Source organism: Rhinoderma darwinii, unplaced genomic scaffold, assembly GCF_050947455.1.
Source record: "Rhinoderma darwinii isolate aRhiDar2 unplaced genomic scaffold, aRhiDar2.hap1 Scaffold_495, whole genome shotgun sequence".
NCBI classification, from domain to species: Eukaryota; Metazoa; Chordata; class Amphibia; order Anura; family Rhinodermatidae; genus Rhinoderma; species Rhinoderma darwinii.
Window position 1 is genome coordinate 1 of NW_027464042.1, and position 67,373 is coordinate 67,373.

Genomic DNA, 67,373 nt, shown 5'->3' on the forward strand with positions numbered 1-67,373 from the left:
CTTCCTCTCCGGCCTTTATTCACCTCCCGCTTAGTAGCTGTAAATGTGTGTGAGCCTGCAGGGCCCCATGGAATTGCCTAGGAGTAGGCTGAATCAATCGCTGCAAGGGGTGAACAGCAGTATGGGACAGGCTCGGGCAAGGCAAGGGCCGCTCGGGTTATCGCTTCTCGGCCTTTTGGCTAAGATCAAGTGTAGTATCTGTTCTTATCAGTTTAATATCTGATACGTCCCCTATCTGGGGACCATATATTAAATGGATTTTTAGAACAGGGAGATGGAAATAGAGCTTGCTCTGTCCACTCCACGCATTGACCTGGTATTGCAGTATTTCCAGGACCGGTGCACCCTTCCCTTATGTGTTGACTAAAATCAGATTCCAAAAGTGCTATTTGTGTTTGCTATTGTTTTTGTCTTTCTGATGGGATCTCCCCTTTTAATCCCATTATTTCAACACCTGTTGGACAATGCATTTGTACAGTCATGTGTGATAATGAGCTCATTTATTAAATGCAATTAATTAATACATTGCCACCTCTTGTTGTGTGTGTGTCTTCTGTGTTTCTGTGTTTCCGGCATTTCACATTGGAACAGCTCATTCACCTTCCTTGTCTTCTCTCCGCCCTCCCTCCTAGGTAGGTTAAAGAGCTGCACCTGAGCCAGCCACTGATTGATGCAGCACCACAGTCAAATAGCGGAGTGGAGTAGGGGAACAGCAAACAGCCATTAAAGCCGCCCGCCCGCCCGCCCGCCCGCCTGCCTGCCTGCCTGCCTGCCTGCCCGCCACAATGGACCTACCTGTGTACACTACATGGATGTGATGGAATGTACTGTCGTCCCTACATTTCAAGAAGAAGTAAGAATTGCAGTTGCAACAAAGCCTTGCTTGCCTACAAAGAGAGCAGCAATTTGGATTTGTTACTATGTTACCTAGAAGAATAACAAACTGTGCAAGGATGGAGGTTGTAGGAGCAAAGAGAAGTTGTCTGTAAAGTTGGTGGATGCTTATTTTCCATTTTGCAGTCCCTTGTCTCCCTCTTGTGGCCTCCTGGAGGCAAATAAATGTGCAAAAAAAAGACAGCCTGGCGGCCGGCTGTTGCAGTGTTGCCCTCTCAGGCAACACTGAGTGACTGACTGAGCCGCACCGTCTTATATAAAGTTCAGACGGAACTTTGCACGTGTCATAGTGGAGCCCTCAGGATTCCAGAGCCAGCTTTCTGACATCATAATGGGGCCTGCCTCAGAGATAAAAGCCTGGGCCCAGGCAGTGTTGGTCAGTGCTGCTCAGCAGGCAGCACCGGACTGGACTGGATTAAAGCTGATACAAGGTGTGAAGGAACAAGGGGTGGCTGTGGGCATGCACTTGCTGCCGCTGCCAGTGTTTATCTGCATGGCAGGAGGGCATTTGGGCGTTGCCAGGAAGGCGTTTTTATGTAGATTCCTCCTCTTTCAGCACTGCATTGTGGTGCAAGCAAAAGAAGCAAATCCTGTGTAGCTTCCTCTCCGGCCTTTATTCACCTCCCGCTTAGTAGCTGTAAATGTGTGTGAGCCTGCAGGGCCCCATGGAATTGCCTAGGAGTAGGCTGAATCAATCGCTGCAAGGGGTGAACAGCAGTATGGGACAGGCTCGGGCAAGGCAAGGGCCGCTCGGGTTATCGCTTCTCGGCCTTTTGGCTAAGATCAAGTGTAGTATCTGTTCTTATCAGTCCTTGTAAGGATAGATAGCTCGGAGAACCACTGGGGGCTATAAACACTAGCTTAGCGATCCAAGAGCGTTCCAGACGAAGCCGGCGACGAACTGCGGAGAAGAACCAGCGAAGACGACGATCCAGAAGGGAGAAGCCGCCATCGAGGAAGAAGCTCCGGGAGATCGCTGCCGGGAAGAAGAAGGAGAACTTCGGAGAAGAGCCGCTGCTGAAGGGGATCTTCGAAGAAGCTCGGCCGCAGAAGAAGAAGCTCGACGAGGAACCGCTGCGGAAGAAATTTCGTGGAAGAACCTCGGCCAGCAAGGAGAAGATTTGCATAGCTCCGCCCCCTTCGGGAAAGAGCTATCGAAGATCCTCCCCAAGCGACAGGAACAGCTGGAAGAAGCCATGGCCTCAACCAGCAACCCTGCCACCCAGAAGGAGAAGGCTGATGGACCAGGTGAGCCGGCCCAGGCCAGGACATCTCCTCCTGAAGCCTCCTCAAGCCAACAGGCCACCAGGAAGCCGAACCAGGCTGCTCCAACCCTGGAGCCCTGGATGAAGCAGACGGTGGCCCTGAAGCTCAAGGAGGTGGACGGGAGAGTGCCGGACATGACGGAAGAAGTGTTCTGCCAGAAGATGCTCCTGGATCAGGGCTTCGCTAAGCCGGAGACCATCAGTATCCAGGCCTTCATGACCGGGATGTTCTTCGTGACCTTCGCTTCGATCAACATCTGCAGAAGGTACTGGGAGATGGTGAAAGCGGCGAGGCCTGAATCCCCTTTCTCTCGCTTTGTGGGCAACTGCCCTGTCCAAAGAGAGGAAAGGCGGGTGACGGTCTCAATGCGGAACCCACACACCCCCGGCAAAGACATCACCACGCTCCTGAAGCGGTTCTGCACAGTGGTGAGGGAACCCACCCACATCCTGAACGGACTCGGCTTCTGGACTGGCAAGTGGTCGGTAATCGTCCGACTGAACAAGGATTCGAGCGCGGAAGACGGCCTCCAGCACCTGCCCCAGTCATTCTCGCTGGGCAACTCCTACGGCCTCATCTACTACCCGGACATGCCGCAGATCTGCAGGAGATGCAGCAAGAAGGGTCATTCGGTGAAGGACTGCAAGGAGGACGCCTGCAAGAACTGCCGGGTAACAGGACACGAGACCAAAGACTGCCCGAAACGGACAATGTGCAACCTCTGCGGACAAGCAGCCCACTCTTACAAGGACTGCCCGAAGAGGGATCGATCCTGGGCAACTGTAGCAGCGAAAGCTCCAGCCAGAGGGAACCCCGCCCCAGCCAGAGCTCCAGCGGCACAGAAGACCGGGAAAAAGAAGGATGGTAAGAAGACGACAGTCCCTCCCCCCCCTCTCCCGGCCCTCCCTCGCCCTACCCTTCCCACCCTCCCTCGCCCGGCCCTCCCCACCCCCCCGTCCCCAACCCCTGTCACCCCCACTGAGGCTCTCACCTTCTCCTACCCACCCATCTCAGTGGTCCTGTCACCTGCACCTCTCCCAACCCAGCCTCCCTTCTCCCCAGCTCCAGCAGCACTAACATCTTCCCCTCCAGCTGCTGGAGTCCTCTCCCTGGAGGATTTTCCCCCTCTTGTCTCCTCAGGTGCCATCCAGAGGAAGAGAAAGGTGAGGGACAGCCCAGCTGCTGAGTCCTCAAAGAGACAAGTCGTGGAAATCTGCGAAGATTCCCTTGCGCAGCAGGAGGAAATGGAGCAGATGGTGGAGGAACTCGTGTCTGAACCTGAGGTCATCGACTTCACAACAGACATCCAGGTGGCTACAATCCTGGAACAATTTTTGTCAGAGGGCCTGCTGGATCTTCCGGACCCGCCAGGCTCCAGAGAGGAGGATCCGCCCGACCGGACTGGTAACTAAGGTGTATCGTTTGCACTAACCTTCTTTATTCTCCCCCATGGCTGCTAAACTTAACATCTTTAGCCTCAATGTGAGGAGTGTTAGAGATAGGACTAGATGTCAGATGGTGCTAACTTTTCTTTCCAAGCAGTCGAGTGATGTATTTATGCTGCAGGAATGTACTCTCCCCTCTTCCAGGTCATACCATCATCTGGCCAGGCAGTGGACCCATGGCCCGTCCTACTGGTCTGGTGGGGGCGACTGTAAGTCTGCAGGGGTTGCCATCCTGATTAGGGGAAGCGTATTTACTGTTGACTCTGTCCAGGAGCTCGTCTGCGGCCGCTTGTTGGTCGTAGACGGTTCCTGGGCGGGAGAGCCGATTAGGCTCATCAACGTGTACGCTCCCCCTATGAAGGCTGAGCGCCTGGAACTATTCCAGACCCTGCGGACCCAGCTCGCCACCACTAGGGCAGTGGTGATGGCCGGGGACTTCAACTGCCCCATCGAAGAGGATGGACGAAGTTCCGGCACTTCAATCAAGCTGGATGTCAGTTCCAAACTGCTTATCGAGATGGTAACCGAAGCATCCTTGCAGGACGTTGTGGGCTCCATGGGGATCGGCTCTGTGAACTATTCATGGAGCCGACCCGATGGCTCACTTCGTTCTCGGATTGACTTTGTGTTCACCTCCCGGGCAGTCAAGCAGCATGGGCACTCCATGGTCCCCTGCTTCTTCTCTGACCACAGGGCCATTCTCTTCCAGGGTGCCATCGGCCACGGTTTTCCTCCCGGCCCTGGCTCCTGGAAGCTGAATTGTGCCCTGCTGGAAAGAGAAGAGGTACTGGCGGAACTTAGAGACGCCTATATTGTTTGGAGGAATGATAAAGTTTTCTTTGACAAAACCTGTGACTGGTGGGAATATGTTAAAGTTGAATTTCGTTGTTTCTTTCAGGCAAAAAGTCGTCAACAGGCGTGTGAGAGGAAGAGAGACTTCAGAGAGATGCAGCGTCAGCTGCGATCCCTGCAAGACCTCCTTCAATGCGGCTGGGACGTCAGGAAGGAGCTGGAGGAAGCCAAAAAGGGCCTGAAAAGGCACTTTGAGGAGGAATCCAAGCGAATTGTCTTTCGTTCCAAGGTGGAGAACCTGGAGAAGGGTGAGAAATGTAACTCGTTCTTTTTCAGGAAACTCCATGCCGGCCACACGCCCCTGAAGGAACTCCGAGATGAGACCGGAAACATGCATTCTGGGAAGAAGGAGGTGATGGGAGTCGTCACAGACTACTACCGAAGCCTCTACTCCCGGAAAACCACTGACCCCGAAGCCGCCGATAAATTCCTGTCAGGTATCACTAATCATCTTGATCCTGCAGGTACGGAGGCTATGGACGTACCCCTGACGGTGGAGGAACTGCTCTCTGCCGCTAAATCCTTCAGACCCGGCAGGACCCCGGGCAGTGATGGTCTCCCAGCAGAGCTCTATGTAGCGCTGGGGGACTTGATCTGTCCGGACCTGCTGGAGCTCTATGAGGAGATGGTGGTGGAGGGTAGAATGCCACCGTCCTTGAGAGAAGGCATGATCACGATCTTGTATAAGCGGAAGGGGGAGAGATGTGACCTGAAAAACTGGCGTCCCATCTCTCTCCTGAACGTGGACTACAAGATCCTCGCCAAAGTATTGACCAACAGACTGAAGGTTGTCATCGGACAGATCATCGGATCGGACCAAACCTGCGGCATTCCTGGCCGTAGGGTGGCCGACAGTCTTGCCCTGGTGAGGGACACGGTGCATTACATGCAAAGCCGCCGTACACACGCGGCCCTGGTCAGTCTGGATCAGGAGAAGGCTTTTGACCGGGTCTCTCACGAATTCATGGGTAAGGCTCTGCGTAGGCTGCGGCTTGGCAGGTTGTTCTGTTTGTATGTTAACCTGATGTATTGCGACATTTACAGCTCGGTGCTGGTGAACGGCTGGAAGACTGACCCCTTTCCTGTATCGTCGGGGGTTAGACAAGGCTGTCCTCTTTCACCTCTCCTTTTTGTTTGTGTTATAGAGCTCTTCGCAGAGGCTATCCGGCAGAATGGAGAGATCAGAGGGATCACCGCACCAGGTCCAGGACACTTCGAGGTCAAATGCTCGCTGTACATGGACGACGTGACCGTCTTCTGCGCTGACCAGAGTTCGGTGACTGCACTCGTCCAGACCTGCGAGGAGTTCGGACGCGCTTCAGGGGCAAAAGTCAACTGCGGGAAGTCGGAAGCCATGCTCTTCGGAAAGTGGTACCTGCCTTCTCCTGCCTCCTTCCCGTTTACTATCAAGCCGGACTTCATCAAAATTCTGGGAGTCTGGTTCGGTAAGGAAGGTGCAGCCCTAAAGTCGTGGGAAGAACGCTTGGCCAAAGTCAACCAAAGGATCGGACTGTGGAGCCTCAGACAACTCACTATTGAGGGCAAAGCAATGGTCCTGCGTAACGAAGTCTTGCCTGTGCTACAATACACTGCACAGGCATGGCCCCCTCTTGCAACGGTCTCGAGGGCCATTACCAGGACTGTGTTTCGCTTCATCTGGGGCTCGAAAATGGACAGAGTAAAGCGGACTGTTATGTACAAGGAGCCCCGCAAAGGTGGGAAGGGTATACCCGACATTCCCACTCTGCTGCGTATCGCTTTTGTATGTGACTGTGTTCGTAGGACTCTGAGGACAGCAAACGGCTCTGCGGGCAAGGCCATGTCCCGCTACTTCCTCCTTCCCCTCTGGCGAGGTTTTGGCTGGGATAAGTGGGACAGCTCCTTCCCTTACAACTGGCACGCTCCCTGGTTCTACGGAGATGTCGTCCGGTTTGTGAGGGAGCATCAACTGGAGGGTCTTAAGCCCGACTTGTGGAAACCTAAGACGATCCACAAGCACATCAGAGCAAAGGACTCACTGGAGTTTGTTCCAGGGCTTCATGCCGACACGTTGGAGACTGTTTGGACTAACGTGTCATCTGGCAGGTTGACCAACGGGCACAAGGACATTTCATGGATGGCCATCCAGGGAGGACTGCCTCTTAGGTCATTCATGCATGCCCGCAACCTGTGCAAGACCCGGTACTGCCCCAGGTGCCCCTTCACGGAGGAAACATCTTTGCACATTTTCTGGCAGTGCCCCTTTGCACAGGGTCTGTTGAAAGCCTTGGAACACGAACTCAAGGACTCAGTTCCCAGGAACAGACTGTCGTACCGCTCGGTACTTTATGGACTATTTCCTGGGAATACCACGGATGGAGCAATCCAGGAAGCCTGGCGCCTTATGAACTGTTTTAAGGACGCTATATGGTTCGCCAGGAATCGTCTGATTTTGCGGAGAGAGAGTGTGTCCGTCCAGGACTGCCGCAGGCTGATCCACAGCCTGCTCAGAGACTATTCCACCTGGGACAGCCCGGACGTCGATGAGGAAGAGGACTGATACTCCCCTTCCCCCCACTCTCCCTTCTTGTGTGTTGTCTTTCAATAAAGCTTCGGGCCTGTGATTTCCCGCTTCCCTATCCCCTCCTACCCACTCCCCTATCCCATCACTTGTCTGTAATGCTTTGTTGTTTGGCTTTAGTGAATGCAAGAATGTTAGTGTAGCATGTGGTGTAATGTATAGCATAGGCTAGCCTGTACTGTGTATTATACTGTCATGTTATGTTTGACGACTGTTATTATTTATTATTTGCTGCTTCATGGCTCGCGCTGCGTCGCAGTAATGTTTGTATGATGACGATTGATTGTCAATAAAGCATTTTTCAATCAAAAATCTGTTCTTATCAGTTTAATATCTGATACGTCCCCTATCTGGGGACCATATATTAAATGGATTTTTAGAACAGGGAGATGGAAATAGAGCTTGCTCTGTCCACTCCACGCATTGACCTGGTATTGCAGTATTTCCAGGACCGGTGCACCCTTCCCTTATGTGTTGACTAAAATCAGATTCCAAAAGTGCTATTTGTGTTTGCTATTGTTTTTGTCTTTCTGATGGGATCTCCCCTTTTAATCCCATTATTTCAACACCTGTTGGACAATGCATTTGTACAGTCATGTGTGATAATGAGCTCATTTATTAAATGCAATTAATTAATACATTGCCACCTCTTGTTGTGTGTGTGTCTTCTGTGTTTCTGTGTTTCCGGCATTTCACATTGGAACAGCTCATTCACCTTCCTTGTCTTCTCTCCGCCCTCCCTCCTAGGTAGGTTAAAGAGCTGCACCTGAGCCAGCCACTGATTGATGCAGCACCACAGTCAAATAGCGGAGTGGAGTAGGGGAACAGCAAACAGCCATTAAAGCCGCCCGCCCGCCCGCCCGCCCGCCTGCCTGCCTGCCTGCCTGCCTGCCTGCCCGCCACAATGGACCTACCTGTGTACACTACATGGATGTGATGGAATGTACTGTCGTCCCTACATTTCAAGAAGAAGTAAGAATTGCAGTTGCAACAAAGCCTTGCTTGCCTACAAAGAGAGCAGCAATTTGGATTTGTTACTATGTTACCTAGAAGAATAACAAACTGTGCAAGGATGGAGGTTGTAGGAGCAAAGAGAAGTTGTCTGTAAAGTTGGTGGATGCTTATTTTCCATTTTGCAGTCCCTTGTCTCCCTCTTGTGGCCTCCTGGAGGCAAATAAATGTGCAAAAAAAAGACAGCCTGGCGGCCGGCTGTTGCAGTGTTGCCCTCTCAGGCAACACTGAGTGACTGACTGAGCCGCACCGTCTTATATAAAGTTCAGACGGAACTTTGCACGTGTCATAGTGGAGCCCTCAGGATTCCAGAGCCAGCTTTCTGACATCATAATGGGGCCTGCCTCAGAGATAAAAGCCTGGGCCCAGGCAGTGTTGGTCAGTGCTGCTCAGCAGGCAGCACCGGACTGGACTGGATTAAAGCTGATACAAGGTGTGAAGGAACAAGGGGTGGCTGTGGGCATGCACTTGCTGCCGCTGCCAGTGTTTATCTGCATGGCAGGAGGGCATTTGGGCGTTGCCAGGAAGGCGTTTTTATGTAGATTCCTCCTCTTTCAGCACTGCATTGTGGTGCAAGCAAAAGAAGCAAATCCTGTGTAGCTTCCTCTCCGGCCTTTATTCACCTCCCGCTTAGTAGCTGTAAATGTGTGTGAGCCTGCAGGGCCCCATGGAATTGCCTAGGAGTAGGCTGAATCAATCGCTGCAAGGGGTGAACAGCAGTATGGGACAGGCTCGGGCAAGGCAAGGGCCGCTCGGGTTATCGCTTCTCGGCCTTTTGGCTAAGATCAAGTGTAGTATCTGTTCTTATCAGTTTAATATCTGATACGTCCCCTATCTGGGGACCATATATTAAATGGATTTTTAGAACAGGGAGATGGAAATAGAGCTTGCTCTGTCCACTCCACGCATTGACCTGGTATTGCAGTATTTCCAGGACCGGTGCACCCTTCCCTTATGTGTTGACTAAAATCAGATTCCAAAAGTGCTATTTGTGTTTGCTATTGTTTTTGTCTTTCTGATGGGATCTCCCCTTTTAATCCCATTATTTCAACACCTGTTGGACAATGCATTTGTACAGTCATGTGTGATAATGAGCTCATTTATTAAATGCAATTAATTAATACATTGCCACCTCTTGTTGTGTGTGTGTCTTCTGTGTTTCTGTGTTTCCGGCATTTCACATTGGAACAGCTCATTCACCTTCCTTGTCTTCTCTCCGCCCTCCCTCCTAGGTAGGTTAAAGAGCTGCACCTGAGCCAGCCACTGATTGATGCAGCACCACAGTCAAATAGCGGAGTGGAGTAGGGGAACAGCAAACAGCCATTAAAGCCGCCCGCCCGCCCGCCCGCCCGCCTGCCTGCCTGCCTGCCTGCCTGCCCGCCACAATGGACCTACCTGTGTACACTACATGGATGTGATGGAATGTACTGTCGTCCCTACATTTCAAGAAGAAGTAAGAATTGCAGTTGCAACAAAGCCTTGCTTGCCTACAAAGAGAGCAGCAATTTGGATTTGTTACTATGTTACCTAGAAGAATAACAAACTGTGCAAGGATGGAGGTTGTAGGAGCAAAGAGAAGTTGTCTGTAAAGTTGGTGGATGCTTATTTTCCATTTTGCAGTCCCTTGTCTCCCTCTTGTGGCCTCCTGGAGGCAAATAAATGTGCAAAAAAAAGACAGCCTGGCGGCCGGCTGTTGCAGTGTTGCCCTCTCAGGCAACACTGAGTGACTGACTGAGCCGCACCGTCTTATATAAAGTTCAGACGGAACTTTGCACGTGTCATAGTGGAGCCCTCAGGATTCCAGAGCCAGCTTTCTGACATCATAATGGGGCCTGCCTCAGAGATAAAAGCCTGGGCCCAGGCAGTGTTGGTCAGTGCTGCTCAGCAGGCAGCACCGGACTGGACTGGATTAAAGCTGATACAAGGTGTGAAGGAACAAGGGGTGGCTGTGGGCATGCACTTGCTGCCGCTGCCAGTGTTTATCTGCATGGCAGGAGGGCATTTGGGCGTTGCCAGGAAGGCGTTTTTATGTAGATTCCTCCTCTTTCAGCACTGCATTGTGGTGCAAGCAAAAGAAGCAAATCCTGTGTAGCTTCCTCTCCGGCCTTTATTCACCTCCCGCTTAGTAGCTGTAAATGTGTGTGAGCCTGCAGGGCCCCATGGAATTGCCTAGGAGTAGGCTGAATCAATCGCTGCAAGGGGTGAACAGCAGTATGGGACAGGCTCGGGCAAGGCAAGGGCCGCTCGGGTTATCGCTTCTCGGCCTTTTGGCTAAGATCAAGTGTAGTATCTGTTCTTATCAGTTTAATATCTGATACGTCCCCTATCTGGGGACCATATATTAAATGGATTTTTAGAACAGGGAGATGGAAATAGAGCTTGCTCTGTCCACTCCACGCATTGACCTGGTATTGCAGTATTTCCAGGACCGGTGCACCCTTCCCTTATGTGTTGACTAAAATCAGATTCCAAAAGTGCTATTTGTGTTTGCTATTGTTTTTGTCTTTCTGATGGGATCTCCCCTTTTAATCCCATTATTTCAACACCTGTTGGACAATGCATTTGTACAGTCATGTGTGATAATGAGCTCATTTATTAAATGCAATTAATTAATACATTGCCACCTCTTGTTGTGTGTGTGTCTTCTGTGTTTCTGTGTTTCCGGCATTTCACATTGGAACAGCTCATTCACCTTCCTTGTCTTCTCTCCGCCCTCCCTCCTAGGTAGGTTAAAGAGCTGCACCTGAGCCAGCCACTGATTGATGCAGCACCACAGTCAAATAGCGGAGTGGAGTAGGGGAACAGCAAACAGCCATTAAAGCCGCCCGCCCGCCCGCCCGCCCGCCTGCCTGCCTGCCTGCCTGCCTGCCCGCCACAATGGACCTACCTGTGTACACTACATGGATGTGATGGAATGTACTGTCGTCCCTACATTTCAAGAAGAAGTAAGAATTGCAGTTGCAACAAAGCCTTGCTTGCCTACAAAGAGAGCAGCAATTTGGATTTGTTACTATGTTACCTAGAAGAATAACAAACTGTGCAAGGATGGAGGTTGTAGGAGCAAAGAGAAGTTGTCTGTAAAGTTGGTGGATGCTTATTTTCCATTTTGCAGTCCCTTGTCTCCCTCTTGTGGCCTCCTGGAGGCAAATAAATGTGCAAAAAAAAGACAGCCTGGCGGCCGGCTGTTGCAGTGTTGCCCTCTCAGGCAACACTGAGTGACTGACTGAGCCGCACCGTCTTATATAAAGTTCAGACGGAACTTTGCACGTGTCATAGTGGAGCCCTCAGGATTCCAGAGCCAGCTTTCTGACATCATAATGGGGCCTGCCTCAGAGATAAAAGCCTGGGCCCAGGCAGTGTTGGTCAGTGCTGCTCAGCAGGCAGCACCGGACTGGACTGGATTAAAGCTGATACAAGGTGTGAAGGAACAAGGGGTGGCTGTGGGCATGCACTTGCTGCCGCTGCCAGTGTTTATCTGCATGGCAGGAGGGCATTTGGGCGTTGCCAGGAAGGCGTTTTTATGTAGATTCCTCCTCTTTCAGCACTGCATTGTGGTGCAAGCAAAAGAAGCAAATCCTGTGTAGCTTCCTCTCCGGCCTTTATTCACCTCCCGCTTAGTAGCTGTAAATGTGTGTGAGCCTGCAGGGCCCCATGGAATTGCCTAGGAGTAGGCTGAATCAATCGCTGCAAGGGGTGAACAGCAGTATGGGACAGGCTCGGGCAAGGCAAGGGCCGCTCGGGTTATCGCTTCTCGGCCTTTTGGCTAAGATCAAGTGTAGTATCTGTTCTTATCAGTTTAATATCTGATACGTCCCCTATCTGGGGACCATATATTAAATGGATTTTTAGAACAGGGAGATGGAAATAGAGCTTGCTCTGTCCACTCCACGCATTGACCTGGTATTGCAGTATTTCCAGGACCGGTGCACCCTTCCCTTATGTGTTGACTAAAATCAGATTCCAAAAGTGCTATTTGTGTTTGCTATTGTTTTTGTCTTTCTGATGGGATCTCCCCTTTTAATCCCATTATTTCAACACCTGTTGGACAATGCATTTGTACAGTCATGTGTGATAATGAGCTCATTTATTAAATGCAATTAATTAATACATTGCCACCTCTTGTTGTGTGTGTGTCTTCTGTGTTTCTGTGTTTCCGGCATTTCACATTGGAACAGCTCATTCACCTTCCTTGTCTTCTCTCCGCCCTCCCTCCTAGGTAGGTTAAAGAGCTGCACCTGAGCCAGCCACTGATTGATGCAGCACCACAGTCAAATAGCGGAGTGGAGTAGGGGAACAGCAAACAGCCATTAAAGCCGCCCGCCCGCCCGCCCGCCCGCCTGCCTGCCTGCCTGCCTGCCTGCCCGCCACAATGGACCTACCTGTGTACACTACATGGATGTGATGGAATGTACTGTCGTCCCTACATTTCAAGAAGAAGTAAGAATTGCAGTTGCAACAAAGCCTTGCTTGCCTACAAAGAGAGCAGCAATTTGGATTTGTTACTATGTTACCTAGAAGAATAACAAACTGTGCAAGGATGGAGGTTGTAGGAGCAAAGAGAAGTTGTCTGTAAAGTTGGTGGATGCTTATTTTCCATTTTGCAGTCCCTTGTCTCCCTCTTGTGGCCTCCTGGAGGCAAATAAATGTGCAAAAAAAAGACAGCCTGGCGGCCGGCTGTTGCAGTGTTGCCCTCTCAGGCAACACTGAGTGACTGACTGAGCCGCACCGTCTTATATAAAGTTCAGACGGAACTTTGCACGTGTCATAGTGGAGCCCTCAGGATTCCAGAGCCAGCTTTCTGACATCATAATGGGGCCTGCCTCAGAGATAAAAGCCTGGGCCCAGGCAGTGTTGGTCAGTGCTGCTCAGCAGGCAGCACCGGACTGGACTGGATTAAAGCTGATACAAGGTGTGAAGGAACAAGGGGTGGCTGTGGGCATGCACTTGCTGCCGCTGCCAGTGTTTATCTGCATGGCAGGAGGGCATTTGGGCGTTGCCAGGAAGGCGTTTTTATGTAGATTCCTCCTCTTTCAGCACTGCATTGTGGTGCAAGCAAAAGAAGCAAATCCTGTGTAGCTTCCTCTCCGGCCTTTATTCACCTCCCGCTTAGTAGCTGTAAATGTGTGTGAGCCTGCAGGGCCCCATGGAATTGCCTAGGAGTAGGCTGAATCAATCGCTGCAAGGGGTGAACAGCAGTATGGGACAGGCTCGGGCAAGGCAAGGGCCGCTCGGGTTATCGCTTCTCGGCCTTTTGGCTAAGATCAAGTGTAGTATCTGTTCTTATCAGTTTAATATCTGATACGTCCCTTATCTGGGGACCATATATTAAATGGATTTTTAGAACAGGGAGATGGAAATAGAGCTTGCTCTGTCCACTCCACGCATTGACCTGGTATTGCAGTATTTCCAGGACCGGTGCACCCTTCCCTTATGTGTTGACTAAAATCAGATTCCAAAAGTGCTATTTGTGTTTGCTATTGTTTTTGTCTTTCTGATGGGATCTCCCCTTTTAATCCCATTATTTCAACACCTGTTGGACAATGCATTTGTACAGTCATGTGTGATAATGAGCTCATTTATTAAATGCAATTAATTAATACATTGCCACCTCTTGTTGTGTGTGTGTCTTCTGTGTTTCTGTGTTTCCGGCATTTCACATTGGAACAGCTCATTCACCTTCCTTGTCTTCTCTCCGCCCTCCCTCCTAGGTAGGTTAAAGAGCTGCACCTGAGCCAGCCACTGATTGATGCAGCACCACAGTCAAATAGCGGAGTGGAGTAGGGGAACAGCAAACAGCCATTAAAGCCGCCCGCCCGCCCGCCCGCCCGCCTGCCTGCCTGCCTGCCTGCCTGCCTGCCCGCCACAATGGACCTACCTGTGTACACTACATGGATGTGATGGAATGTACTGTCGTCCCTACATTTCAAGAAGAAGTAAGAATTGCAGTTGCAACAAAGCCTTGCTTGCCTACAAAGAGAGCAGCAATTTGGATTTGTTACTATGTTACCTAGAAGAATAACAAACTGTGCAAGGATGGAGGTTGTAGGAGCAAAGAGAAGTTGTCTGTAAAGTTGGTGGATGCTTATTTTCCATTTTGCAGTCCCTTGTCTCCCTCTTGTGGCCTCCTGGAGGCAAATAAATGTGCAAAAAAAAGACAGCCTGGCGGCCGGCTGTTGCAGTGTTGCCCTCTCAGGCAACACTGAGTGACTGACTGAGCCGCACCGTCTTATATAAAGTTCAGACGGAACTTTGCACGTGTCATAGTGGAGCCCTCAGGATTCCAGAGCCAGCTTTCTGACATCATAATGGGGCCTGCCTCAGAGATAAAAGCCTGGGCCCAGGCAGTGTTGGTCAGTGCTGCTCAGCAGGCAGCACCGGACTGGACTGGATTAAAGCTGATACAAGGTGTGAAGGAACAAGGGGTGGCTGTGGGCATGCACTTGCTGCCGCTGCCAGTGTTTATCTGCATGGCAGGAGGGCATTTGGGCGTTGCCAGGAAGGCGTTTTTATGTAGATTCCTCCTCTTTCAGCACTGCATTGTGGTGCAAGCAAAAGAAGCAAATCCTGTGTAGCTTCCTCTCCGGCCTTTATTCACCTCCCGCTTAGTAGCTGTAAATGTGTGTGAGCCTGCAGGGCCCCATGGAATTGCCTAGGAGTAGGCTGAATCAATCGCTGCAAGGGGTGAACAGCAGTATGGGACAGGCTCGGGCAAGGCAAGGGCCGCTCGGGTTATCGCTTCTCGGCCTTTTGGCTAAGACCAAGTGTATTTATACAGGAGGTTTTTGGTCAGAAGGTGCTCAGGTACCCTCTCTCTCGGCCTCGGGGGATCGTCCAGGTTCGCCTGGACTTCACCCCCGTGCTGCTATTTGGGAGAGAGGCTTAGTCCTGAGCAACGAGTTGCGATCCCCCCCAGCCCCTTGGTCTCCGTAAGACAAGGGGCGCAGCGAAAGCTGTGCGGTTCGACCTGGCCACGCTAATGGCAGGCGAACCCGATGCGGTGCCGGTGTACGCCCGGCTTAAGAATTCTGCACGATTTATCGTGGCAGAGGGTGGAGGCGGTCCCCGTGGTATTAAATTTTTAGTCCACGCCATTTTGGAAGATCTGCTGGCGGTCCACAAGAACGAGCTCTTGGCTATCCAGGACTACCCGAAGCGAGGAATCTACGATGTCACCTTCATGGGAGAAGGAATACTCCGTGATGCTATGGACCGAGCTGAGAGGAAACAAGGTGAACTCGTAGCAGCGGGAGTCAAGGTAGTAGAGCATGAATTTGAAATAACCAAACTCGTGGTGATTAAAATGTATTCCCCATATGTGAGAGATATGGAAGTGGCAGCATTTCTAGCTGCCTACTTCAAAAATGTCAAACTCCTGGGGAAAGTGATGAACGAGTGTGGAGTGTGGACCGCCAAATGGAAGTTTTTAGTTACGCTGATTAAGGACCCCTCCACCCAAGAAACGAGATTACCACCGGCTCGTTTTAAAATTGGAAATGTGAATGGCGACCTCTACTTCTCAGGGATGCCAAACTTCTGCAGGGCTTGCGGTACCTATGGACATACCAGTTTTAACTGCGATGTCACCTGCAGAAACTGTGGAAGCAAAGAGCACAATATAAGGGAGTGCACAGAAGAAAAAAAATGCAACTTTTGTCAAAAAACTGGTCACTTGTATTTTTCTTGTCCTCATAGGTACCGAAGCGGAGAAGAAGAGCAACCCGGGGCGCCCCCACGTGCTCCACCAGCGGACCAGCCCCGCCCTCAGGGAGAGGAACAAGCCAGTGCTGCAAAGGAGCAGCGGGGTACCTGGGCTTCAAGGGTACGGTCTGTTGGAGCCAAAGCAGGTACCTCACAGCCAACAGCCTCAGAGGAGAGAAGGGAGTCCAGTGCGAAGGAAAAACGCCAAGCCAAACGTAAGGCTGAGAAGGGGCAGGCCAGTGAGATAACTGAGGCATCCCAGAGTGCTGGTTGCTCAGTGGATGCCGGGCCTGCTCCCAATCCTGGGTCTCTAGATACGGAGTCTGAAGAGGAAGGTTGGCTGAAAGTGGGTCCCCGTAAAAAGGGTAAACAGGAGCGTGCCGGTAGGGGGGTGACAGGGGAGGAGCAAATGGATACGTCCGTAAAGCAAAGTGAGGCTCCTCCTAGGACCACCCCCTCGTCGTTACTGGTGAGGAGGGTGGGCGCTGTTCCCCCCGAGCCAACCGACACCCCGCCATGTGCGCAACCTCCCCCTCTAGAACGGCCTGCACGGCCTGCACGGCCTCAGGGGGGAGCGGCGGGGCCCTTGGGGGACCCACCCGATACAGACCTATATGGTCAGCCGTTAGAGACCCAGGTAAGGCTGTGTGAATCTGGGCTCCCTGTATACGAGATGAGGGCTGTTGGCTCGACGCTCACTGAAGGTAGTTCCTCTCCTGAGTCATCCCCTTTCTCGCAAGAGTCAGACGAGGGCGGGGAGTTGAGTTCAAGCGAGATTTCTGGTATTGCTGGTGGAGGCCAAGTCTGATTTTAAGTAACACGATTATTTATTTTTTTAAAATCAAGACTAACACAATCAAATCTCCACGATGTCTGAAATAAAGGGGATCTCCCTCAACGTGAGGGGCGCCAAGTCCAAAGTCAGAAGGGTTGCTCTCTTCAGTTTTTTATCTGGCCTGGCAGCCTCTGTTTTTTTCCTGCAGGAGTGCGGCATTCCCCATGCAATGAAGTACCATAAATACAAAGAGGATTGGAAGTATGGTCCATCAGTCTGGTCTGGATCTAACGAATCCAGATCAGCAGGGGTCGCCATTCTTTTTAAGGGAAACGTTTTTATTGATTTTATCCAAGAGATTCTTCCAGGACGTATTTTATTGGTTAAAGCTTTTATTGACGGCGTAAAATGGCAGTTTTTAAATTTTTACGGCTCACCTGACAAAAATGAGAGAGCAGAGATGCTAGAAATGTTACCTCTTTTTATTAATACAACTGAGCCTTTTATCCTCGCAGGTGATTTTAACTGTATCCTGAGGGGGGAACGCCGGCTTACCAGTGCTACAAGTAGGAATTACGATAAGACCTCTGGACTGCTCAAAGATATTGTAAATGATTTTAAATTAACTGATGTGTACAAAGAATGTAATAGGAGCAGCCCAGAGGAAGCCGGCGTTACCTGGAGCAACGCCACCTGTAGCTCCAGGATAGATTTTATTTTTTGTAATGAGAATGTACTGCCTTTTAATTGTGAAGTTTTAACTAATGTTTTTTCAGATCACAAGCTTTTATCATTTTATGTAAAGCGTGATTTTAATAAACCGGTGTGTAAGAAGTCCTGGAAGTTAAATGTTTCCCTTTTAGATGATCCACAGGTTTTTACTGATTTTATTGAATTTTACCAAAAATGCAGGCGGGGGAGAGACATGCGTACTCCCATCAGTGCATGGTGGGAGAAAATGAAAAAAAGAATAAAGGAATTTTTTATTAAAAAGAGCGTGGCGAAAGCCAGAGAAAAACATGCTTTTTTTAAAATTCTCAGCACCCGTCTGCAGACCCTGTACAAGATGAGAGATAATGAAATTGACGTTAAAACTGACATCACTAATTTAAAAAAAGAAATAGCTCAGTGCCTGGAGCAGAAAGGCAAAGAAATAATTTTCCGTTCCAAAATTCAGCATGTGGAGGAGAATGAGACCTGCTCCAGGTACTTTTTTAAAAAAATTAACAATAAAAAGGCTATTATTAAAAATATTGAAGGTGTGTCAGATGTACAGGGTATTTTAAGTAAAGTTCATGAGTTTTATGCTGACCTTTTTAGTGTTAAAACTGTGGATCATAATTTTATGCGTGACTCACTGAAGGAGATTACTACTGTTTTAGACCCTGTCTCCCAGAATTTTTTATTACAGGAGCTGACGGAGCAGGAGGTTTTAGAAACGGTAAAGAGTTTTAAAGCCGGAAAAGTTCCCGGACCGGACGGTATACCCAGTGAGTTTTATGTCAAATTTTATGACATTTTAAAAGAGGATCTTTTTAGCCTTTTTTATGAAGTTTTTAATTCCAAGATGCTGCCTAAGTCCTGGCGGAAGGGTGAGGTCTCCCTGCTACATAAGAAAGGTGACATCGCAGTTTTGAAGAACTGGAGACCAATAACCCTTCTGAATAGCGACTATAAAATAATGGCAAAAGTGTGCGCAAATAGATTAAAAGCCATAATACCCCACATTGTACACTCTAACCAGGTGTGTGGGGTGCCAGGCCGCAGCATCTGGGATAATCTTAACCTGATAAAAGACGTAATTGAGGACACGAGGTCTAGAAGAGGTAAATTAGCCATTTTATCTATAGACTTCGAGAAGGCGTTCGACCGTGTCTCTCATTTTTATCTTTTTAAGGTTTTAGAGCGTATGGGTATACCTGAAGGATTTTTATTATCACTTAAAGCCTTTTATAAAGATTGCACAAGCAAAATTTTAGTGAATGGTTTTAAGACACAGGACGTGATTTTAAACTCAGGGGTGAAGCAGGGGTGTCCCTTGTCCCCACTGCTTTTTATTTGCGCATTAGAGCCTCTACTGTGTACAATTCGCCGCGATAAGTTAATACGTGGAGTCCCCCTGCCCGGGGGTGGCGGCATAGAGGCTAAAGCAGTGGGGTACATGGACGATGTAGCGGTTTTTTGCAGGGACACCCTGTCGCTTCAGAGAACCCTCAGACAAATTGAGTTTTATTGCTGTGCTTCCGGTTTTAAGGTGAACTTCGACAAAAGTAATATTTTAAATATAGGAAGCATGGCTTTTAGAGACATACCCGTCCCTGTGTCAGATAATATTACAATTTTAGGTGTCTCCTTCAGTGAGTGCGATAATGGTTTTATCAGTTGGGACATGGTGGCGCAGAAGGTAAATCAAAAAATATGTATGTGGAACATGAGAAAACTTACCATGGAGGGAAAAGTTTTAATTATTAAAATGGTCATTTTACCCCTGCTTTTATATCTAAGTATGGTTTTCCCTCCCCCCACGGTTTTATTGCAAAAAATTACTAAAGCATGTTTTACCTTCTTTTGGAGTTCCAGAATGGAGAAACTAAAAAGAGAGATTGTGATGAAATCCAAACCGAAGGGTGGCAAAGATTTTCCGAATTTTAACAGGTTTCTTTTAATCAAGTTCTTCAGTTTCTGTTTTAATTCCCTTTTTAAAGAACATTATTGGTCCTATTTTTTACGTTTTAATACAGGGTTTTTAATGCGAAGGTTTGGGTGGTTCAACATTGTTTTATCCTCACCTTACGCTTTTAAACTCTCAATAAACTATGTGATTTTAGAAAAGATAGTGACCTTATTCAACCTGAAGGGAAAAAATGTAAATGAGCTGAAAAATAGTAAAAAGTTAATTAAAGACCTAAGAGAAAGTGAGACGGTCAGCAGGATTGAGAATTTTAATGAGGAACGAAGTGCTTTTATCTTCAAAATTATTAATGTGTTTTATCTTTTTAATACACAGATGGACCTGGCCTGGAGCTGCATTCATCAATGTCTTCCATGCCGGGCATTCCAATACAGAAGGAGGTTCGCGAGGTCTGCCGTCTGCCCGAGGGAAGGCTGCCAGGCCGAGGAAACGGTTCGACACATTTTTTGGACGTGTGATTTTGCGAAGGAATTTTGGAAAAAAATATTCCCTCTTTTGGCAAAGATGGCAGACCTGAAAGACTTGAATTATGAAGATATTTTATATGGACTATTTGGATGCCCAACCGCGAGCCAAAAGATAATAGCGTGGAAGACGATGAATTGCGCCAAAGAAGCTCTATGGAAGGCCAGGAACATCCTGATTTTTAAGCACGATGTTTTATCTACTGATGATGTTTTAGGTCTTTGTTTTAGCGAAATGTACATTTATTATTTATTAGACAAAAAAAGAAATGCCACCCTTCCAAATAAATGGTTTGTGAAAGAATGGAACTCCAACATATAAAGATTTGCCACCATGTCCCTTTTATGTAATGTAATGCAATGAAATATTGATTTTATTGTTATTCATTTGTACAAAAGTTGGTTTTATTGTAAACTGTATTTTTTTATGAAATAAATCATTGACACCCCTGAAAAGGGGTAGCCAACTTAAAAAAAAAAAATCTGTTCTTATCAGTTTAATATCTGATACGTCCCCTATCTGGGGACCATATATTAAATGGATTTTTAGAACAGGGAGATGGAAATAGAGCTTGCTCTGTCCACTCCACGCATTGACCTGGTATTGCAGTATTTCCAGGACCGGTGCACCCTTCCCTTATGTGTTGACTAAAATCAGATTCCAAAAGTGCTATTTGTGTTTGCTATTGTTTTTGTCTTTCTGATGGGATCTCCCCTTTTAATCCCATTATTTCAACACCTGTTGGACAATGCATTTGTACAGTCATGTGTGATAATGAGCTCATTTATTAAATGCAATTAATTAATACATTGCCACCTCTTGTTGTGTGTGTGTCTTCTGTGTTTCTGTGTTTCCGGCATTTCACATTGGAACAGCTCATTCACCTTCCTTGTCTTCTCTCCGCCCTCCCTCCTAGGTAGGTTAAAGAGCTGCACCTGAGCCAGCCACTGATTGATGCAGCACCACAGTCAAATAGCGGAGTGGAGTAGGGGAACAGCAAACAGCCATTAAAGCCGCCCGCCCGCCCGCCCGCCCGCCTGCCTGCCTGCCTGCCTGCCTGCCCGCCACAATGGACCTACCTGTGTACACTACATGGATGTGATGGAATGTACTGTCGTCCCTACATTTCAAGAAGAAGTAAGAATTGCAGTTGCAACAAAGCCTTGCTTGCCTACAAAGAGAGCAGCAATTTGGATTTGTTACTATGTTACCTAGAAGAATAACAAACTGTGCAAGGATGGAGGTTGTAGGAGCAAAGAGAAGTTGTCTGTAAAGTTGGTGGATGCTTATTTTCCATTTTGCAGTCCCTTGTCTCCCTCTTGTGGCCTCCTGGAGGCAAATAAATGTGCAAAAAAAAGACAGCCTGGCGGCCGGCTGTTGCAGTGTTGCCCTCTCAGGCAACACTGAGTGACTGACTGAGCCGCACCGTCTTATATAAAGTTCAGACGGAACTTTGCACGTGTCATAGTGGAGCCCTCAGGATTCCAGAGCCAGCTTTCTGACATCATAATGGGGCCTGCCTCAGAGATAAAAGCCTGGGCCCAGGCAGTGTTGGTCAGTGCTGCTCAGCAGGCAGCACCGGACTGGACTGGATTAAAGCTGATACAAGGTGTGAAGGAACAAGGGGTGGCTGTGGGCATGCACTTGCTGCCGCTGCCAGTGTTTATCTGCATGGCAGGAGGGCATTTGGGCGTTGCCAGGAAGGCGTTTTTATGTAGATTCCTCCTCTTTCAGCACTGCATTGTGGTGCAAGCAAAAGAAGCAAATCCTGTGTAGCTTCCTCTCCGGCCTTTATTCACCTCCCGCTTAGTAGCTGTAAATGTGTGTGAGCCTGCAGGGCCCCATGGAATTGCCTAGGAGTAGGCTGAATCAATCGCTGCAAGGGGTGAACAGCAGTATGGGACAGGCTCGGGCAAGGCAAGGGCCGCTCGGGTTATCGCTTCTCGGCCTTTTGGCTAAGATCAAGTGTAGTATCTGTTCTTATCAGTTTAATATCTGATACGTCCCCTATCTGGGGACCATATATTAAATGGATTTTTAGAACAGGGAGATGGAAATAGAGCTTGCTCTGTCCACTCCACGCATTGACCTGGTATTGCAGTATTTCCAGGACCGGTGCACCCTTCCCTTATGTGTTGACTAAAATCAGATTCCAAAAGTGCTATTTGTGTTTGCTATTGTTTTTGTCTTTCTGATGGGATCTCCCCTTTTAATCCCATTATTTCAACACCTGTTGGACAATGCATTTGTACAGTCATGTGTGATAATGAGCTCATTTATTAAATGCAATTAATTAATACATTGCCACCTCTTGTTGTGTGTGTGTCTTCTGTGTTTCTGTGTTTCCGGCATTTCACATTGGAACAGCTCATTCACCTTCCTTGTCTTCTCTCCGCCCTCCCTCCTAGGTAGGTTAAAGAGCTGCACCTGAGCCAGCCACTGATTGATGCAGCACCACAGTCAAATAGCGGAGTGGAGTAGGGGAACAGCAAACAGCCATTAAAGCCGCCCGCCCGCCCGCCCGCCCGCCTGCCTGCCTGCCTGCCTGCCTGCCCGCCACAATGGACCTACCTGTGTACACTACATGGATGTGATGGAATGTACTGTCGTCCCTACATTTCAAGAAGAAGTAAGAATTGCAGTTGCAACAAAGCCTTGCTTGCCTACAAAGAGAGCAGCAATTTGGATTTGTTACTATGTTACCTAGAAGAATAACAAACTGTGCAAGGATGGAGGTTGTAGGAGCAAAGAGAAGTTGTCTGTAAAGTTGGTGGATGCTTATTTTCCATTTTGCAGTCCCTTGTCTCCCTCTTGTGGCCTCCTGGAGGCAAATAAATGTGCAAAAAAAAGCCAGCCTGGCGGCCGGCTGTTGCAGTGTTGCCCTCTCAGGCAACACTGAGTGACTGACTGAGCCGCACCGTCTTATATAAAGTTCAGACGGAACTTTGCACGTGTCATAGTGGAGCCCTCAGGATTCCAGAGCCAGCTTTCTGACATCATAATGGGGCCTGCCTCAGAGATAAAAGCCTGGGCCCAGGCAGTGTTGGTCAGTGCTGCTCAGCAGGCAGCACCGGACTGGACTGGATTAAAGCTGATACAAGGTGTGAAGGAACAAGGGGTGGCTGTGGGCATGCACTTGCTGCCGCTGCCAGTGTTTATCTGCATGGCAGGAGGGCATTTGGGCGTTGCCAGGAAGGCGTTTTTATGTAGATTCCTCCTCTTTCAGCACTGCATTGTGGTGCAAGCAAAAGAAGCAAATCCTGTGTAGCTTCCTCTCCGGCCTTTATTCACCTCCCGCTTAGTAGCTGTAAATGTGTGTGAGCCTGCAGGGCCCCATGGAATTGCCTAGGAGTAGGCTGAATCAATCGCTGCAAGGGGTGAACAGCAGTATGGGACAGGCTCGGGCAAGGCAAGGGCCGCTCGGGTTATCGCTTCTCGGCCTTTTGGCTAAGATCAAGTGTAGTATCTGTTCTTATCAGTTTAATATCTGATACGTCCCCTATCTGGGGACCATATATTAAATGGATTTTTAGAACAGGGAGATGGAAATAGAGCTTGCTCTGTCCACTCCACGCATTGACCTGGTATTGCAGTATTTCCAGGACCGGTGCACCCTTCCCTTATGTGTTGACTAAAATCAGATTCCAAAAGTGCTATTTGTGTTTGCTATTGTTTTTGTCTTTCTGATGGGATCTCCCCTTTTAATCCCATTATTTCAACACCTGTTGGACAATGCATTTGTACAGTCATGTGTGATAATGAGCTCATTTATTAAATGCAATTAATTAATACATTGCCACCTCTTGTTGTGTGTGTGTCTTCTGTGTTTCTGTGTTTCCGGCATTTCACATTGGAACAGCTCATTCACCTTCCTTGTCTTCTCTCCGCCCTCCCTCCTAGGTAGGTTAAAGAGCTGCACCTGAGCCAGCCACTGATTGATGCAGCACCACAGTCAAATAGCGGAGTGGAGTAGGGGAACAGCAAACAGCCATTAAAGCCGCCCGCCCGCCCGCCCGCCCGCCTGCCTGCCTGCCTGCCTGCCTGCCCGCCACAATGGACCTACCTGTGTACACTACATGGATGTGATGGAATGTACTGTCGTCCCTACATTTCAAGAAGAAGTAAGAATTGCAGTTGCAACAAAGCCTTGCTTGCCTACAAAGAGAGCAGCAATTTGGATTTGTTACTATGTTACCTAGAAGAATAACAAACTGTGCAAGGATGGAGGTTGTAGGAGCAAAGAGAAGTTGTCTGTAAAGTTGGTGGATGCTTATTTTCCATTTTGCAGTCCCTTGTCTCCCTCTTGTGGCCTCCTGGAGGCAAATAAATGTGCAAAAAAAAGACAGCCTGGCGGCCGGCTGTTGCAGTGTTGCCCTCTCAGGCAACACTGAGTGACTGACTGAGCCGCACCGTCTTATATAAAGTTCAGACGGAACTTTGCACGTGTCATAGTGGAGCCCTCAGGATTCCAGAGCCAGCTTTCTGACATCATAATGGGGCCTGCCTCAGAGATAAAAGCCTGGGCCCAGGCAGTGTTGGTCAGTGCTGCTCAGCAGGCAGCACCGGACTGGACTGGATTAAAGCTGATACAAGGTGTGAAGGAACAAGGGGTGGCTGTGGGCATGCACTTGCTGCCGCTGCCAGTGTTTATCTGCATGGCAGGAGGGCATTTGGGCGTTGCCAGGAAGGCGTTTTTATGTAGATTCCTCCTCTTTCAGCACTGCATTGTGGTGCAAGCAAAAGAAGCAAATCCTGTGTAGCTTCCTCTCCGGCCTTTATTCACCTCCCGCTTAGTAGCTGTAAATGTGTGTGAGCCTGCAGGGCCCCATGGAATTGCCTAGGAGTAGGCTGAATCAATCGCTGCAAGGGGTGAACAGCAGTATGGGACAGGCTCGGGCAAGGCAAGGGCCGCTCGGGTTATCGCTTCTCGGCCTTTTGGCTAAGATCAAGTGTAGTATCTGTTCTTATCAGTTTAATATCTGATACGTCCCCTATCTGGGGACCATATATTAAATGGATTTTTAGAACAGGGAGATGGAAATAGAGCTTGCTCTGTCCACTCCACGCATTGACCTGGTATTGCAGTATTTCCAGGACCGGTGCACCCTTCCCTTATGTGTTGACTAAAATCAGATTCCAAAAGTGCTATTTGTGTTTGCTATTGTTTTTGTCTTTCTGATGGGATCTCCCCTTTTAATCCCATTATTTCAACACCTGTTGGACAATGCATTTGTACAGTCATGTGTGATAATGAGCTCATTTATTAAATGCAATTAATTAATACATTGCCACCTCTTGTTGTGTGTGTGTCTTCTGTGTTTCTGTGTTTCCGGCATTTCACATTGGAACAGCTCATTCACCTTCCTTGTCTTCTCTCCGCCCTCCCTCCTAGGTAGGTTAAAGAGCTGCACCTGAGCCAGCCACTGATTGATGCAGCACCACAGTCAAATAGCGGAGTGGAGTAGGGGAACAGCAAACAGCCATTAAAGCCGCCCGCCCGCCTGCCCGCCCGCCTGCCTGCCTGCCTGCCTGCCTGCCCGCCACAATGGACCTACCTGTGTACACTACATGGATGTGATGGAATGTACTGTCGTCCCTACATTTCAAGAAGAAGTAAGAATTGCAGTTGCAACAAAGCCTTGCTTGCCTACAAAGAGAGCAGCAATTTGGATTTGTTACTATGTTACCTAGAAGAATAACAAACTGTGCAAGGATGGAGGTTGTAGGAGCAAAGAGAAGTTGTCTGTAAAGTTGGTGGATGCTTATTTTCCATTTTGCAGTCCCTTGTCTCCCTCTTGTGGCCTCCTGGAGGCAAATAAATGTGCAAAAAAAAGACAGCCTGGCGGCCGGCTGTTGCAGTGTTGCCCTCTCAGGCAACACTGAGTGACTGACTGAGCCGCACCGTCTTATATAAAGTTCAGACGGAACTTTGCACGTGTCATAGTGGAGCCCTCAGGATTCCAGAGCCAGCTTTCTGACATCATAATGGGGCCTGCCTCAGAGATAAAAGCCTGGGCCCAGGCAGTGTTGGTCAGTGCTGCTCAGCAGGCAGCACCGGACTGGACTGGATTAAAGCTGATACAAGGTGTGAAGGAACAAGGGGTGGCTGTGGGCATGCACTTGCTGCCGCTGCCAGTGTTTATCTGCATGGCAGGAGGGCATTTGGGCGTTGCCAGGAAGGCGTTTTTATGTAGATTCCTCCTCTTTCAGCACTGCATTGTGGTGCAAGCAAAAGAAGCAAATCCTGTGTAGCTTCCTCTCCGGCCTTTATTCACCTCCCGCTTAGTAGCTGTAAATGTGTGTGAGCCTGCAGGGCCCCATGGAATTGCCTAGGAGTAGGCTGAATCAATCGCTGCAAGGGGTGAACAGCAGTATGGGACAGGCTCGGGCAAGGCAAGGGCCGCTCGGGTTATCGCTTCTCGGCCTTTTGGCTAAGATCAAGTGTAGTATCTGTTCTTATCAGTTTAATATCTGATACGTCCCCTATCTGGGGACCATATATTAAATGGATTTTTAGAACAGGGAGATGGAAATAGAGCTTGCTCTGTCCACTCCACGCATTGACCTGGTATTGCAGTATTTCCAGGACCGGTGCACCCTTCCCTTATGTGTTGACTAAAATCAGATTCCAAAAGTGCTATTTGTGTTTGCTATTGTTTTTGTCTTTCTGATGGGATCTCCCCTTTTAATCCCATTATTTCAACACCTGTTGGACAATGCATTTGTACAGTCATGTGTGATAATGAGCTCATTTATTAAATGCAATTAATTAATACATTGCCACCTCTTGTTGTGTGTGTGTCTTCTGTGTTTCTGTGTTTCCGGCATTTCACATTGGAACAGCTCATTCACCTTCCTTGTCTTCTCTCCGCCCTCCCTCCTAGGTAGGTTAAAGAGCTGCACCTGAGCCAGCCACTGATTGATGCAGCACCACAGTCAAATAGCGGAGTGGAGTAGGGGAACAGCAAACAGCCATTAAAGCCGCCCGCCCGCCCGCCCGCCCGCCTGCCTGCCTGCCTGCCTGCCTGCCCGCCACAATGGACCTACCTGTGTACACTACATGGATGTGATGGAATGTACTGTCGTCCCTACATTTCAAGAAGAAGTAAGAATTGCAGTTGCAACAAAGCCTTGCTTGCCTACAAAGAGAGCAGCAATTTGGATTTGTTACTATGTTACCTAGAAGAATAACAAACTGTGCAAGGATGGAGGTTGTAGGAGCAAAGAGAAGTTGTCTGTAAAGTTGGTGGATGCTTATTTTCCATTTTGCAGTCCCTTGTCTCCCTCTTGTGGCCTCCTGGAGGCAAATAAATGTGCAAAAAAAAGACAGCCTGGCGGCCGGCTGTTGCAGTGTTGCCCTCTCAGGCAACACTGAGTGACTGACTGAGCCGCACCGTCTTATATAAAGTTCAGACGGAACTTTGCACGTGTCATAGTGGAGCCCTCAGGATTCCAGAGCCAGCTTTCTGACATCATAATGGGGCCTGCCTCAGAGATAAAAGCCTGGGCCCAGGCAGTGTTGGTCAGTGCTGCTCAGCAGGCAGCACCGGACTGGACTGGATTAAAGCTGATACAAGGTGTGAAGGAACAAGGGGTGGCTGTGGGCATGCACTTGCTGCCGCTGCCAGTGTTTATCTGCATGGCAGGAGGGCATTTGGGCGTTGCCAGGAAGGCGTTTTTATGTAGATTCCTCCTCTTTCAGCACTGCATTGTGGTGCAAGCAAAAGAAGCAAATCCTGTGTAGCTTCCTCTCCGGCCTTTATTCACCTCCCGCTTAGTAGCTGTAAATGTGTGTGAGCCTGCAGGGCCCCATGGAATTGCCTAGGAGTAGGCTGAATCAATCGCTGCAAGGGGTGAACAGCAGTATGGGACAGGCTCGGGCAAGGCAAGGGCCGCTCGGGTTATCGCTTCTCGGCCTTTTGGCTAAGATCAAGTGTAGTATCTGTTCTTATCAGTTTAATATCTGATACGTCCCCTATCTGGGGACCATATATTAAATGGATTTTTAGAACAGGGAGATGGAAATAGAGCTTGCTCTGTCCACTCCACGCATTGACCTGGTATTGCAGTATTTCCAGGACCGGTGCACCCTTCCCTTATGTGTTGACTAAAATCAGATTCCAAAAGTGCTATTTGTGTTTGCTATTGTTTTTGTCTTTCTGATGGGATCTCCCCTTTTAATCCCATTATTTCAACACCTGTTGGACAATGCATTTGTACAGTCATGTGTGATAATGAGCTCATTTATTAAATGCAATTAATTAATACATTGCCACCTCTTGTTGTGTGTGTGTCTTCTGTGTTTCTGTGTTTCCGGCATTTCACATTGGAACAGCTCATTCACCTTCCTTGTCTTCTCTCCGCCCTCCCTCCTAGGTAGGTTAAAGAGCTGCACCTGAGCCAGCCACTGATTGATGCAGCACCACAGTCAAATAGCGGAGTGGAGTAGGGGAACAGCAAACAGCCATTAAAGCCGCCCGCCCGCCCGCCCGCCCGCCTGCCTGCCTGCCTGCCTGCCTGCCTGCCCGCCACAATGGACCTACCTGTGTACACTACATGGATGTGATGGAATGTACTGTCGTCCCTACATTTCAAGAAGAAGTAAGAATTGCAGTTGCAACAAAGCCTTGCTTGCCTACAAAGAGAGCAGCAATTTGGATTTGTTACTATGTTACCTAGAAGAATAACAAACTGTGCAAGGATGGAGGTTGTAGGAGCAAAGAGAAGTTGTCTGTAAAGTTGGTGGATGCTTATTTTCCATTTTGCAGTCCCTTGTCTCCCTCTTGTGGCCTCCTGGAGGCAAATAAATGTGCAAAAAAAAGACAGCCTGGCGGCCGGCTGTTGCAGTGTTGCCCTCTCAGGCAACACTGAGTGACTGACTGAGCCGCACCGTCTTATATAAAGTTCAGACGGAACTTTGCACGTGTCATAGTGGAGCCCTCAGGATTCCAGAGCCAGCTTTCTGACATCATAATGGGGCCTGCCTCAGAGATAAAAGCCTGGGCCCAGGCAGTGTTGGTCAGTGCTGCTCAGCAGGCAGCACCGGACTGGACTGGATTAAAGCTGATACAAGGTGTGAAGGAACAAGGGGTGGCTGTGGGCATGCACTTGCTGCCGCTGCCAGTGTTTATCTGCATGGCAGGAGGGCATTTGGGCGTTGCCAGGAAGGCGTTTTTATGTAGATTCCTCCTCTTTCAGCACTGCATTGTGGTGCAAGCAAAAGAAGCAAATCCTGTGTAGCTTCCTCTCCGGCCTTTATTCACCTCCCGCTTAGTAGCTGTAAATGTGTGTGAGCCTGCAGGGCCCCATGGAATTGCCTAGGAGTAGGCTGAATCAATCGCTGCAAGGGGTGAACAGCAGTATGGGACAGGCTCGGGCAAGGCAAGGGCCGCTCGGGTTATCGCTTCTCGGCCTTTTGGCTAAGATCAAGTGTAGTATCTGTTCTTATCAGTTTAATATCTGATACGTCCCCTATCTGGGGACCATATATTAAATGGATTTTTAGAACAGGGAGATGGAAATAGAGCTTGCTCTGTCCACTCCACGCATTGACCTGGTATTGCAGTATTTCCAGGACCGGTGCACCCTTCCCTTATGTGTTGACTAAAATCAGATTCCAAAAGTGCTATTTGTGTTTGCTATTGTTTTTGTCTTTCTGATGGGATCTCCCCTTTTAATCCCATTATTTCAACACCTGTTGGACAATGCATTTGTACAGTCATGTGTGATAATGAGCTCATTTATTAAATGCAATTAATTAATACATTGCCACCTCTTGTTGTGTGTGTGTCTTCTGTGTTTCTGTGTTTCCGGCATTTCACATTGGAACAGCTCATTCACCTTCCTTGTCTTCTCTCCGCCCTCCCTCCTAGGTAGGTTAAAGAGCTGCACCTGAGCCAGCCACTGATTGATGCAGCACCACAGTCAAATAGCGGAGTGGAGTAGGGGAACAGCAAACAGCCATTAAAGCCGCCCGCCCGCCCGCCCGCCCGCCTGCCTGCCTGCCTGCCTGCCTGCCCGCCACAATGGACCTACCTGTGTACACTACATGGATGTGATGGAATGTACTGTCGTCCCTACATTTCAAGAAGAAGTAAGAATTGCAGTTGCAACAAAGCCTTGCTTGCCTACAAAGAGAGCAGCAATTTGGATTTGTTACTATGTTACCTAGAAGAATAACAAACTGTGCAAGGATGGAGGTTGTAGGAGCAAAGAGAAGTTGTCTGTAAAGTTGGTGGATGCTTATTTTCCATTTTGCAGTCCCTTGTCTCCCTCTTGTGGCCTCCTGGAGGCAAATAAATGTGCAAAAAAAAGACAGCCTGGCGGCCGGCTGTTGCAGTGTTGCCCTCTCAGGCAACACTGAGTGACTGACTGAGCCGCACCGTCTTATATAAAGTTCAGACGGAACTTTGCACGTGTCATAGTGGAGCCCTCAGGATTCCAGAGCCAGCTTTCTGACATCATAATGGGGCCTGCCTCAGAGATAAAAGCCTGGGCCCAGGCAGTGTTGGTCAGTGCTGCTCAGCAGGCAGCACCGGACTGGACTGGATTAAAGCTGATACAAGGTGTGAAGGAACAAGGGGTGGCTGTGGGCATGCACTTGCTGCCGCTGCCAGTGTTTATCTGCATGGCAGGAGGGCATTTGGGCGTTGCCAGGAAGGCGTTTTTATGTAGATTCCTCCTCTTTCAGCACTGCATTGTGGTGCAAGCAAAAGAAGCAAATCCTGTGTAGCTTCCTCTCCGGCCTTTATTCACCTCCCGCTTAGTAGCTGTAAATGTGTGTGAGCCTGCAGGGCCCCATGGAATTGCCTAGGAGTAGGCTGAATCAATCGCTGCAAGGGGTGAACAGCAGTATGGGACAGGCTCGGGCAAGGCAAGGGCCGCTCGGGTTATCGCTTCTCGGCCTTTTGGCTAAGATCAAGTGTAGTATCTGTTCTTATCAGTTTAATATCTGATACGTCCCCTATCTGGGGACCATATATTAAATGGATTTTTAGAACAGGGAGATGGAAATAGAGCTTGCTCTGTCCACTCCACGCATTGACCTGGTATTGCAGTATTTCCAGGACCGGTGCACCCTTCCCTTATGTGTTGACTAAAATCAGATTCCAAAAGTGCTATTTGTGTTTGCTATTGTTTTTGTCTTTCTGATGGGATCTCCCCTTTTAATCCCATTATTTCAACACCTGTTGGACAATGCATTTGTACAGTCATGTGTGATAATGAGCTCATTTATTAAATGCAATTAATTAATACATTGCCACCTCTTGTTGTGTGTGTGTCTTCTGTGTTTCTGTGTTTCCGGCATTTCACATTGGAACAGCTCATTCACCTTCCTTGTCTTCTCTCCGCCCTCCCTCCTAGGTAGGTTAAAGAGCTGCACCTGAGCCAGCCACTGATTGATGCAGCACCACAGTCAAATAGCGGAGTGGAGTAGGGGAACAGCAAACAGCCATTAAAGCCGCCCGCCCGCCCGCCCGCCCGCCTGCCTGCCTGCCTGCCTGCCTGCCCGCCACAATGGACCTACCTGTGTACACTACATGGATGTGATGGAATGTACTGTCGTCCCTACATTTCAAGAAGAAGTAAGAATTGCAGTTGCAACAAAGCCTTGCTTGCCTACAAAGAGAGCAGCAATTTGGATTTGTTACTATGTTACCTAGAAGAATAACAAACTGTGCAAGGATGGAGGTTGTAGGAGCAAAGAGAAGTTGTCTGTAAAGTTGGTGGATGCTTATTTTCCATTTTGCAGTCCCTTGTCTCCCTCTTGTGGCCTCCTGGAGGCAAATAAATGTGCAAAAAAAAGACAGCCTGGCGGCCGGCTGTTGCAGTGTTGCCCTCTCAGGCAACACTGAGTGACTGACTGAGCCGCACCGTCTTATATAAAGTTCAGACGGAACTTTGCACGTGTCATAGTGGAGCCCTCAGGATTCCAGAGCCAGCTTTCTGACATCATAATGGGGCCTGCCTCAGAGATAAAAGCCTGGGCCCAGGCAGTGTTGGTCAGTGCTGCTCAGCAGGCAGCACCGGACTGGACTGGATTAAAGCTGATACAAGGTGTGAAGGAACAAGGGGTGGCTGTGGGCATGCACTTGCTGCCGCTGCCAGTGTTTATCTGCATGGCAGGAGGGCATTTGGGCGTTGCCAGGAAGGCGTTTTTATGTAGATTCCTCCTCTTTCAGCACTGCATTGTGGTGCAAGCAAAAGAAGCAAATCCTGTGTAGCTTCCTCTCCGGCCTTTATTCACCTCCCGCTTAGTAGCTGTAAATGTGTGTGAGCCTGCAGGGCCCCATGGAATTGCCTAGGAGTAGGCTGAATCAATCGCTGCAAGGGGTGAACAGCAGTATGGGACAGGCTCGGGCAAGGCAAGGGCCGCTCGGGTTATCGCTTCTCGGCCTTTTGGCTAAGATCAAGTGTAGTATCTGTTCTTATCAGTCCTTGTAAGGATAGATAGCTCGGAGAACCACTGGGGGCTATAAACACTAGCTTAGCGATCCAAGAGCGTTCCAGACGAAGCCGGCGACGAACTGCGGAGAAGAACCAGCGAAGACGACGATCCAGAAGGGAGAAGCCGCCATCGGGGAAGAAGCTCCGGGAGATCGCTGCCGGGAAGAAGAAGGAGAACTGCGACAGAGACCTTCGGAGAAGAGCCGCTGCTGAAGGGGATCTTTGAAGAAGCTCGGCCGCAGAAGAAGCTCGACGAGGAACCGCTGCGGAAGAAATTTCGTGGAAGAACCTCGGCCAGCAAGGAGAAGATTTGCATAGCTCCGCCCCCTTCGGGAAAGAGCTATCGAAGATCCTCCCCAAGCGACAGGAACAGCTGGAAGAAGCCATGGCCTCAACCAGCAACCCTGCCACCCAGAAGAAGAAGGCTGATGGACCAGGTGAGCCGGCCCAGGCCAGGACATCTCCTCCTGAAGCCTCCTCAAGCCAACAGGCCACCAGGAAGCCGAACCAGGCTGCTCCAACCCTGGAGCCCTGGATGAAGCAGACGGTGGCCCTGAAGCTGAAGGAGGTGGACGGGAGAGTGCCGGACATGACGGAAGAAGTGTTCTGCCAGAAGATGCTCCTGGACCAGGGCTTCGCTAAGCCGGAGACCATCAGCATCCAGGCCTTCATGACCGGGATGTTCTTCGTGACCTTCGCTTCGATCAACATCTGCAGAAGGTACTGGGAGATGGTGAAAGCGGCGAGGCCTGAATCCCCTTTCTCTCGCTTTGTGGGCAACTGCCCTGTCCAAAGAGAGGAAAGGCGGGTGACGGTCTCAATGCGGAACCCACACACCCCCGGCAAAGACATCACCACGCTCCTGAAGCGGTTCTGCACAGTGGTGAGGGAACCCACCCACATCCTGAACGGACTCGGCTTCTGGACTGGCAAGTGGTCGGTAATCGTCCGACTGAACAAGGATTCCAGCGCGGAAGACGGCCTCCAACACCTGCCCCAGTCATTCTCGCTGGGCAACTCCTACGGCCTCATCTACTACCCGGACATGCCGCAGATCTGCAGGAGATGCAGCAAGAAGGGTCATTCGGTGAAGGACTGCAAGGAGGACGCCTGCAAGAACTGCCGGGTAACAGGACACGAGACCAAAGACTGCCCGAAACGGACAATGTGCAACCTCTGCGGACAAGCAGCCCACTCCTACAAGGACTGCCCGAAGAGGGATCGATCCTGGGCAACTGTAGCGGCGAAAGCTCCGGCCAGAGGGAACCCCGCCCCAGCCAGAGCTCCAGCGGCGCAGAAGACCGGGAATAAGAAGGATGGTAAGAAGACGACAGTCCCTCCCCCCCGTCTCCCGGCCCTCCCTCGCCCTACCCTTCCCACCCTCCCTCGCCCGGCCCTCCCCACCCCCCCGTCCCCAACCCCTGTCACCCCCACTGAGGCTCTCACCTTCTCCTACCCACCCATCTCAGTGGTCCTGTCACCTGCACCTCTCCCAACCCAGCCTCCCTTCTCCCCAGCTCCAGCAGCACTAACATCTTCCCCTCCAGCTGCTGGAGTCCTCTCCCTGGAGGATTTTCCCCCTCTTGTCTCCTCAGGTGCCATCCAGAGGAAGAGAAAGGTGAGGGACAGCCCAGCTGCTGAGTCCTCAAAGCGACAAGTCGTGGAAATCTGCGAAGATTCCCTTGCGCAGCAGGAGGAAATGGAGCAGATGGTGGAGGAACTCGTGTCTGAACCTGAGGTCATCGACTTCACAACAGACATCCAGGTGGCTACAATCCTGGAACAATTTTTGTCAGAGGGCCTGCTGGATCTTTCGGACCCGCCAGGAGAGGAGGATCCGCCCGACCGGACTGGTAACTAAGGTGTATCGTTTGCACTAACCTTCTTTATTCTCCCCCATGGCTGCTAAACTTAACATCTTTAGCCTCAATGTGAGGAGTGTTAGAGATAGGACTAGATGTCAGATGGTGCTAACTTTTCTTTCCAAGCAGTCGAGTGATGTATTTATGCTGCAGGAATGTACTCTCCCCTCTTCCAGGTCATACCATCATCTGGCCAGGCAGTGGACCCATGGCCCGTCCTACTGGTCTGGTGGGGGCGACTGTAAGTCTGCAGGGGTTGCCATCCTGATTAGGGGAAGCGTATTTACTGTTGACTCTGTCCAGGAGCTCGCCTGCGGCCGCTTGTTGGTCGTAGACGGTTCCTGGGCAGGAGAGCCGATTAGGCTCATCAACGTGTACGCTCCCCCTATGAAGGCTGAGCGCCTGGAACTATTCCAGACCCTGCGGACCCAGCTCGCCACCACTAGGGCAGTGGTGATGGCCGGGGACTTCAACTGCCCCATCGAAGAGGATGGACGAAGTTCCGGCACTTCAATCAAACTGGATGTCAGTTCCAAACTGCTTATCGAGATGGTAACCGAAGCATCCTTGCAGGACGTTGTGGGCTCCATGGGGATTGGCTCTGTGAACTATTCATGGAGCCGACCCGATGGCTCACTTCGTTCTCGGATTGACTTTGTGTTCACCTCCCGGGCAGTCAAGCAGCATGGGCACTCCATGGTCCCCTGCTTCTTCTCTGACCACAGGGCCATTCTCTTCCAGGGTGCCATCGGCCACGGTTTTCCTCCCGGCCCTGGCTCCTGGAAGCTGAATTGTGCCCTGCTGGAAAGAGAGGAGGTACTGGCGGAACTTAGAGACGCCTATATTGTTTGGAGGAATGATAAAGTTTTCTTTGACAAAACCTGTGACTGGTGGGAATATGTTAAAGTTGAATTTCGTTGTTTCTTTCAGGCAAAAAGTCGTCAACAGGCGTGTGAGAGGAAGAGAGACTTCAGAGAGATGCAGCGTCAGCTGCGATCCCTGCAAGACCTCCTTCAATGCGGCTGGGACGTCAGGAAGGAGCTGGAGGAAGCCAAAAAGGGCCTGAAAAGGCACTTTGAGGAGGAATCCAAGCGAATTGTCTTTCGTTCCAAGGTGGAGAACCTGGAGAAGGGTGAGAAATGTAACTCGTTCTTTTTCAGGAAACTCCATGCCGGCCACACGCCCCTGAAGGAACTTCGAGATGAGACCGGAAACATGCATTCTGGGAAGAAGGAGGTGATGGGAGTCGTCACAGACTACTACCGAAGCCTCTACTCCCGGAAAACCACTGACCCCGAAGCCGCCGATAAATTCCTGTCAGGTATCACTAATCATCTTGATCCTGCAGGTACGGAGGCTATGGATGTACCCCTGACGGTGGAGGAACTGCTCTCTGCCGCTAAATCCTTCAGACCCGGCAGGACCCCGGGCAGTGATGGTCTCCCAGCAGAGCTCTATGTAGCGCTGGGGGACTTGATCAGTCCGGACCTGCTGGAGCTCTATGAGGAGATGGTGGTGGAGGGTAGAATGCCACCGTCCTTGAGAGAAGGCATGATCACGATCTTGTATAAGCGGAAGGGGGAGAGATGTGACCTGAAAAACTGGCGTCCCATCTCTCTCCTGAACGTGGACTACAAGATCCTCGCCAAAGTATTGGCCAACAGACTGAAGGTTGTCATCGGACAGATCATCGGATCGGACCAAACCTGCGGCATTCCTGGCCGTAGGGTGGCCGACAGTCTTGCCCTGGTGAGGGACACGGTGCATTACATGCAAAGCCGCCGTACACACGCGGCCCTGGTCAGTCTGGATCAGGAGAAGGCTTTTGACCGGGTCTCTCACGAATTCATGGGTAAGGCTCTGCGTAGGCTGCGGCTTGGCAGGTTGTTCTGTTTGTATGTTAACCTGATGTATTGCGACATTTACAGCTCGGTGCTGGTGAACGGCTGGAAGACTGACCCCTTTCCTGTATCGTCGGGGGTTAGACAAGGCTGTCCTCTTTCACCTCTCCTTTTTGTTTGTGTTATAGAGCTCTTCGCAGAGGCTATCCGGCAGAATGGAGAGATCAGAGGGATCACCGCACCAGGTCCAGGACACTTCGAGGTCAAATGCTCGCTGTACATGGACGACGTGACCGTCTTCTGCGCTGACCAGAGTTCGGTGACTGCACTCGTCCAGACCTGTGAGGAGTTCGGACGCGCTTCAGGGGCAAAAGTCAACTGCGGGAAGTCGGAAGCCATGCTCTTCGGAAAGTGGTACCTGCCTTCTCCTGCCTCCTTCCCGTTTACTATCAAGCCGGACTTCATCAAAATTCTGGGAGTCTGGTTCGGTAAGGAAGGTGCAGCCCTAAAGTCGTGGGAAGAACGCTTGGCCAAAGTCAACCAAAGGATCGGACTGTGGAGCCTCAGACAACTCACTATTGAGGGCAAAGCAATGGTCCTGCGTAACGAAGTCTTGCCTGTGCTACAATACACTGCACAGGCATGGCCCCCTCTTGCCACCGTCTCGAGGGCCATTACCAGGACTGTGTTTCGCTTCATCTGGGGCTCGAAAATGGACAGAGTAAAGCGGACTGTTATGTACAAGGAGCCCCGCAAAGGTGGGAAGGGTATACCCGACATTCCCACTCTGCTGCGGATCGCTTTTGTATGTGACTGTGTTCGTAGGACTCTGAGGACAGCAAACGGCTCTGCGGGCAAGGCCATGTCCCGCTACTTCCTCCTTCCCCTCTGGCGAGGTTTTGGCTGGGACAAGTGGGACAGCTCCTTCCCTTACAACTGGCACGCTCCCTGGTTCTACGGAGATGTCGTCCGGTTCGTGAGGGAGCATCAACTGGAGGGTCTTAAGCCCGACTTGTGGAAACCTAAGACGATCCACAAGCACATCAGAGCAAAGGACTCACTGGAGTCTGTTCCAGGGCTTCATGCCGACACGTTGGAGACTGTTTGGACTAACGTGTCATCTGGCAGGTTGACCAACGGGCACAAGGACATTTCATGGATGGCCATCCAGGGAGGACTGCCTCTTAGGTCATTCATGCATGCCCGCAACCTGTGCAAGACCCGGTACTGCCCCAGGTGCCCCTTCACGGAGGAAACATCTTTGCACATTTTCTGGCAGTGCCCCTTTGCACAGGGTCTGTTGAAAGCCTTGGAACATGAACTCAAGGACTCAGTACCCAGGAACAGACTGTCGTACCGCTCGGTACTTTATGGACTATTTCCTGGGAATACCACGGATGGAGCAATCCAGGAAGCCTGGCGCCTTATGAACTGCTTTAAGGACGCTATATGGTTTGCCAGGAACCGTCTGATTTTGCGGAGAGAGAGTGTGTCCGTCCAGGACTGCCGCAGGCTGATCCACAGCCTGCTCAGAGACTATTCCACCTGGGACAGCCCGGACGTCGATGAGGAAGAGGACTGATACTCCCCTTCCCCCCACTCTCCCTTCTTGTGTGTTGTCTTTCAATAAAGCTTCGGGCCTGTGATTTCCCCCTTCCCTATCCCCTCCTACCCACTCCCCTATCCCATCACTTGTCTGTAATGCTTTGTTGTTTGGCTTTAGTGAATGCAAGAATGTTAGTGTAGCATGTGGTGTAATGTATAGCATAGGCTAGCCTGTACTGTGTATTATACTGTCATGTTATGTTTGACGACTGTTATTATTTATTATTTGCTGCTTCATGGCTTGCGCTGCGTCGCAGTAATGTTTGTATGATGACGATTGATTGTCAATAAAGCATTTTTCAATCAAAAAATCTGTTCTTATCAGTTTAATATCTGATACGTCCCCTATCTGGGGACCATATATTAAATGGATTTTTAGAACAGGGAGATGGAAATAGAGCTTGCTCTGTCCACTCCACGCATTGACCTGGTATTGCAGTATTTCCAGGACCGGTGCACCCTTCCCTTATGTGTTGACTAAAATCAGATTCCAAAAGTGCTATTTGTGTTTGCTATTGTTTTTGTCTTTCTGATGGGATCTCCCCTTTTAATCCCATTATTTCAACACCTGTTGGACAATGCATTTGTACAGTCATGTGTGATAATGAGCTCATTTATTAAATGCAATTAATTAATACATTGCCACCTCTTGTTGTGTGTGTGTCTTCTGTGTTTCTGTGTTTCCGGCATTTCACATTGGAACAGCTCATTCACCTTCCTTGTCTTCTCTCCGCCCTCCCTCCTAGGTAGGTTAAAGAGCTGCACCTGAGCCAGCCACTGATTGATGCAGCACCACAGTCAAATAGCGGAGTGGAGTAGGGGAACAGCAAACAGCCATTAAAGCCGCCCGCCCGCCCGCCCGCCCGCCTGCCTGCCTGCCTGCCTGCCTGCCCGCCACAATGGACCTACCTGTGTACACTACATGGATGTGATGGAATGTACTGTCGTCCCTACATTTCAAGAAGAAGTAAGAATTGCAGTTGCAACAAAGCCTTGCTTGCCTACAAAGAGAGCAGCAATTTGGATTTGTTACTATGTTACCTAGAAGAATAACAAACTGTGCAAGGATGGAGGTTGTAGGAGCAAAGAGAAGTTGTCTGTAAAGTTGGTGGATGCTTATTTTCCATTTTGCAGTCCCTTGTCTCCCTCTTGTGGCCTCCTGGAGGCAAATAAATGTGCAAAAAAAAGCCAGCCTGGCGGCCGGCTGTTGCAGTGTTGCCCTCTCAGGCAACACTGAGTGACTGACTGAGCCGCACCGTCTTATATAAAGTTCAGACGGAACTTTGCACGTGTCATAGTGGAGCCCTCAGGATTCCAGAGCCAGCTTTCTGACATCATAATGGGGCCTGCCTCAGAGATAAAAGCCTGGGCCCAGGCAGTGTTGGTCAGTGCTGCTCAGCAGGCAGCACCGGACTGGACTGGATTAAAGCTGATACAAGGTGTGAAGGAACAAGGGGTGGCTGTGGGCATGCACTTGCTGCCGCTGCCAGTGTTTATCTGCATGGCAGGAGGGCATTTGGGCGTTGCCAGGAAGGCGTTTTTATGTAGATTCCTCCTCTTTCAGCACTGCATTGTGGTGCAAGCAAAAGAAGCAAATCCTGTGTAGCTTCCTCTCCGGCCTTTATTCACCTCCCGCTTAGTAGCTGTAAATGTGTGTGAGCCTGCAGGGCCCCATGGAATTGCCTAGGAGTAGGCTGAATCAATCGCTGCAAGGGGTGAACAGCAGTATGGGACAGGCTCGGGCAAGGCAAGGGCCGCTCGGGTTATCGCTTCTCGGCCTTTTGGCTAAGATCAAGTGTAGTATCTGTTCTTATCAGTTTAATATCTGATACGTCCCCTATCTGGGGACCATATATTAAATGGATTTTTAGAACAGGGAGATGGAAATAGAGCTTGCTCTGTCCACTCCACGCATTGACCTGGTATTGCAGTATTTCCAGGACCGGTGCACCCTTCCCTTATGTGTTGACTAAAATCAGATTCCAAAAGTGCTATTTGTGTTTGCTATTGTTTTTGTCTTTCTGATGGGATCTCCCCTTTTAATCCCATTATTTCAACACCTGTTGGACAATGCATTTGTACAGTCATGTGTGATAATGAGCTCATTTATTAAATGCAATTAATTAATACATTGCCACCTCTTGTTGTGTGTGTGTCTTCTGTGTTTCTGTGTTTCCGGCATTTCACATTGGAACAGCTCATTCACCTTCCTTGTCTTCTCTCCGCCCTCCCTCCTAGGTAGGTTAAAGAGCTGCACCTGAGCCAGCCACTGATTGATGCAGCACCACAGTCAAATAGCGGAGTGGAGTAGGGGAACAGCAAACAGCCATTAAAGCCGCCCGCCCGCCCGCCCGCCCGCCTGCCTGCCTGCCTGCCTGCCTGCCCGCCACAATGGACCTACCTGTGTACACTACATGGATGTGATGGAATGTACTGTCGTCCCTACATTTCAAGAAGAAGTAAGAATTGCAGTTGCAACAAAGCCTTGCTTGCCTACAAAGAGAGCAGCAATTTGGATTTGTTACTATGTTACCTAGAAGAATAACAAACTGTGCAAGGATGGAGGTTGTAGGAGCAAAGAGAAGTTGTCTGTAAAGTTGGTGGATGCTTATTTTCCATTTTGCAGTCCCTTGTCTCCCTCTTGTGGCCTCCTGGAGGCAAATAAATGTGCAAAAAAAAGCCAGCCTGGCGGCCGGCTGTTGCAGTGTTGCCCTCTCAGGCAACACTGAGTGACTGACTGAGCCGCACCGTCTTATATAAAGTTCAGACGGAACTTTGCACGTGTCATAGTGGAGCCCTCAGGATTCCAGAGCCAGCTTTCTGACATCATAATGGGGCCTGCCTCAGAGATAAAAGCCTGGGCCCAGGCAGTGTTGGTCAGTGCTGCTCAGCAGGCAGCACCGGACTGGACTGGATTAAAGCTGATACAAGGTGTGAAGGAACAAGGGGTGGCTGTGGGCATGCACTTGCTGCCGCTGCCAGTGTTTATCTGCATGGCAGGAGGGCATTTGGGCGTTGCCAGGAAGGCGTTTTTATGTAGATTCCTCCTCTTTCAGCACTGCATTGTGGTGCAAGCAAAAGAAGCAAATCCTGTGTAGCTTCCTCTCCGGCCTTTATTCACCTCCCGCTTAGTAGCTGTAAATGTGTGTGAGCCTGCAGGGCCCCATGGAATTGCCTAGGAGTAGGCTGAATCAATCGCTGCAAGGGGTGAACAGCAGTATGGGACAGGCTCGGGCAAGGCAAGGGCCGCTCGGGTTATCGCTTCTCGGCCTTTTGGCTAAGATCAAGTGTAGTATCTGTTCTTATCAGTTTAATATCTGATACGTCCCCTATCTGGGGACCATATATTAAATGGATTTTTAGAACAGGGAGATGGAAATAGAGCTTGCTCTGTCCACTCCACGCATTGACCTGGTATTGCAGTATTTCCAGGACCGGTGCACCCTTCCCTTATGTGTTGACTAAAATCAGATTCCAAAAGTGCTATTTGTGTTTGCTATTGTTTTTGTCTTTCTGATGGGATCTCCCCTTTTAATCCCATTATTTCAACACCTGTTGGACAATGCATTTGTACAGTCATGTGTGATAATGAGCTCATTTATTAAATGCAATTAATTAATACATTGCCACCTCTTGTTGTGTGTGTGTCTTCTGTGTTTCTGTGTTTCCGGCATTTCACATTGGAACAGCTCATTCACCTTCCTTGTCTTCTCTCCGCCCTCCCTCCTAGGTAGGTTAAAGAGCTGCACCTGAGCCAGCCACTGATTGATGCAGCACCACAGTCAAATAGCGGAGTGGAGTAGGGGAACAGCAAACAGCCATTAAAGCCGCCCGCCCGCCCGCCCGCCCGCCTGCCTGCCTGCCTGCCTGCCTGCCCGCCACAATGGACCTACCTGTGTACACTACATGGATGTGATGGAATGTACTGTCGTCCCTACATTTCAAGAAGAAGTAAGAATTGCAGTTGCAACAAAGCCTTGCTTGCCTACAAAGAGAGCAGCAATTTGGATTTGTTACTATGTTACCTAGAAGAATAACAAACTGTGCAAGGATGGAGGTTGTAGGAGCAAAGAGAAGTTGTCTGTAAAGTTGGTGGATGCTTATTTTCCATTTTGCAGTCCCTTGTCTCCCTCTTGTGGCCTCCTGGAGGCAAATAAATGTGCAAAAAAAAGCCAGCCTGGCGGCCGGCTGTTGCAGTGTTGCCCTCTCAGGCAACACTGAGTGACTGACTGAGCCGCACCGTCTTATATAAAGTTCAGACGGAACTTTGCACGTGTCATAGTGGAGCCCTCAGGATTCCAGAGCCAGCTTTCTGACATCATAATGGGGCCTGCCTCAGAGATAAAAGCCTGGGCCCAGGCAGTGTTGGTCAGTGCTGCTCAGCAGGCAGCACCGGACTGGACTGGATTAAAGCTGATACAAGGTGTGAAGGAACAAGGGGTGGCTGTGGGCATGCACTTGCTGCCGCTGCCAGTGTTTATCTGCATGGCAGGAGGGCATTTGGGCGTTGCCAGGAAGGCGTTTTTATGTAGATTCCTCCTCTTTCAGCACTGCATTGTGGTGCAAGCAAAAGAAGCAAATCCTGTGTAGCTTCCTCTCCGGCCTTTATTCACCTCCCTCCCGCTTAGTAGCTGTAAATGTGTGTGAGCCTGCAGGGCCCCATGGAATTGCCTAGGAGTAGGCTGAATCAATCGCTGCAAGGGGTGAACAGCAGTATGGGACAGGCTCGGGCAAGGCAAGGGCCGCTCGGGTTATCGCTTCTCGGCCTTTTGGCTAAGATCAAGTGTAGTATCTGTTCTTATCAGTTTAATATCTGATACGTCCCCTATCTGGGGACCATATATTAAATGGATTTTTAGAACAGGGAGATGGAAATAGAGCTTGCTCTGTCCACTCCACGCATTGACCTGGTATTGCAGTATTTCCAGGACCGGTGCACCCTTCCCTTATGTGTTGACTAAAATCAGATTCCAAAAGTGCTATTTGTGTTTGCTATTGTTTTTGTCTTTCTGATGGGATCTCCCCTTTTAATCCCATTATTTCAACACCTGTTGGACAATGCATTTGTACAGTCATGTGTGATAATGAGCTCATTTATTAAATGCAATTAATTAATACATTGCCACCTCTTGTTGTGTGTGTGTGTGTGTGTGTGTGTGTGTGTGTGTGTGTGTGTGTGTGTGTGTGTGTGTGTGTGTGTGTGTGTGTGTGTCTTCTGTGTTTCTGTGTTTCCGGCATTTCACATTGGAACAGCTCATTCACCTTCCTTGTCTTCTCTCCGCCCTCCCTTTTAGGTAGGTTAAAGAGCTGCACCTGAGCCAGCCACTGATTGATTGATGCAGCACCACAGTCAAATAGTGGAGTGGAGTAGGGGGAACAGCAAACAGCCATTAAAGCAGCCCGCCCGCCACAATGGACCTACCTGTGTACACTAGATGGATGTGATGGAATGTACTGTCGTCCCTACATTTCCAAGAAGAAGTAAGAATTGCAGTTGCAACAAACCCTTGCTTGCCTACAAAGAGAGCAGCAATTTGGATTTGTTACTATGTTACCTGGAAGAATAACAAACTGTGCAAGGATGGAGGTTGTAGGAGCAAAGAGAAGTTGTCTGTAAAGTTGGTGGATGCCTATTTTCCATTTTGCAGTCCCTTGTCTCCCTCTTGTGGCCTCCTGGAGGCAAATAAATGTGCAAAAAAAAGACAGCCTGGCGGCCGGCTGTGTGTCTTCTGTGTTTCTGTGTTTCCGGCATTTCACATTGGAACAGCTCATTCACCTTCCTTGTCTTCTCTCCGCCCTCCCTCCTAGGTAGGTTAAAGAGCTGCACCTGAGCCAGCCACTGATTGATGCAGCACCACAGTCAAATAGCGGAGTGGAGTAGGGGAACAGCAAACAGCCATTAAAGCCGCCCGCCCGCCCGCCCGCCCGCCTGCCTGCCTGCCTGCCTGCCTGCCCGCCACAATGGACCTACCTGTGTACACTACAAGGTGTGAAGGAACAAAATCAGATTCCAAAAGTGCTATTTGTGTTTGCTATTGTTTTTGTCTTTCTGATGGGATCTCCCCTTTTAATCCCATTATTTCAACACCTGTTGGACAATGCATTTGTACAGTCATGTGTGATAATGAGCTCATTTATTAAATGCAATTAATTAATACATTGCCACCTCTTGTTGTGTGTGTGTCTTCTGTGTTTCTGTGTTTCCGGCATTTCACATTGGAACAGCTCATTCACCTTCCTTGTCTTCTCTCCGCCCTCCCTCCTAGGTAGGTTAAAGAGCTGCACCTGAGCCAGCCACTGATTGATGCAGCACCACAGTCAAATAGCGGAGTGGAGTAGGGGAACAGCAAACAGCCATTAAAGCCGCCCGCCCGCCCGCCCGCCCGCCTGCCTGCCTGCCTGCCTGCCTGCCCGCCACAATGGACCTACCTGTGTACACTACATGGATGTGATGGAATGTACTGTCGTCCCTACATTTCAAGAAGAAGTAAGAATTGCAGTTGCAACAAAGCCTTGCTTGCCTACAAAGAGAGCAGCAATTTGGATTTGTTACTATGTTACCTAGAAGAATAACAAACTGTGCAAGGATGGAGGTTGTAGGAGCAAAGAGAAGTTGTCTGTAAAGTTGGTGGATGCTTATTTTCCATTTTGCAGTCCCTTGTCTCCCTCTTGTGGCCTCCTGGAGGCAAATAAATGTGCAAAAAAAAGCCAGCCTGGCGGCCGGCTGTTGCAGTGTTGCCCTCTCAGGCAACACTGAGTGACTGACTGAGCCGCACCGTCTTATATAAAGTTCAGACGGAACTTTGCACGTGTCATAGTGGAGCCCTCAGGATTCCAGAGCCAGCTTTCTGACATCATAATGGGGCCTGCCTCAGAGATAAAAGCCTGGGCCCAGGCAGTGTTGGTCAGTGCTGCTCAGCAGGCAGCACCGGACTGGACTGGATTAAAGCTGATACAAGGTGTGAAGGAACAAGGGGTGGCTGTGGGCATGCACTTGCTGCCGCTGCCAGTGTTTATCTGCATGGCAGGAGGGCATTTGGGCGTTGCCAGGAAGGCGTTTTTATGTAGATTCCTCCTCTTTCAGCACTGCATTGTGGTGCAAGCAAAAGAAGCAAATCCTGTGTAGCTTCCTCTCCGGCCTTTATTCACCTCCCGCTTAGTAGCTGTAAATGTGTGTGAGCCTGCAGGGCCCCATGGAATTGCCTAGGAGTAGGCTGAATCAATCGCTGCAAGGGGTGAACAGCAGTATGGGACAGGCTCGGGCAAGGCAAGGGCCGCTCGGGTTATCGCTTCTCGGCCTTTTGGCTAAGATCAAGTGTAGTATCTGTTCTTATCAGTTTAATATCTGATACGTCCCCTATCTGGGGACCATATATTAAATGGATTTTTAGAACAGGGAGATGGAAATAGAGCTTGCTCTGTCCACTCCACGCATTGACCTGGTATTGCAGTATTTCCAGGACCGGTGCACCCTTCCCTTATGTGTTGACTAAAATCAGATTCCAAAAGTGCTATTTGTGTTTGCTATTGTTTTTGTCTTTCTGATGGGATCTCCCCTTTTAATCCCATTATTTCAACACCTGTTGGACAATGCATTTGTACAGTCATGTGTGATAATGAGCTCATTTATTAAATGCAATTAATTAATACATTGCCACCTCTTGTTGTGTGTGTGTCTTCTGTGTTTCTGTGTTTCCGGCATTTCACATTGGAACAGCTCATTCACCTTCCTTGTCTTCTCTCCGCCCTCCCTCCTAGGTAGGTTAAAGAGCTGCACCTGAGCCAGCCACTGATTGATGCAGCACCACAGTCAAATAGCGGAGTGGAGTAGGGGAACAGCAAACAGCCATTAAAGCCGCCCGCCCGCCCGCCCGCCCGCCTGCCTGCCTGCCTGCCTGCCTGCCCGCCACAATGGACCTACCTGTGTACACTACATGGATGTGATGGAATGTACTGTCGTCCCTACATTTCAAGAAGAAGTAAGAATTGCAGTTGCAACAAAGCCTTGCTTGCCTACAAAGAGAGCAGCAATTTGGATTTGTTACTATGTTACCTAGAAGAATAACAAACTGTGCAAGGATGGAGGTTGTAGGAGCAAAGAGAAGTTGTCTGTAAAGTTGGTGGATGCTTATTTTCCATTTTGCAGTCCCTTGTCTCCCTCTTGTGGCCTCCTGGAGGCAAATAAATGTGCAAAAAAAAGCCAGCCTGGCGGCCGGCTGTTGCAGTGTTGCCCTCTCAGGCAACACTGAGTGACTGACTGAGCCGCACCGTCTTATATAAAGTTCAGACGGAACTTTGCACGTGTCATAGTGGAGCCCTCAGGATTCCAGAGCCAGCTTTCTGACATCATAATGGGGCCTGCCTCAGAGATAAAAGCCTGGGCCCAGGCAGTGTTGGTCAGTGCTGCTCAGCAGGCAGCACCGGACTGGACTGGATTAAAGCTGATACAAGGTGTGAAGGAACAAGGGGTGGCTGTGGGCATGCACTTGCTGCCGCTGCCAGTGTTTATCTGCATGGCAGGAGGGCATTTGGGCGTTGCCAGGAAGGCGTTTTTATGTAGATTCCTCCTCTTTCAGCACTGCATTGTGGTGCAAGCAAAAGAAGCAAATCCTGTGTAGCTTCCTCTCCGGCCTTTATTCACCTCCCGCTTAGTAGCTGTAAATGTGTGTGAGCCTGCAGGGCCCCATGGAATTGCCTAGGAGTAGGCTGAATCAATCGCTGCAAGGGGTGAACAGCAGTATGGGACAGGCTCGGGCAAGGCAAGGGCCGCTCGGGTTATCGCTTCTCGGCCTTTTGGCTAAGACCAAGTGTATTTATACAGGAGGTTTTTGGTCAGAAGGTGCTCAGGTACCCTCTCTCTCGGCCTCGGGGGATCGTCCAGGTTCGCCTGGACTTCACCCCCGTGCTGCTATTTGGGAGAGAGGCTTAGTCCTGAGCAACGAGTTGCGATCCCCCCCAGCCCCTTGGTCTCCGTAAGACAAGGGGCGCAGCGAAAGCTGTGCGGTTCGACCTGGCCACGCTAATGGCAGGCGAACCCGATGCGGTGCCGGTGTACGCCCGGCTTAAGAATTCTGCACGATTTATCGTGGCAGAGGGTGGAGGCGGTCCCCGTGGTATTAAATTTTTAGTCCACGCCATTTTGGAAGATCTGCTGGCGGTCCACAAGAACGAGCTCTTGGCTATCCAGGACTACCCGAAGCGAGGAATCTACGATGTCACCTTCATGGGAGAAGGAATACTCCGTGATGCTATGGACCGAGCTGAGAGGAAACAAGGTGAACTCGTAGCAGCGGGAGTCAAGGTAGTAGAGCATGAATTTGAAATAACCAAACTCGTGGTGATTAAAATGTATTCCCCATATGTGAGAGATATGGAAGTGGCAGCATTTCTAGCTGCCTACTTCAAAAATGTCAAACTCCTGGGGAAAGTGATGAACGAGTGTGGAGTGTGGACCGCCAAATGGAAGTTTTTAGTTACGCTGATTAAGGACCCCTCCACCCAAGAAACGAGATTACCACCGGCTCGTTTTAAAATTGGAAATGTGAATGGCGACCTCTACTTCTCAGGGATGCCAAACTTCTGCAGGGCTTGTGGTACCTATGGACATACCAGTTTTAACTGCGATGTCACCTGCAGAAACTGTGGAAGCAAAGAGCACAATATAAGGGAGTGCACAGAAGAAAAAAAATGCAACTTTTGTCAAAAAACTGGTCACTTGTATTTTTCTTGTCCTCATAGGTACCGAAGCGGAGAAGAAGAGCAACCCGGGGCGCCCCCACGTGCTCCACCAGCGGACCAGCCCCACCCTCAGGGAGAGGAACAAGCCAGTGCTGCAAAGGAGCAGCGGGGTACCTGGGCTTCAAGGGTACGGTCTGTTGGAGCCAAAGCAGGTACCTCACAGCCAACAGCCTCAGAGGAGAGAAGGGAGTCCAGTGCGAAGGAAAAACGCCAAGCCAAACGTAAGGCTGAGAAGGGGCAGGCCAGTGAGATAACTGAGGCATCCCAGAGTGCTGGTTGCTCAGTGGATGCCGGGCCTGCTCCCAATCCTGGGTCTCTAGATACGGAGTCTGAAGAGGAAGGTTGGCTGAAAGTGGGTCCCCGTAAAAAGGGTAAACAGGAGCGTGCCGGTAGGGGGGTGACAGGGGAGGAGCAAATGGATACGTCCGTAAAGCAAAGTGAGGCTCCTCCTAGGACCGCCCCCTCGTCGTTACTGGTGAGGAGGGTGGGCACTGTTCCCCCCGAGCCAACCGACACCCCGCCATGTGCGCAACCTCCCCCTCTAGAACGGCCTGCACGGCCTGCACGGCCTCAGGGGGGAGCGGCGGGGCCCTTGGGGGACCCACCCGATACAGACCTATATGGTCAGCCGTTAGAGACCCAGGTAAGGCTGTGTGAATCTGGACTCCCTGTATACGAGATGAGGGCTGTTGGCTCGACGCTCACGGAAGGTAGTTCCTCTCCTGAATCATCCCCTTTCTCGCTAGAGTCAGACGAGGGCGGGGAGATGAGTTCAAGCGAGATTTCTGGTATTGCTGGTGGAGGCCAAGTCTGATTTTAAGTAACACGATTATTTATTTTTTAAAATCAAGACTAACACAATTAAAACTCCACGATGTCTGAAATAAAGGGGATCTCCCTCAACGTGAGGGGCGCCAAGTCCAAAGTCAGAAGGGTTGCTCTCTTCAGTTTTTTATCTGGCCTGGCAGCCTCTGTTTTTTTCCTGCAGGAGTGCGGCATTCCCCATGCAATGAAGTACCATAAATACAAAGAGGATTGGAAGTATGGTCCATCAGTCTGGTCTGGATCTAACGAGTCCAGATCAGCAGGGGTCGCCATTCTTTTTAAGGGAAACGTTTTTATTGATTTTATTCAAGAGATTCTTCCAGGACGTATTTTATTGGTTAAAGCTTTTATTGACGGCGTAAAATGGCAGTTTTTAAATTTTTACGGCTCACCTGACAAAAAGGAGAGAGCAGAGATGCTAGAAATGTTACCTCTTTTTATTAATACAACTGAGCCTTTTATCCTCGCAGGTGATTTTAACTGTATCCTGAGGGGGGAACGCCGGCTTACCAGTACTACAAGTAGGAATTACGATAAGACCTCTGGACTGCTCAAAGATATTGTAAATGATTTTAAATTAACAGATTTGTACAAAGAATGTAATAGGAGCAGCCCAGAGGAAGCCGGCGTTACCTGGAGCAACGCCACCTGTAGCTCCAGGATAGATTTTATTTTTTGTAATGAGAATGTACTGCCTTTTAATTGTGAAGTTTTAACTAATGTTTTCTCAGATCACAAGCTTTTATCATTTTATGTAAAGCGTGATTTTAATAAACCGGTGTGTAAGAAGTCCTGGAAGTTAAATGTTTCCCTTTTAGATGATCCACAGGTTTTTACTGATTTTATTGAATTTTACCAAAAATGCAGGCGGGGGAGAGACATGCGTACTCCCATCAGTGCATGGTGGGAGAAAATGAAAAAAAGAATAAAGGAATTTTTTATTAAAAAGAGCGTGGCGAAAGCCAGAGAAAAACATGCTTTTTTTAAAATTCTCAGCACCCGTCTGCAGACCCTGTACAAGATGAGAGATAATGAAATTGACGTTAAAACTGACATCACTAATTTAAAAAAAGAAATAGCTCAGTGCCTGGAGCAGAAAGGCAAAGAAATCATTTTTCGTTCCAAAATTCAGCATGTGGAGGAGAATGAGACCTGCTCCAGGTACTTTTTTAAAAAAATTAACAATAAAAAGGCTATTATTAAAAATATTGAAGGTGTGTCAGATGTACAGGGTATTTTAAGTAAAGTTCATGAGTTTTATGCTGACCTTTTTAGTGTTAAAACTGTGGATCATAATTTTATGCGTGACTCACTGAAGGAGATTACTACTGTTTTAGACCCTGTCTCCCAGAATTTTTTATTACAGGAGCTGACGGAGCAGGAGGTTTTAGAAACGGTAAAGAGTTTTAAAGCCGGAAAAGTTCCCGGACCGGACGGTATACCCAGTGAGTTTTATGTCAAATTTTATGACATTTTAAAAGAGGATCTTTTTAGCCTTTTTTATGAAGTTTTTAATTCCAAGATGCTGCCTAAGTCCTGGCGGAAGGGTGAGGTCTCCCTGCTACATAAGAAAGGTGACATCGCAGATTTGAAGAACTGGAGACCAATAACCCTTCTGAATAGCGACTATAAAATAATGGCAAAAGTGTGCGCAAATAGATTAAAAGCCATAATACCCCACATTGTACACTCTAACCAGGTGTGTGGGGTGCCAGGCCGCAGCATCTGGGATAATCTTAACCTGGTAAAAGATGTGATTGAGGACACGAGGTCTAGAAGAGGTAAATTAGCCATTTTATCTATAGACTTCGAGAAGGCGTTCGACCGTGTCTCTCATTTTTATCTTTTTAAGGTTTTAGAGCGTATGGGTATACCTGAAGGATTTTTATTATCACTTAAAGCCTTTTATAAAGATTGCACAAGCAAAATTTTAGTGAATGGTTTTAAGACACAGGACGTGATTTTAGACTCAGGGGTGAAGCAGGGGTGTCCCTTGTCCCCACTGCTTTTTATTTGCGCATTAGAGCCTCTACTGTGTACAATTCGCCGCGATAAGTTAATACGTGGAGTCCCCCTGCCCGGGGGTGGCGGCGTAGAGGCTAAAGCAGTGGGGTACATGGACGATGTAGCGGTTTTTTGCAGGGACACCCTGTCGCTTCAGAGAACCCTCAGACAAATTGAGTTTTATTGCTGTGCTTCCGGTTTTAAGGTGAACTTCGACAAAAGTAATATTTTAAATATAGGAAGCATGGCTTTTAGAGACATACCCGTCCCTGTGTCAGATAATATTACGATTTTAGGTGTCTCCTTCAGTGAGTGCGATAATGGTTTTATCAGTTGGGACATGGTGGCGCAGAAGGTAAATCAAAAAATATGTATGTGGAACATGAGAAAACTTACCATGGAGGGAAAAGTTTTAATTATTAAAATGGTCATTTTACCCCTGCTTTTATATCTCAGTATGGTTTTCCCTCCCCCCACGGTTTTATTGCAAAAAATTACTAAAGCATGTTTTACCTTCTTTTGGAGTTCCAGAATGGAGAAACTTAAAAGAGAGATTGTGATGAAATCCAAACCGAAGGGTGGCAAAGATTTTCCGAATTTTAACAGGTTTCTTTTAATCAAGTTCTTCAGTTTCTGTTTTAATTCCCTTTTTAAAGAACATTATTGGTCCTATTTTTTACGTTTTAATACAGGGTTTTTAATGCGAAGGTTTGGGTGGTTCAACATTGTTTTATCCTCACCTTACGCTTTTAAACTCTCAATAAACTATGTGATTTTAGAAAAGATAGTGACCTTATTCAACCTGAAGGGAAAAAATGTAAATGAGCTGAAAAATAGTAAAAAATTAATTAAAGACCTAAGAGAAAGTGAGACGGTCAGCAGGATTGAGAATTTTAATGAGGAACGAAGTGCTTTTATCTTCAAAATTATTAATGTGTTTTATCTTTTTAATACACAGATGGACCTGGCCTGGAGCTGCATTCATCAATGTCTTCCATGCCGGGCATTCCAATACAGAAGGAGGCTCGCGAGGTCTGCCGTCTGCCCGAGGGAAGGCTGCCAGGCCGAGGAAACGATTCGACACATTTTTTGGACGTGTGATTTTGCGAAGAAATTTTGGAAAAAAATATTCCCTCTTTTGGTAAAGATGGCAGACCTGAAAGACTTGAATTATGAAGATATTTTATATGGACTATTTGGATGCCCAACCGCGAGCCAAAAGATAATAGCGTGGAAGACGATGAATTGCGCCAAAGAAGCTCTATGGAAGGCCAGGAACATCCTGATTTTTAAGCACGATGTTTTATCTACTGATGATGTTTTAGGTCTTTGTTTTAGCGAAATGTACATTTATTATTTATTAGACAAAAAAAGAAATGCCACCCTTCTTAATAAATGGTTTGTGAAAGAATGGAACTCCAACATATAAAGATTTGCCACCATGTCCCTTTTATGTAATGTAATGCAATGAAATATTGATTTTATTGTTATTCATTTGTACAAAAGTTGGTTTTATTGTAAACTGTATTTTTTATCATGAAATAAATCATTGACACCCCTGAAAAGGGGTAGCCAACTTAAAAAAAAAAATCTGTTCTTATCAGTTTAATATCTGATACGTCCCCTATCTGGGGACCATATATTAAATGGATTTTTAGAACAGGGAGATGGAAATAGAGCTTGCTCTGTCCACTCCACGCATTGACCTGGTATTGCAGTATTTCCAGGACCGGTGCACCCTTCCCTTATGTGTTGACTAAAATCAGATTCCAAAAGTGCTATTTGTGTTTGCTATTGTTTTTGTCTTTCTGATGGGATCTCCCCTTTTAATCCCATTATTTCAACACCTGTTGGACAATGCATTTGTACAGTCATGTGTGATAATGAGCTCATTTATTAAATGCAATTAATTAATACATTGCCACCTCTTGTTGTGTGTGTGTCTTCTGTGTTTCTGTGTTTCCGGCATTTCACATTGGAACAGCTCATTCACCTTCCTTGTCTTCTCTCCGCCCTCCCTCCTAGGTAGGTTAAAGAGCTGCACCTGAGCCAGCCACTGATTGATGCAGCACCACAGTCAAATAGCGGAGTGGAGTAGGGGAACAGCAAACAGCCATTAAAGCCGCCCGCCCGCCTGCCTGCCTGCCTGCCTGCCCGCCACAATGGACCTACCTGTGTACACTACATGGATGTGATGGAATGTACTGTCGTCCCTACATTTCAAGAAGAAGTAAGAATTGCAGTTGCAACAAAGCCTTGCTTGCCTACAAAGAGAGCAGCAATTTGGATTTGTTACTATGTTACCTAGAAGAATAACAAACTGTGCAAGGATGGAGGTTGTAGGAGCAAAGAGAAGTTGTCTGTAAAGTTGGTGGATGCTTATTTTCCATTTTGCAGTCCCTTGTCTCCCTCTTGTGGCCTCCTGGAGGCAAATAAATGTGCAAAAAAAAGACAGCCTGGCGGCCGGCTGTTGCAGTGTTGCCCTCTCAGGCAACACTGAGTGACTGACTGAGCCGCACCGTCTTATATAAAGTTCAGACGGAACTTTGCACGTGTCATAGTGGAGCCCTCAGGATTCCAGAGCCAGCTTTCTGACATCATAATGGGGCCTGCCTCAGAGATAAAAGCCTGGGCCCAGGCAGTGTTGGTCAGTGCTGCTCAGCAGGCAGCACCGGACTGGACTGGATTAAAGCTGATACAAGGTGTGAAGGAACAAGGGGTGGCTGTGGGCATGCACTTGCTGCCGCTGCCAGTGTTTATCTGCATGGCAGGAGGGCATTTGGGCGTTGCCAGGAAGGCGTTTTTATGTAGATTCCTCCTCTTTCAGCACTGCATTGTGGTGCAAGCAAAAGAAGCAAATCCTGTGTAGCTTCCTCTCCGGCCTTTATTCACCTCCCGCTTAGTAGCTGTAAATGTGTGTGAGCCTGCAGGGCCCCATGGAATTGCCTAGGAGTAGGCTGAATCAATCGCTGCAAGGGGTGAACAGCAGTATGGGACAGGCTCGGGCAAGGCAAGGGCCGCTCGGGTTATCGCTTCTCGGCCTTTTGGCTAAGATCAAGTGTAGTATCTGTTCTTATCAGTTTAATATCTGATACGTCCCCTATCTGGGGACCATATATTAAATGGATTTTTAGAACAGGGAGATGGAAATAGAGCTTGCTCTGTCCACTCCACGCATTGACCTGGTATTGCAGTATTTCCAGGACCGGTGCACCCTTCCCTTATGTGTTGACTAAAATCAGATTCCAAAAGTGCTATTTGTGTTTGCTATTGTTTTTGTCTTTCTGATGGGATCTCCCCTTTTAATCCCATTATTTCAACACCTGTTGGACAATGCATTTGTACAGTCATGTGTGATAATGAGCTCATTTATTAAATGCAATTAATTAATACATTGCCACCTCTTGTTGTGTGTGTGTCTTCTGTGTTTCTGTGTTTCCGGCATTTCACATTGGAACAGCTCATTCACCTTCCTTGTCTTCTCTCCGCCCTCCCTCCTAGGTAGGTTAAAGAGCTGCACCTGAGCCAGCCACTGATTGATGCAGCACCACAGTCAAATAGCGGAGTGGAGTAGGGGAACAGCAAACAGCCATTAAAGCCGCCCGCCCGCCCGCCCGCCCGCCTGCCTGCCTGCCTGCCTGCCTGCCCGCCACAATGGACCTACCTGTGTACACTACATGGATGTGATGGAATGTACTGTCGTCCCTACATTTCAAGAAGAAGTAAGAATTGCAGTTGCAACAAAGCCTTGCTTGCCTACAAAGAGAGCAGCAATTTGGATTTGTTACTATGTTACCTAGAAGAATAACAAACTGTGCAAGGATGGAGGTTGTAGGAGCAAAGAGAAGTTGTCTGTAAAGTTGGTGGATGCTTATTTTCCATTTTGCAGTCCCTTGTCTCCCTCTTGTGGCCTCCTGGAGGCAAATAAATGTGCAAAAAAAAGACAGCCTGGCGGCCGGCTGTTGCAGTGTTGCCCTCTCAGGCAACACTGAGTGACTGACTGAGCCGCACCGTCTTATATAAAGTTCAGACGGAACTTTGCACGTGTCATAGTGGAGCCCTCAGGATTCCAGAGCCAGCTTTCTGACATCATAATGGGGCCTGCCTCAGAGATAAAAGCCTGGGCCCAGGCAGTGTTGGTCAGTGCTGCTCAGCAGGCAGCACCGGACTGGACTGGATTAAAGCTGATACAAGGTGTGAAGGAACAAGGGGTGGCTGTGGGCATGCACTTGCTGCCGCTGCCAGTGTTTATCTGCATGGCAGGAGGGCATTTGGGCGTTGCCAGGAAGGCGTTTTTATGTAGATTCCTCCTCTTTCAGCACTGCATTGTGGTGCAAGCAAAAGAAGCAAATCCTGTGTAGCTTCCTCTCCGGCCTTTATTCACCTCCCGCTTAGTAGCTGTAAATGTGTGTGAGCCTGCAGGGCCCCATGGAATTGCCTAGGAGTAGGCTGAATCAATCGCTGCAAGGGGTGAACAGCAGTATGGGACAGGCTCGGGCAAGGCAAGGGCCGCTCGGGTTATCGCTTCTCGGCCTTTTGGCTAAGATCAAGTGTAGTATCTGTTCTTATCAGTTTAATATCTGATACGTCCCCTATCTGGGGACCATATATTAAATGGATTTTTAGAACAGGGAGATGGAAATAGAGCTTGCTCTGTCCACTCCACGCATTGACCTGGTATTGCAGTATTTCCAGGACCGGTGCACCCTTCCCTTATGTGTTGACTAAAATCAGATTCCAAAAGTGCTATTTGTGTTTGCTATTGTTTTTGTCTTTCTGATGGGATCTCCCCTTTTAATCCCATTATTTCAACACCTGTTGGACAATGCATTTGTACAGTCATGTGTGATAATGAGCTCATTTATTAAATGCAATTAATTAATACATTGCCACCTCTTGTTGTGTGTGTGTCTTCTGTGTTTCTGTGTTTCCGGCATTTCACATTGGAACAGCTCATTCACCTTCCTTGTCTTCTCTCCGCCCTCCCTCCTAGGTAGGTTAAAGAGCTGCACCTGAGCCAGCCACTGATTGATGCAGCACCACAGTCAAATAGCGGAGTGGAGTAGGGGAACAGCAAACAGCCATTAAAGCCGCCCGCCCGCCCGCCCGCCCGCCTGCCTGCCTGCCTGCCTGCCTGCCCGCCACAATGGACCTACCTGTGTACACTACATGGATGTGATGGAATGTACTGTCGTCCCTACATTTCAAGAAGAAGTAAGAATTGCAGTTGCAACAAAGCCTTGCTTGCCTACAAAGAGAGCAGCAATTTGGATTTGTTACTATGTTACCTAGAAGAATAACAAACTGTGCAAGGATGGAGGTTGTAGGAGCAAAGAGAAGTTGTCTGTAAAGTTGGTGGATGCTTATTTTCCATTTTGCAGTCCCTTGTCTCCCTCTTGTGGCCTCCTGGAGGCAAATAAATGTGCAAAAAAAAGACAGCCTGGCGGCCGGCTGTTGCAGTGTTGCCCTCTCAGGCAACACTGAGTGACTGACTGAGCCGCACCGTCTTATATAAAGTTCAGACGGAACTTTGCACGTGTCATAGTGGAGCCCTCAGGATTCCAGAGCCAGCTTTCTGACATCATAATGGGGCCTGCCTCAGAGATAAAAGCCTGGGCCCAGGCAGTGTTGGTCAGTGCTGCTCAGCAGGCAGCACCGGACTGGACTGGATTAAAGCTGATACAAGGTGTGAAGGAACAAGGGGTGGCTGTGGGCATGCACTTGCTGCCGCTGCCAGTGTTTATCTGCATGGCAGGAGGGCATTTGGGCGTTGCCAGGAAGGCGTTTTTATGTAGATTCCTCCTCTTTCAGCACTGCATTGTGGTGCAAGCAAAAGAAGCAAATCCTGTGTAGCTTCCTCTCCGGCCTTTATTCACCTCCCGCTTAGTAGCTGTAAATGTGTGTGAGCCTGCAGGGCCCCATGGAATTGCCTAGGAGTAGGCTGAATCAATCGCTGCAAGGGGTGAACAGCAGTATGGGACAGGCTCGGGCAAGGCAAGGGCCGCTCGGGTTATCGCTTCTCGGCCTTTTGGCTAAGATCAAGTGTAGTATCTGTTCTTATCAGTTTAATATCTGATACGTCCCCTATCTGGGGACCATATATTAAATGGATTTTTAGAACAGGGAGATGGAAATAGAGCTTGCTCTGTCCACTCCACGCATTGACCTGGTATTGCAGTATTTCCAGGACCGGTGCACCCTTCCCTTATGTGTTGACTAAAATCAGATTCCAAAAGTGCTATTTGTGTTTGCTATTGTTTTTGTCTTTCTGATGGGATCTCCCCTTTTAATCCCATTATTTCAACACCTGTTGGACAATGCATTTGTACAGTCATGTGTGATAATGAGCTCATTTATTAAATGCAATTAATTAATACATTGCCACCTCTTGTTGTGTGTGTGTCTTCTGTGTTTCTGTGTTTCCGGCATTTCACATTGGAACAGCTCATTCACCTTCCTTGTCTTCTCTCCGCCCTCCCTCCTAGGTAGGTTAAAGAGCTGCACCTGAGCCAGCCACTGATTGATGCAGCACCACAGTCAAATAGCGGAGTGGAGTAGGGGAACAGCAAACAGCCATTAAAGCCGCCCGCCCGCCCGCCCGCCCGCCTGCCTGCCTGCCTGCCCGCCACAATGGACCTACCTGTGTACACTACATGGATGTGATGGAATGTACTGTCGTCCCTACATTTCAAGAAGAAGTAAGAATTGCAGTTGCAACAAAGCCTTGCTTGCCTACAAAGAGAGCAGCAATTTGGATTTGTTACTATGTTACCTAGAAGAATAACAAACTGTGCAAGGATGGAGGTTGTAGGAGCAAAGAGAAGTTGTCTGTAAAGTTGGTGGATGCTTATTTTCCATTTTGCAGTCCCTTGTCTCCCTCTTGTGGCCTCCTGGAGGCAAATAAATGTGCAAAAAAAAGACAGCCTGGCGGCCGGCTGTTGCAGTGTTGCCCTCTCAGGCAACACTGAGTGACTGACTGAGCCGCACCGTCTTATATAAAGTTCAGACGGAACTTTGCACGTGTCATAGTGGAGCCCTCAGGATTCCAGAGCCAGCTTTCTGACATCATAATGGGGCCTGCCTCAGAGATAAAAGCCTGGGCCCAGGCAGTGTTGGTCAGTGCTGCTCAGCAGGCAGCACCGGACTGGACTGGATTAAAGCTGATACAAGGTGTGAAGGAACAAGGGGTGGCTGTGGGCATGCACTTGCTGCCGCTGCCAGTGTTTATCTGCATGGCAGGAGGGCATTTGGGCGTTGCCAGGAAGGCGTTTTTATGTAGATTCCTCCTCTTTCAGCACTGCATTGTGGTGCAAGCAAAAGAAGCAAATCCTGTGTAGCTTCCTCTCCGGCCTTTATTCACCTCCCGCTTAGTAGCTGTAAATGTGTGTGAGCCTGCAGGGCCCCATGGAATTGCCTAGGAGTAGGCTGAATCAATCGCTGCAAGGGGTGAACAGCAGTATGGGACAGGCTCGGGCAAGGCAAGGGCCGCTCGGGTTATCGCTTCTCGGCCTTTTGGCTAAGATCAAGTGTAGTATCTGTTCTTATCAGTTTAATATCTGATACGTCCCCTATCTGGGGACCATATATTAAATGGATTTTTAGAACAGGGAGATGGAAATAGAGCTTGCTCTGTCCACTCCACGCATTGACCTGGTATTGCAGTATTTCCAGGACCGGTGCACCCTTCCCTTATGTGTTGACTAAAATCAGATTCCAAAAGTGCTATTTGTGTTTGCTATTGTTTTTGTCTTTCTGATGGGATCTCCCCTTTTAATCCCATTATTTCAACACCTGTTGGACAATGCATTTGTACAGTCATGTGTGATAATGAGCTCATTTATTAAATGCAATTAATTAATACATTGCCACCTCTTGTTGTGTGTGTGTCTTCTGTGTTTCTGTGTTTCCGGCATTTCACATTGGAACAGCTCATTCACCTTCCTTGTCTTCTCTCCGCCCTCCCTCCTAGGTAGGTTAAAGAGCTGCACCTGAGCCAGCCACTGATTGATGCAGCACCACAGTCAAATAGCGGAGTGGAGTAGGGGAACAGCAAACAGCCATTAAAGCCGCCCGCCCGCCCGCCCGCCCGCCTGCCTGCCTGCCTGCCTGCCTGCCCGCCACAATGGACCTACCTGTGTACACTACATGGATGTGATGGAATGTACTGTCGTCCCTACATTTCAAGAAGAAGTAAGAATTGCAGTTGCAACAAAGCCTTGCTTGCCTACAAAGAGAGCAGCAATTTGGATTTGTTACTATGTTACCTAGAAGAATAACAAACTGTGCAAGGATGGAGGTTGTAGGAGCAAAGAGAAGTTGTCTGTAAAGTTGGTGGATGCTTATTTTCCATTTTGCAGTCCCTTGTCTCCCTCTTGTGGCCTCCTGGAGGCAAATAAATGTGCAAAAAAAAGCCAGCCTGGCGGCCGGCTGTTGCAGTGTTGCCCTCTCAGGCAACACTGAGTGACTGACTGAGCCGCACCGTCTTATATAAAGTTCAGACGGAACTTTGCACGTGTCATAGTGGAGCCCTCAGGATTCCAGAGCCAGCTTTCTGACATCATAATGGGGCCTGCCTCAGAGATAAAAGCCTGGGCCCAGGCAGTGTTGGTCAGTGCTGCTCAGCAGGCAGCACCGGACTGGACTGGATTAAAGCTGATACAAGGTGTGAAGGAACAAGGGGTGGCTGTGGGCATGCACTTGCTGCCGCTGCCAGTGTTTATCTGCATGGCAGGAGGGCATTTGGGCGTTGCCAGGAAGGCGTTTTTATGTAGATTCCTCCTCTTTCAGCACTGCATTGTGGTGCAAGCAAAAGAAGCAAATCCTGTGTAGCTTCCTCTCCGGCCTTTATTCACCTCCCGCTTAGTAGCTGTAAATGTGTGTGAGCCTGCAGGGCCCCATGGAATTGCCTAGGAGTAGGCTGAATCAATCGCTGCAAGGGGTGAACAGCAGTATGGGACAGGCTCGGGCAAGGCAAGGGCCGCTCGGGTTATCGCTTCTCGGCCTTTTGGCTAAGATCAAGTGTAGTATCTGTTCTTATCAGTTTAATATCTGATACGTCCCCTATCTGGGGACCATATATTAAATGGATTTTTAGAACAGGGAGATGGAAATAGAGCTTGCTCTGTCCACTCCACGCATTGACCTGGTATTGCAGTATTTCCAGGACCGGTGCACCCTTCCCTTATGTGTTGACTAAAATCAGATTCCAAAAGTGCTATTTGTGTTTGCTATTGTTTTTGTCTTTCTGATGGGATCTCCCCTTTTAATCCCATTATTTCAACACCTGTTGGACAATGCATTTGTACAGTCATGTGTGATAATGAGCTCATTTATTAAATGCAATTAATTAATACATTGCCACCTCTTGTTGTGTGTGTGTCTTCTGTGTTTCTGTGTTTCCGGCATTTCACATTGGAACAGCTCATTCACCTTCCTTGTCTTCTCTCCGCCCTCCCTCCTAGGTAGGTTAAAGAGCTGCACCTGAGCCAGCCACTGATTGATGCAGCACCACAGTCAAATAGCGGAGTGGAGTAGGGGAACAGCAAACAGCCATTAAAGCCGCCCGCCCGCCCGCCCGCCCGCCTGCCTGCCTGCCTGCCTGCCTGCCCGCCACAATGGACCTACCTGTGTACACTACATGGATGTGATGGAATGTACTGTCGTCCCTACATTTCAAGAAGAAGTAAGAATTGCAGTTGCAACAAAGCCTTGCTTGCCTACAAAGAGAGCAGCAATTTGGATTTGTTACTATGTTACCTAGAAGAATAACAAACTGTGCAAGGATGGAGGTTGTAGGAGCAAAGAGAAGTTGTCTGTAAAGTTGGTGGATGCTTATTTTCCATTTTGCAGTCCCTTGTCTCCCTCTTGTGGCCTCCTGGAGGCAAATAAATGTGCAAAAAAAAGCCAGCCTGGCGGCCGGCTGTTGCAGTGTTGCCCTCTCAGGCAACACTGAGTGACTGACTGAGCCGCACCGTCTTATATAAAGTTCAGACGGAACTTTGCACGTGTCATAGTGGAGCCCTCAGGATTCCAGAGCCAGCTTTCTGACATCATAATGGGGCCTGCCTCAGAGATAAAAGCCTGGGCCCAGGCAGTGTTGGTCAGTGCTGCTCAGCAGGCAGCACCGGACTGGACTGGATTAAAGCTGATACAAGGTGTGAAGGAACAAGGGGTGGCTGTGGGCATGCACTTGCTGCCGCTGCCAGTGTTTATCTGCATGGCAGGAGGGCATTTGGGCGTTGCCAGGAAGGCGTTTTTATGTAGATTCCTCCTCTTTCAGCACTGCATTGTGGTGCAAGCAAAAGAAGCAAATCCTGTGTAGCTTCCTCTCCGGCCTTTATTCACCTCCCGCTTAGTAGCTGTAAATGTGTGTGAGCCTGCAGGGCCCCATGGAATTGCCTAGGAGTAGGCTGAATCAATCGCTGCAAGGGGTGAACAGCAGTATGGGACAGGCTCGGGCAAGGCAAGGGCCGCTCGGGTTATCGCTTCTCGGCCTTTTGGCTAAGATCAAGTGTAGTATCTGTTCTTATCAGTTTAATATCTGATACGTCCCCTATCTGGGGACCATATATTAAATGGATTTTTAGAACAGGGAGATGGAAATAGAGCTTGCTCTGTCCACTCCACGCATTGACCTGGTATTGCAGTATTTCCAGGACCGGTGCACCCTTCCCTTATGTGTTGACTAAAATCAGATTCCAAAAGTGCTATTTGTGTTTGCTATTGTTTTTGTCTTTCTGATGGGATCTCCCCTTTTAATCCCATTATTTCAACACCTGTTGGACAATGCATTTGTACAGTCATGTGTGATAATGAGCTCATTTATTAAATGCAATTAATTAATACATTGCCACCTCTTGTTGTGTGTGTGTCTTCTGTGTTTCTGTGTTTCCGGCATTTCACATTGGAACAGCTCATTCACCTTCCTTGTCTTCTCTCCGCCCTCCCTCCTAGGTAGGTTAAAGAGCTGCACCTGAGCCAGCCACTGATTGATGCAGCACCACAGTCAAATAGCGGAGTGGAGTAGGGGAACAGCAAACAGCCATTAAAGCCGCCCGCCCGCCCGCCCGCCCGCCTGCCTGCCTGCCTGCCTGCCTGCCCGCCACAATGGACCTACCTGTGTACACTACATGGATGTGATGGAATGTACTGTCGTCCCTACATTTCAAGAAGAAGTAAGAATTGCAGTTGCAACAAAGCCTTGCTTGCCTACAAAGAGAGCAGCAATTTGGATTTGTTACTATGTTACCTAGAAGAATAACAAACTGTGCAAGGATGGAGGTTGTAGGAGCAAAGAGAAGTTGTCTGTAAAGTTGGTGGATGCTTATTTTCCATTTTGCAGTCCCTTGTCTCCCTCTTGTGGCCTCCTGGAGGCAAATAAATGTGCAAAAAAAAGCCAGCCTGGCGGCCGGCTGTTGCAGTGTTGCCCTCTCAGGCAACACTGAGTGACTGACTGAGCCGCACCGTCTTATATAAAGTTCAGACGGAACTTTGCACGTGTCATAGTGGAGCCCTCAGGATTCCAGAGCCAGCTTTCTGACATCATAATGGGGCCTGCCTCAGAGATAAAAGCCTGGGCCCAGGCAGTGTTGGTCAGTGCTGCTCAGCAGGCAGCACCGGACTGGACTGGATTAAAGCTGATACAAGGTGTGAAGGAACAAGGGGTGGCTGTGGGCATGCACTTGCTGCCGCTGCCAGTGTTTATCTGCATGGCAGGAGGGCATTTGGGCGTTGCCAGGAAGGCGTTTTTATGTAGATTCCTCCTCTTTCAGCACTGCATTGTGGTGCAAGCAAAAGAAGCAAATCCTGTGTAGCTTCCTCTCCGGCCTTTATTCACCTCCCGCTTAGTAGCTGTAAATGTGTGTGAGCCTGCAGGGCCCCATGGAATTGCCTAGGAGTAGGCTGAATCAATCGCTGCAAGGGGTGAACAGCAGTATGGGACAGGCTCGGGCAAGGCAAGGGCCGCTCGGGTTATCGCTTCTCGGCCTTTTGGCTCAGATCAGGTTCATTGCCTGGTCTGGGCCGGGGGGTTCGGCCTTTTCGTGGAGTCCTATCCGACGTTTTTGGGAGCGATCACCGTGCCGTTGGGCATTCCTTTTCAAGATGGCAGCTGTGCGTAACACTATCCGTTTTGTGGTGAATGAGCAGAGGAGAGAAGAAGTTGATACTGGACATATCATTGAGAACATCCTTCTGGACCTGGCTGGAGTTAAGTTGGTAGAGGTATTCTGTATCCAAGCTTTCAGCAATATTGCTACATATGATGTATCCTTTTTTGAGGCCGCCTACTGTCTAAATGTTTTTCAGTTGCTCAAGGAGAAACACATGCATGAGGCTTTAAAATCTATTGAAGTGCAACCTCTTTTTTCAGCAGTGGAGAAATGTATTACCATCCACATGTATAACCCATTTCTGGATAGAAGGCTGGTCAGGGCCTTCTTAGCTCACTACTGTACCCATGTTAGAGGAGGTGTGGAGCAGAAGAACCTATGGGGAGTTTTCAATGGTGATATTAAGTACTGGGTCAGGCTGAAACCTGACTCCAGCTGTATTGGAGGAGTGATGAATCCTCCTGCAAATTTTTCAATTGGTGGTAATAAGGGATATCTTTATTACCAAGATATGCCATGTTTTTGCAGATCATGTTTTTCCTACGGGCATACCAAAGATGCATGTAAAGGCAAAGTATGCAGGAATTGCAAAGAAACAGGACATGAGGCTAGTGCATGTATTTCCCCATCCAGGTGTGACATTTGTGGTTTGCCGGGTCATACTTGTAGGAAATGTCCAAAGGTGTTTCCCTTTTTAGGGCAAGAGAGAAGAACATGGGGCAGACAGGTGAGAACAACAAGTTCCCTTGCTGCCACTTCTGATGCAATTTCAGAGCCAGCTGGCAGTGTTTCTGTGCCTGCTTCTCAGGACCCTGGGAAAGCTGGATTAGGAGAGGTTCTAACCTCACATACTAACAGCATGGAGTTGGGTGTGGTCCCTCCTGCAGAGCAAAGTGTTGATGAAACACCTGGGGTTATGCCTATGGAAGGTGAAGACACAGCGCCACCTATTGGGTGTGCTTCCCCTGATGATGGTGCAAGTATGCAAATTTTGTCTTTTTCTAGCCCAGAGTCAAAAATGGAAGACTCAGCTAAAGTGGAGTGGTCAATATCGGAGGAGGACGAGAAGGAGGCCAGGATGCCTAGTGCCACTAGTGCTGAAATTTTTCATAAAGTGGTCTCAAAAAGGGGGAAGTCTGGAAAGGCGGTGAAGAGACTGAAGATAGGCTTATTGGAAGATTCTGCTCATGCAAATCCCTTCTCATTGCTGGACAGTGACTCTAGTTCTAGCCCTAAGTCATCTGAGGTGGCCTCAGAAGTACCCAGCTCTCCTGGGGAAGGTTTCCTCAGTGAAGTCAATGTGGCAAATCTGGAAAGAGCTATGTATTTCCCTGGGACGTGATATGTTCTGGTTATCTCATGGCTTTCCTTTGCACTAACCATACTATGCCCGCATGTCTTTGAGATTAAAGATTGTCTCTCAAAATGTACGGGTGTTCTCCTCTGCTCACAAGCGTGCTGCAGTCCTGGACTTTTTGGCCTCTAAGGGCAGTGACATTGTTTGTGTACAAGAATGTGGTTTGTCAAAAAATCCTAGTAAAGAAGAATGGAAGTTTGGGGAAGCAATTTGGTCCTTTTCTTCCACAAATAGGAACGATGGAATTGGTATTCTCTTTAAAAATAATGAGTTTGTCATCAAACAGACTCAAATCATTCAGGAAGGAAGATGTGTCTGCGTGTTACTATCCTACAAGGGGTGGCAGTTTAGGCTTATCAATATCTATGGCCATGCTGTGAAATCTGATAGGTTGGCACTTTTTGATACTTTAAAATTTTTTCTACACGGTAAAGTTCCTGTAATTATTGTTGGTGACATTAACTGTATCCTGGAGAAGCAGGCCCGAGCTGGATCCACAGAGTCTAATGTGGACGCTACCGGAGTTTTGTGGAATAAAATTTTGCAGGACTTTGCTTTGCAGGACGCTGTCACCAGGAAACCAGGTCCATTTACCTATCATGCCGATGACGGAAGAACGGATTCTCGTCTGGACTTTTTCTTTTTTTCTACCTCTGCAATGAAATGTGTAGATTATGCGCAGGAGAGAGTGTGGTTTTCAGATCACGAGTGTTTGTTGGGGGTTTTTGTTATAAATAATTTCTTTTATGGTAGAGGGGTATGGAAGATGAATGTTAGTTTTCTGAGTGATAAAAGGGAAAAAACTAGGTTTGGGAAAAAATATGGGTTTTGGGTTAGGAAGAAAAGTTCTTTCTCTAATGTGTGTGAATGGTGGGTATGGGTGAAAAAAAAGATTGGTGGGTTTTTTAGACAGATAGGGTATAGAAGAGCGAGAAGGAAAAGATTAGAATATTCACGCTTTAATATGCGGATGACGTTCCTTCAACAATGTAAAAATTTGGGTATGGATGTAAGACACGATTTGGAAAAAACAAAAAAAGATATTAAGGAGTGGTTCCGAGAGAAAGGGAAAGAAATTATATTTAGGTCTAAGGTGGAGGTTAGAGATAATCACGAGAAGTGCACTAGATTTTTCTTTAAAAAAATGTGTGGTGGAAAAAGTGGAATGAATGTATTATTGGATAAGGATGATAAGGAGGTGTTCGGTAAGGATGTGATTGATGTGGTGTCTGATTTTTATAAAAAACTGTATGATGTGAAGAAATGTGATTTGGGCGATGATGAGGAGTTTTTGGATATTGTGTGTAATTTTGTTCCTGAAAGTGAATGTGCGTTTTTGCTTGGTGAGATTATGGATGGTGAAGTAAAGGATGTGGTGGGAAGTATGGCTAAAAATAAGTCTCCAGGGATCGATGGAATACCAGCTGATTTCTATGGGAAATATTGGGATATAATTGGGAAGGATGTTATAGAAGTTATGAGAGTGTTGTTTTCTGGGATTAATATGTGTGATGTGATGAAGAAGGGTATGGTAGTTTTGTTGCATAAAAAAGGAGACAAGAGACGGTTAGAAAACTGGCGACCAATTACTTTGCTTAATACGGATTATAAAATTTTTGCCAAGCTGATTGCGAATCGTATGAGAGATGTGATTGGGTGTGTGATTGATGAGGATCAGGTATGTGCGGTACCGAAAAGGAAATTGCATGAAAACGTGGCGTTGGTGCGGGACATGCTTGAGGATTGTAAGGGTCGGAATAAGAAGGTGATTGTGTGTGCGTTAGATTTTGAGAAAGCGTTTGATCGTGTGGCGCATGTGTTTTTGTTCAAAGTGTTAGAGAGAATGGGTTTTCCGGTTCAGTTTGTGAGTTTGTTGAAGAATTTATACGCGAATGCAAAGAGCTGTGTGCAGGTGAATGGGTTTTTTTCAGAATCGTTTAATATTATGTCTGGTGTGCGACAGGGTTGTCCGTTGTCTCCCATCCTATTTATTTGTGCGATTGAACCATTGTTGCAAATGATTAGAAATGATAAGGTTGTGAAAGGTTTGGTGGTGCCCGGGTGTGATGGAAAACGTGTGAAAGCTTTGGGATATATGGATGATATTTGCGTATTGTGTGATTCAGTGTATGATATGTCCAGAGTGAAGTTGATCGTAAATATGTTTTGTATTGCGTCTGCTTTTAAAATAAATTGGGGTAAGAGCAAATTTAAAATTTTTTTCAGTAATGAGCGGGTGAGTGATTCTGATATGGAACAGGTGAATGGTGTGAAAATTTTGGGTATTGTGTTTGATGATGAGCTGAAAGGGAGAGAAAGTTGGGATGAGTTAGGTGGTAGGATTGTGAGAAAGTTGGAAATGTGGAGAATGAGGGATCTTTCTTTTTCGGGGAAGGTTTTAATTGTCAAAAGTATTATTCTTCCTATGATTTTATATGTTGCTCTGGTTTTTCCTCCTGCTGTAGCTATGTTAAAAAAAGTGAATAGAGTTTTGTTCCTTTTTTTATGGGGGAGCGGGATTGAGAAGGCAAAGAGAGAAATTCTAATGAAAAGCAGACGTAATGGAGGCTTGGATTTCCCAAATTTGGAGATTTTCATCGGAATTAATTGTGTACGTTTTTTTGTAGAGCTTTTATTTAAAGAATCCAAGGCTTCCAGAATGTCGAAATATTTAGCTGGAACGGTGATTCAGCGTCTAAGGTGGGAAAAACGTAATTTATGTAAACCAATTGCTTTTCAGTGCACAGGGTGGTATTTGTATGTTGAAAAATTTATTAAAAAGTTCCAGCTAGAGGATGTAAGAATGGAGAGATTTTTGAGTGAAAAGAATGTTGTGAGAAGTATGTGTATGAATAATGTGATGTGTTCTGTAAATGGTTTGAATTCGATGGAGTCTAGGTCTGTGTGGAAGAAGATTGTTACGTATGATGTGTCAAATAAGCAGAAAGATTTGTTATGGATGTCGGTACATGGAGTGTTGCCTGTAAGGAGTGTTCAGAAAAGAAGAGGTTTGGTTGCATCTGAAAGGTGTCCGAGAGAAGGTTGTGGGGATGATGAGGATGTGAGTCATGTGTTTTGGTCGTGTAAGCATGCAAAGGATGTTTGGAAAAAGTTGAGTGGGTTGTGCGAAGAATTGACTGGTTTGAAGAGTTTGACGTACGAAATTGTCTTGTTTGGTTTGTGTAGTTTGGGTAGTGAAAAGGATAGAGTGTTGTGGATTTTTTTGACTTGTGTGAAAGAGGTTTTGTGGAATACGAGGAATTTGAATGTGTATAAAAGAGAAGTATTTGAGATGGAGGATGTGGTTAGTATGGTATTGGCTAAATTGTATTTTTATTATAAATGGGATCTAGAAAAAGGTATGGATGCGGAAGGGATATGGCGAATGTTAAAATGGCGGTATTTAGTTTGAGGAATTTTGTTTGACTTATCTTGTATTTGATGGGAAAATAAAATAATGAACCAGAGTGATGAGATTTTTTGAAAAATAGAGAGGTGGTTTGAACAACTACAGTTCTCGGTTTTATTCAAAAAAACCTGAATGGTTTAATAAAAAAAAAAAAAAAAAAAAAAAAAAAAAAAAAATCTGTTCTTATCAGTTTAATATCTGATACGTCCCCTATCTGGGGACCATATATTAAATGGATTTTTAGAACAGGGAGATGGAAATAGAGCTTGCTCTGTCCACTCCACGCATTGACCTGGTATTGCAGTATTTCCAGGACCGGTGCACCCTTCCCTTATGTGTTGACTAAAATCAGATTCCAAAAGTGCTATTTGTGTTTGCTATTGTTTTTGTCTTTCTGATGGGATCTCCCCTTTTAATCCCATTATTTCAACACCTGTTGGACAATGCATTTGTACAGTCATGTGTGATAATGAGCTCATTTATTAAATGCAATTAATTAATACATTGCCACCTCTTG

The 67,373-nt window shown here is 48.2% G+C and overlaps 24 non-coding genes and 5 pseudogenes across 24 annotated transcripts; all 29 read left to right on the plus strand.

Annotated features, from left to right (window-relative positions):
- Positions 1-159: 159 nt before the first annotated feature.
- Positions 160-350, plus strand: LOC142720211 (U2 spliceosomal RNA). Its single transcript, XR_012873020.1, has one exon. It is a non-coding gene; the product is annotated as a U2 spliceosomal RNA (small nuclear RNA).
- A 1,301-nt stretch (positions 351-1,651) lies between these two features.
- On the plus strand, positions 1,652-1,753 carry LOC142720261 (U2 spliceosomal RNA; annotated as a pseudogene).
- Positions 1,754-7,308: 5,555 nt separating this feature from the next.
- On the plus strand, positions 7,309-7,482 carry LOC142720245 (U2 spliceosomal RNA; annotated as a pseudogene).
- A 1,305-nt stretch (positions 7,483-8,787) lies between these two features.
- Positions 8,788-8,978, plus strand: LOC142720279 (U2 spliceosomal RNA). Its single transcript, XR_012873070.1, has one exon. It is a non-coding gene; the product is annotated as a U2 spliceosomal RNA (small nuclear RNA).
- Positions 8,979-10,279: 1,301 nt separating this feature from the next.
- On the plus strand, positions 10,280-10,470 carry LOC142720291 (U2 spliceosomal RNA). Its single transcript, XR_012873082.1, has one exon. It is a non-coding gene; the product is annotated as a U2 spliceosomal RNA (small nuclear RNA).
- A 1,301-nt stretch (positions 10,471-11,771) lies between these two features.
- On the plus strand, positions 11,772-11,962 carry LOC142720303 (U2 spliceosomal RNA). Its single transcript, XR_012873094.1, has one exon. It is a non-coding gene; the product is annotated as a U2 spliceosomal RNA (small nuclear RNA).
- A 1,301-nt stretch (positions 11,963-13,263) lies between these two features.
- LOC142720239 (U2 spliceosomal RNA) lies at positions 13,264-13,454 on the plus strand. The gene has a single exon (XR_012873048.1). It is a non-coding gene; the product is annotated as a U2 spliceosomal RNA (small nuclear RNA).
- A 6,622-nt stretch (positions 13,455-20,076) lies between these two features.
- On the plus strand, positions 20,077-20,292 carry LOC142720249 (U2 spliceosomal RNA; annotated as a pseudogene).
- Positions 20,293-21,593: 1,301 nt separating this feature from the next.
- Positions 21,594-21,784, plus strand: LOC142720315 (U2 spliceosomal RNA). The gene has a single exon (XR_012873106.1). It is a non-coding gene; the product is annotated as a U2 spliceosomal RNA (small nuclear RNA).
- A 1,301-nt stretch (positions 21,785-23,085) lies between these two features.
- LOC142720217 (U2 spliceosomal RNA) lies at positions 23,086-23,276 on the plus strand. The gene has a single exon (XR_012873026.1). It is a non-coding gene; the product is annotated as a U2 spliceosomal RNA (small nuclear RNA).
- A 1,301-nt stretch (positions 23,277-24,577) lies between these two features.
- Positions 24,578-24,768, plus strand: LOC142720230 (U2 spliceosomal RNA). Its single transcript, XR_012873038.1, has one exon. It is a non-coding gene; the product is annotated as a U2 spliceosomal RNA (small nuclear RNA).
- A 1,301-nt stretch (positions 24,769-26,069) lies between these two features.
- On the plus strand, positions 26,070-26,260 carry LOC142720242 (U2 spliceosomal RNA). The gene has a single exon (XR_012873049.1). It is a non-coding gene; the product is annotated as a U2 spliceosomal RNA (small nuclear RNA).
- A 1,301-nt stretch (positions 26,261-27,561) lies between these two features.
- On the plus strand, positions 27,562-27,752 carry LOC142720254 (U2 spliceosomal RNA). The gene has a single exon (XR_012873055.1). It is a non-coding gene; the product is annotated as a U2 spliceosomal RNA (small nuclear RNA).
- A 1,305-nt stretch (positions 27,753-29,057) lies between these two features.
- Positions 29,058-29,248, plus strand: LOC142720266 (U2 spliceosomal RNA). Its single transcript, XR_012873062.1, has one exon. It is a non-coding gene; the product is annotated as a U2 spliceosomal RNA (small nuclear RNA).
- Positions 29,249-30,549: 1,301 nt separating this feature from the next.
- LOC142720274 (U2 spliceosomal RNA) lies at positions 30,550-30,740 on the plus strand. Its single transcript, XR_012873064.1, has one exon. It is a non-coding gene; the product is annotated as a U2 spliceosomal RNA (small nuclear RNA).
- A 1,301-nt stretch (positions 30,741-32,041) lies between these two features.
- LOC142720263 (U2 spliceosomal RNA) lies at positions 32,042-32,143 on the plus strand (annotated as a pseudogene).
- Positions 32,144-37,702: 5,559 nt separating this feature from the next.
- On the plus strand, positions 37,703-37,877 carry LOC142720241 (U2 spliceosomal RNA; annotated as a pseudogene).
- A 1,301-nt stretch (positions 37,878-39,178) lies between these two features.
- Positions 39,179-39,369, plus strand: LOC142720275 (U2 spliceosomal RNA). The gene has a single exon (XR_012873065.1). It is a non-coding gene; the product is annotated as a U2 spliceosomal RNA (small nuclear RNA).
- Positions 39,370-40,670: 1,301 nt separating this feature from the next.
- Positions 40,671-40,861, plus strand: LOC142720276 (U2 spliceosomal RNA). The gene has a single exon (XR_012873066.1). It is a non-coding gene; the product is annotated as a U2 spliceosomal RNA (small nuclear RNA).
- A 1,305-nt stretch (positions 40,862-42,166) lies between these two features.
- On the plus strand, positions 42,167-42,357 carry LOC142720277 (U2 spliceosomal RNA). Its single transcript, XR_012873067.1, has one exon. It is a non-coding gene; the product is annotated as a U2 spliceosomal RNA (small nuclear RNA).
- A 2,341-nt stretch (positions 42,358-44,698) lies between these two features.
- Positions 44,699-44,889, plus strand: LOC142720278 (U2 spliceosomal RNA). Its single transcript, XR_012873068.1, has one exon. It is a non-coding gene; the product is annotated as a U2 spliceosomal RNA (small nuclear RNA).
- A 6,645-nt stretch (positions 44,890-51,534) lies between these two features.
- LOC142720250 (U2 spliceosomal RNA) lies at positions 51,535-51,723 on the plus strand. Its single transcript, XR_012873053.1, has one exon. It is a non-coding gene; the product is annotated as a U2 spliceosomal RNA (small nuclear RNA).
- Positions 51,724-53,008: 1,285 nt separating this feature from the next.
- Positions 53,009-53,199, plus strand: LOC142720280 (U2 spliceosomal RNA). The gene has a single exon (XR_012873071.1). It is a non-coding gene; the product is annotated as a U2 spliceosomal RNA (small nuclear RNA).
- A 1,301-nt stretch (positions 53,200-54,500) lies between these two features.
- Positions 54,501-54,691, plus strand: LOC142720281 (U2 spliceosomal RNA). Its single transcript, XR_012873072.1, has one exon. It is a non-coding gene; the product is annotated as a U2 spliceosomal RNA (small nuclear RNA).
- Positions 54,692-55,992: 1,301 nt separating this feature from the next.
- On the plus strand, positions 55,993-56,183 carry LOC142720282 (U2 spliceosomal RNA). Its single transcript, XR_012873073.1, has one exon. It is a non-coding gene; the product is annotated as a U2 spliceosomal RNA (small nuclear RNA).
- A 1,293-nt stretch (positions 56,184-57,476) lies between these two features.
- On the plus strand, positions 57,477-57,667 carry LOC142720283 (U2 spliceosomal RNA). Its single transcript, XR_012873074.1, has one exon. It is a non-coding gene; the product is annotated as a U2 spliceosomal RNA (small nuclear RNA).
- Positions 57,668-58,968: 1,301 nt separating this feature from the next.
- Positions 58,969-59,159, plus strand: LOC142720285 (U2 spliceosomal RNA). Its single transcript, XR_012873075.1, has one exon. It is a non-coding gene; the product is annotated as a U2 spliceosomal RNA (small nuclear RNA).
- Positions 59,160-60,460: 1,301 nt separating this feature from the next.
- Positions 60,461-60,651, plus strand: LOC142720286 (U2 spliceosomal RNA). Its single transcript, XR_012873076.1, has one exon. It is a non-coding gene; the product is annotated as a U2 spliceosomal RNA (small nuclear RNA).
- A 6,337-nt stretch (positions 60,652-66,988) lies between these two features.
- On the plus strand, positions 66,989-67,185 carry LOC142720258 (U2 spliceosomal RNA). The gene has a single exon (XR_012873060.1). It is a non-coding gene; the product is annotated as a U2 spliceosomal RNA (small nuclear RNA).
- Positions 67,186-67,373: the final 188 nt, after the last annotated feature.